Source organism: Arachis hypogaea, chromosome 14, assembly GCF_003086295.3.
Source record: "Arachis hypogaea cultivar Tifrunner chromosome 14, arahy.Tifrunner.gnm2.J5K5, whole genome shotgun sequence".
NCBI classification, from domain to species: domain Eukaryota; kingdom Viridiplantae; phylum Streptophyta; class Magnoliopsida; order Fabales; family Fabaceae; genus Arachis; species Arachis hypogaea.
This window is the reverse complement of record NC_092049.1, coordinates 123,886,652-123,943,661: the sequence shown is the minus strand read 5'-3', so window position 1 is coordinate 123,943,661 and position 57,010 is coordinate 123,886,652. Positions and strand designations below refer to the sequence as shown.

Below are 57,010 nucleotides of genomic sequence, written 5' to 3'. Positions count from 1 at the left end.
GGAGAAACTGAGTCTGAATGCTGTATCCCACTGTCTCAATAGGAAGGCTGAAGCGTGAATCGTAATACATGGATGAGGCAAGGTCAGAATTGGGATGCACTGAAGTAAGTTTTAGCATTTGTTCAACCTCTCATGTTATTTATCATTTCAATTTTTCCATATGCCTCCTACTTTTTCCTTATCTCTGTCTGATGCAGAGTTTAATGTTGCAAGAAACTCATAGATATGGTATTGCAAGCATTCAATGAAAACCAGTGCAAGTGATGTGAGTGCTTGGCACGACATGCACTTCATCCATTTTAGATGAGTAATTGCAATAGAATTTCTCGTCTCTAATTTAGAAGTCATAACATGCAAAACTTCAGTTCCAACACTCTAGTGAAAAAATTAAATTGATTAAATATGTTGATATAGCACACAATTCTAGCTTCATTGGTTGATGTTTCATCTTTCATACAACACATGTTCTACTTTCTACATTCTTTTAGCATTATGGTACTCTCTCATTATGCTTCTTATAGTAAACTTGACAGTTATCAATTTATCTAGACTGATTATTCTTTGTTCTGTTAAGATGATGAAATCCACCATGGGGGCAATTATGCGCTTCGAAGCTAAAACTCATATGGGGAGCTCAAGACAGATCTTTATCATCCCAAGTAGGAAATGAAGGAGCACAATTCTTTGTATAAGCAAGGAGAATAATGTGGAAGAATTTTAAGGTTGACTGCAAAATTGCAAATGCAGCATGTTCTTGATGTGGTTCAGGCTCCATGAGAATTTTTTATTTCTTGAATCATTGTTTGAGCATTTTAGTCAATTAAATAGATTTTGATACAGGTGCAGTATCAGAGCAGTTAAATGTCAACTTGTGAATATATGCCATAGTTTACAAATAGTTTTACTATTCCTATTGCTTGATTAACATCTCTTTCTCAAGTATGCTTGCATCAGTAAATTAAATTATTATAACGAAACTTTTGAGAAACAAGTGTTAGTATAGTGTTTAAAACTTGAACTATAAGATCAAGTCAGCACTAACCAATAGTTGCATAATACTTTTCTATGTTACATGCTGTAAAGGATAGGCGAATACGATTTATATATATATATAGAAAATGTTGCAAAATTTTATATAACCATAATTCTGTGCTATTTCATTTTTAATGTGCCATTTTTTGCTCCACATTAGCTATAATAGTTCAATTACATTCAATACAATCTAAAGATACCTTATTCTCCTAACTCTTACCGCAAGAGTACCTTTCTTCTTTTCTTTCTTTCTTTTTTCCTGCTTCATTGGATTTCCAATTCAAAACCTGTCCTTAGATTGTAAATATGATTATTAGTTTTGTATTAAATTAGCATTAAAACTTTCAAACCTGAAGCTTTTCAGTTGCTTCTTGTAGTTCTTTTTCTCTTGTTACAGCATCATTAGAAAGTTGTCTTATTTCCACTTGTAGCCCCAACAACAAAGTAGCAGTTGAAAGCAGCTGATCGCTCAGTTGCTTTCCGTTCGCCAGCCAAGGACATTCGAATAGAGAAACATAACAAAGGAGGAAGAATATAACATAGAAAAATAAAGAAAAAGAATCAATTAGAAAGTTGAAGTGGCAACATATTATCAATGAATTCCTTTGCAAATCTCACTAGAAGCAAATAAATAACATTACCTTTTCACTCTCAAGTTCTCTCCTTAGTCTTCCTGTTTCTTGTTCAAGTTCTTCTACTTTCTGCTCCACAAATTAGCGTTTATGAAGAATAATACAACAAATCAGCTTGCGTCAATTAAAAAAATAAAACAAAATATCAGATTGATTGCCTTTGTTCCATTCGCAGCGATCAGCTTCGCCTTGCTTAACTCAGCTTCCAACTGGCGAACCTTATCATCAGAGAGAGCTAACTGTTGCCTAACATTTCCCTGCAACAGAAAGGAAGGAATGAAGGGACAAATCTCCTTACACGGAGCGTAAGCTGTGGCCTGTGTTATGCTAACAACCAAAAGCAGAACCATACCAGCATGGACTCCAAGGTATTGATCTGCTGAGATCTTTCATTAACTAACCTCTGCAATATATAAGAATGGGAACAACTTGTTAGCTTCTCATACTAGAGAGAAAAGGTTCATACTACTCTAGAATAAAAACTTTCAAACCTGAAGCCAATCTATTCGATTTTGTAGGGCTGCTCCTTGAGCCCTGCAACTACTATGATCATTTCCCATGGCAGGCTTTGTATTTGATCCACAAATTTGCTGCAATTCTTCTAACTGATCAAGGTTAAATTTTTCAATGGACTCTTTAGACTCATGCTAGTTCCATGAATCATACATTATCCATGAGATTTTAGCTTACAAAACAATGCAAACAAGAATTATCTTTAAATTATACATTTGTTTTGGAATCCATCCAATGGTATAGATAGTAGTTAAGGTTAGCATATGCTTTTGTTTTATATTAAGATTACAAAATAATATATGCAAAAAAGAATACATAAAGGTTAATAGCATATTCTCTTTCTTTCTAAAAGGAAAGGTCATGAACCAGGACCAGATATATTACGAAGTGGTAATAAACTAATAATTAATAACTGCCTGTGCCATTCTTTTCCATGGGTGGGAAAGGTTTTCAATCAAATTCCTTCGTCAACATTACCTCAGCTTCCGTAGCAAGGCTTCTCCACCGGAAGGCTGCTGCCATGACACCTCTGGCGGCTGCAAAACACTATTGGGAGTCGTGCTGTTCAGATCCAATATCATTGGTGTTGCACCTATACAATTAGTTTTTTTGTTTATTGGAAAAAGTTTACTTAGGTTGATTAAGTTGGCCATCTCACTAGGCTAGGACATTGCTCAAGGACGCTTACAATGATTTTTACTTGATTATCTACTAATATAAGCTTTACAGTAATAGTAAGTGCTTAAAGAGTCAGAAGGTTGTGTTCCTAACCCATATAGGAAACTACTAAAACCGTCTAAACTTATAACATAATCAAATAGGACACGTAAAGTAGAAAAGCCCTCCTTTTGTGATTCTTAAAGCAGGTACATGCCCTGTCAAGTAGCCATGTTTATTGTTACATGTATGCCTCGTTCAGCATATTACTTGCTTTGATAGAACATTCCTGACAAAATCATGCAAAGTGATTAACATCTATATGAATGACAATAACATTCAGTAAAGTGTCTTACATATAATATAATTACGAGGGGAGAGAAGAGACTAATCACTTATGTACATGAGATCTCTGAAGTACATACCCGCGTATGTATATATGTAGGTATGTATATACATATACACAATCCCCAACTTTAAAAGAGGTCCAGTTTTCTTCTGTTGATTCATCACCTCCGTACATAGCATCCATCCTGGTTATGATTCTTCTCACCATGGGAATTACCCTGAGTTTCTATAAGATATTGATCTAGCTTCTGCATTGACTCTATCATTGTTGCCACAAATATTAGTAGTATCTGAGTCAGATGAACCATATAAATACATTCTGTTTGTCACAATCATATGCAGAAACTCCAAACTGCTCCCTCAAATCAGATGCAAAAATTCTTGCTGTTCTTTCTGTCCGGCTGCAGCAGCATCAGGAGTTAAAAGGTCAGCTGTTCTAACTGCTTCTCCAGCTTTGTTATCCTTGGTTGTTTTACCAGTTTCTATAGGAGAATATGGTAGCAATAAATGTAAAACTTTGTGATCAGGTCTTTGAGCATGCTCCTCAGTTTCTTGTGCATTTATACCCTCATCAAACTGTCTAGTGTCCATGTCCAGTGGGACACTTCCGTTCAAATCAATATTCTGTTCACTACGATCTCTACAACTCTCAGTTTTGAGAATTGGCTGGTACTTCTGGCATCTCCTTTTATCATGGATGTTTCTGTGCCAACGTCACTATTAGAACCAAAGCCACCTCTAACATCATGTTCATGATCTGCACAGTTGAACTCGTGTATTTTGGCGTTGTTCTCCTCTTATATCAGAATCATGCTTACTAGTGACACTTCCTTCATTGATTGAACTTTGAATTTGGTCGTCTTCATGTGTATTTTGGCATTCTTCACTTCTAACATCAGAATGACTCTTCTCAGTTCTACTTGCTTCGTTGGTTGAAGTTTTAACTTGATCTGTTTCATGTGTCTTTTGGGATTCTTCACTTCTAATATCAGAGTGATGCTTCTCAGTGACACTATCTTTGTTGGTTGAAGTTTGAACTTGATCTGTTTCATGTGCATTTCGGCATTCTTCACTTGTAATATCAGAAGGATGCTTCTCAGTGACACTTGCTTCATTGGCTGAAGTTTGAACTTGATCCACCTCTTGCGTATTTCGGTGTTCTTCACATTTTTTATCAGGGTCATGTTTCTCAATGACACTTGCTTCATTGCTTGAAGCTTGAATTTGATCTCCGTCATCATGCTTCTGCACAGTAGTAGCCATTCCTGTCTTAACATCTGTTAGGGACTTGGGTATTATGGGTGCTCAAAGTCCCACATCGAGTAGTATGGGATGCTTGATGTTGTATATAAGGAGAGTGGTTCTTCCCCCTTAACAACTAACTTTTAAGTTGTGGTTTCCCACTTTCCTTAGATACTTAACAACATCATTGTTACTATGTTCCTCAGCAAGCTGTTTTTCTCTGCCTGAGGCTCCACTGACCAGACTTTAACACTTAGCTTTTAAGGTGTGGTATCCCACTTTCTTTAGATACTTAACAACATCATTGTTACTATGTTCCTCAGCAAGCTGTTTTTCTCTGCCTGAGGCTCCACTGACGACTCCATTCTCTTCGTCTTCAAGAGTTCTTTGCATAGACTTTAATTGCTCGCTCACATGTTGAATGAAATGCCCGAAGTTGTGTTTCCCTACATAACATCGTTGAACATTAGTGGTCTAAAATTCTAATATCACAATGAAGTTGAACATTAGTGGTCTAAAATTCTAATATCACAATGAAGTAAGATGCAGGTGAAGAAGTTGCATCATGAAGCGGAGGTGTAAATCAGCATGTAAAGTGACTATTATACAGAAGCAATTTATGAATACTGCATTCAGAAATTTTTATTGAAATAACAGAGTAAGAGTAGAGTGTATATATAAAAGAAATTTTTATTGAAATAACAGAGTAAGAGTAGAGTGTATATATAAAAGAAATGTTTAGTAGTGCATATTCTAATCAAGACAACACAATTAATCATCCAGAAACCTGCATTGTTGTTTAGGCTAAGATCATAGCTCTCAAATTAGTAGTCAAGAACTATAGAAATAGAACCTTATAATTTTGTGTCAATTATTGATAGAGGAAGGGTGTATAAATAGAACAATTGTTTTTAAGTAGCAATAACTCTGAAGTTTTCACTAAATAAGGCTCCCCAAACCCTACCCTTTTTTAGGATTTAGATCTTCTAAAGTTTGAATTTCACTTTAGAAGGTAAAGTTTGATCTCTCACCATTTATTTCATAGGTGGGACTAAGAGAAAATATGAGAGAGAAACCATTCAAAGGTGAGAGATCAAACTTTATCCTCTAAAGTGAAATTCAAACTTTAGAGGATCCAAATCCCCTTTTTTATGTCTATTTCTATGTCCATTACATTTCATTTCCGTTTTTCAGAATAGTTCAAGAAAATCCAACCAAAACCTATGAAAGTATACACTATTTATGATGATTCTAGTTAAAATTTCCTATTCTTATCAAATTTTACTCTTGACACAAATTGTTAATGCAATGAAAAAGAAACAAAGAAGCTGGAAGAAGTATTGTAACTTGAGTCTACATTGGAAAATAAGATGATCGTCTTTACTCATTCAACATAATTTTCAAATCATACACATCCCATTATTATAATAAATAACAAGAAATAATGCCTTACTGAAGCTTTAGCCTTTCCCTGGCACCTCTTAACCTCCGCCTCTCTGAATCAAGATCTTGCATTGCAGAATTTATCTGAAGCTCAAGAACAGAAACCTTCGAGAGTGCTTCTTCTCGGGCTGCCTAATAACAATGGCAATGAAATTTCTTAGATTCAAATAGAGAGGCTTCCTCTGCAGTCTCATTGAAATAAATCAATAACGTTACCAACATGCATGTGCGAAAAGCATACACAATTTAACTAAAAAAAACTTTTCTATTAAAACATTCTGATACCTACCTTTTCACTCTCAAGGTCTTTCATTAATCTTCTTTTTTCCTGATCAAGTTCTCCAATTTTCTGCTCCATGAAATACCATGTATGTTCAGCTAAATATTAAACAAAACATGATAAAGGCAACATGATACTCACCATGAATAGGTTTAAGAGTGTGCCATAAAAAAACAACAAAAAGAAAAAGGTTTAATATATCTGGAGGTGCCCATAGTTTCCCTCAAGTTTCATTTAGATCCATATAGTTTAAAACTTTGTAATTAATTCCATATATTATACAATAAATTTTAATCAAGTCCCTATAACTTAAATGTTTTTAGTTAAGTCTCTATATTTGACAAACATTTTTTAACAGGTCTCTTTACTATAAAACTTTTGCGATCAAGTCTCTGTATTGTACCGAAATTTTCAAGAGAAAAACAGGGATTTATCATCCAGTATAGGAGCTTCATTGCAAAATCGTTTAACCAAAGGGACTTGATTTAAAAAACATGTCAACAGTATAGGAAATTGACTAGAAATGCTTAAAGTATAGAGACATGACTTGATTAATTATTCTTATATGATATAGAAACTTGATCCCAAACTTTTAAACTGTAAGGATGTAATTCATAATCGAGTACAACTATAGGTGTCTCTGGAGTAACCAAACAAAAGAGTTACCAGTCTACCTTTACTCCGTGTGCAGTGGTCAGCCTCTCTTCATGTAATCGGTTTTCCAATTGGCGAACCTTACTATCAGAGACAATTAGCTTCTTCTTGGTATCCTCCTACAACAGGAAAGAATGAAGTGAAAAAAGTCTTTATAAAGTACATAAGTGGTGGATTTCTTATGTCAACAACCAAAATCTAAACCATACAAGATTTGACGTCAACATCTCGATGAGTAAACGCCTTTCTCTCTCAGACTCCTATAATATACCAAAGGGACAGACAGCTTGTAAGCTTCTTAAAATGTAGAGTACAATTTCTTATTCCTTTATTATTAAGAACTATCAAACCTGAAACTTATCTATTGTTTCTTGTAGCTCCTTTTCTCTTTTAGCAGCAGCATCAGTGAGTCGTCTCCATTCCTCGTGTTCCCGAGAAACACTTGAACCGTTTCCCATGGCAGGTTTCTGTTCTTTGGTTACTCTATCAACGACCCCTAGCTAGTTTCTTCTGTTTCGGATCCACAGTGTTCTGTATTGCTTTTAATAGTTCAGGTAATATTTTGCAATGGATTCTTTGTGATTTTAATTCCTGTACAACAAATCATAAATTAGGCACCACGCTGTAGCTTGCAAAATAACAAAAAGAATAAGTCATTTCTTTTAGAATCAACAGAATACAGAGAAAGGTGTTATGAATCAGATATGCTTTTCTTTTAGAATCTATAGCATGCTGAATTAAAGATCACATATGCTTTTCTTCTAGGTGAAGATTACACACTAATAGAAACAAAGAAAGAATAAATTAAGACAGTTGTTGAAGGATTTCGTATAAATTTCTTGACAAGACAAGAAAAACCATTTTTATTAGGTTTCTGAATTAATAAAATATAGATTTGTTACAAAATTTGTTTTGAACTCTAAAACCATTCATCAATATTCAACAACCCAAACAGCACCAACAAAACAACATCGTTCAACAACTTGCTTAACTTCGTCTTGTCTTTTAAGAATAAGCCCATAACATTATAAAACAATGTAAAATTCTAATGACCCTGCAAAAGTTGATATATATATATATATATAAATATATATATAGCTTCAAGCATAAGATGCAAACACTATAAATAGGATTTCAACACTGAATTTGGGATTCTCTCCCAAGTGAGATTCTTCACTCCTTAGTTTCAGATAGGATGGGAGTGTCAATGAGGAGAGGAACGAAATGCTATTTGTTGTTTAATAAAATTCTGTTGGAGTTTATTTTTACCATAATAAAATTTAAAAGTAACTTAACTAATGATCAGAGAGGAGTATTTTTATAAAAATACCCATGGTGGACATTGTTAACTTCCACCATATTGCAGGTATATTCACATCTACCTCGCCATATCTTAATTGAACCATAGCAAGTATAATACCTTTCCTTTATCTCACCAGAAATCCCCACAATTGCATATGCCGTTCTTAAAATGATGGAATCGACTTGCATCTCTCACTATTATCTCCCTATTTGTTATGAGTGCCATAAACTTTATTGCAGAATGGCAGTCAACACAAATTCTCAGATTTTTTGTAACTAGAATGGGCTTGGAGGGGCTGATATTAAGAAGTCCAAATGCAATGGCTATTTTTTCACTATGATATAGGAGAATCTGTTCTTTCTCCTCTTCTTCAACATCATGGAGAACAAAATTAGAATCTGCACTGTATCCCAGCCTTTTCATTTGCACTAGCAGCTCCTGTAATTTTTTATTTATGGATGCTGATTGTGGATGAGATTGATCCCCGCCAATAAATCCATGGATTACGCCAGAGACCTTAACCCAACTGCATCCTGGGCTTTTCTTGTAACCTTGATGCTGTTGTATTGTTCTGATTTGTGCTGCATCATCCCATCTCCCAACAGAGCTATAGATGTTTGACATAAGAACAAAGTTTCCTGTACTTTCAGGTCCCAGCTTCTGGATCCTCTTTGACACTTCTTCCCCCATTTCAATATTTCTGTGGGTCCTACATGCAGCAAGCAATGCACTCCATACACGAACATCAGGCTCGAATGGCATCCTTTGAATAAAGATGTATGCTTCATCCAAATTTCCTGCTCGGGCGAGAAGGTCCACCATGCAAATATAATGTGCCATTCTTGGAGTGATGCTGAACTCTTGGTTCATGGCATTAAACCAATATTTCCCTTCCTTGACAAGCCCTGAATGGCTGCAGGCAGATAAAACAGCAACAAAGGTCACATCATCTGGCTTCAAGCCTGAAACCTGAGACTCATGGAATAAAGAAAGTGCCTCTGTGCATTCCCCATGAATACCATAACCAATTATCATTGTATTCCATGAAACCACATCCCGTTTATGCATCCTATCAAAAACTTTCCTGCTGATATGAATCTTTCCACACTTTGAGTACATGTCAATAATGGCATTACAGATGGACGACTCTGACGTGAAGCCCCGAATGACTGAGTATCCATGGCAACAGGCCCCATGTTGTAGAGCAGCCAAATGTGAACAAGCTGGTAGAAGGGCCATCATGGTTGCCAAATCTGGTTCAAACCCAGACAACTGCATCTGGCGAAAAATAAGTAAAGCCTTCTCAGCATGGCCATTTTGCACACATCCTGACATGATACCACTATATGAAACTGTATCCTTTGAGGTCATTTCTGTTAAGAGTATTGAGATGCCACATGACAAGACACGTGCAACATATTAGAGTTTGTTAGAGAAATCAGTTAGAAGAAAACTGAGTCAGTTACATCTAATAAGAAGTAGTTAGAGCTCACTCACTATAAATACTAATGCACTGTAACAAACTAGTAAGTTCAGCTAATACATCTCATTTTCCAGAAAATTCTCCTCCTTCACTCTCTCTCTCTCTCTCTCTCTCTTGCTCTCTCTCTCTTCTTTCATTCTTGTTCTTCATCTTCAAGAGTCTGATACCTTCACATGGTATCAGAGCTCAACGATCCATGGAGAACACTGCGCCAACACCAAAAGCTCCAACGAGCTTCCTCAATCAGAACACGTTCGCTGCGTTTTCAGCCATTAAACTCAACGAGAACAACTACAAAGCATGGAAGAAACAAGCACTAGCGTGCATAAAGGTGAACAAGCTTCAAAGTCATCTTGATCCAAGGATGGTACCTGCTAGGTTTAGCTCAGAATCAGACAGACATGAAGGAATCGAAGCTCAAAGCTACACAGACTGGGAAGTGCAAGATCAGTGCCTTGTGGCTTGGTTAACAGCAACAATGGAGTCTAACTTTGTCAACCGTGTAATTGAGTACGATTATGCATACCAGATCTGGAATGTGTTGAGTGAATATTTTGAATCTAGAGTCAAATCGAGGATTAAGCAGCTCAAGACTCAGTTAAAGACACTCAAGAAGCACGGTTCTCCAGTCACCGAATACATGGCGAAGATCAATCAAGTTGCTGACGCACTTAGTGCACTTGGAGCTCCACTAACCAAAGACGAGTATATTGAAGCTGCACTGGGAGGGCTTGGCGAAGAATACAATGTTTTCATCACCGTGGCAACAGCAAGGATTGAAGAGACGTCAGAAAGCGAGTTTGAATCTCAGTTGCTCGCTCAAGAAGAATTAGTTGACAGATTTCGAAGGACGGAGCTAGGACCAGTTCAGGCAAACATTGCTCAAAGAGAAGATATTCCAGAAAGATTTCAAGGAAGAGGGTTCAACAACTATAGAGGAGGTTTTCGAGGCTCGAGAGGCAGAGGCTATTTCAGAGGCACAGGAAGGTCATCATGGTGGCAGGGCAGTAGGCCACAATGCCAACTTTGTGGGAAACTTGGCCATACAGCAGTGCAGTGTTTTCATAGGTTCAACCAAGACTTCATGAATCCACAAATGCAGCCCCTCAATGCAGCGCAACCACCTTCAGCAGCATTCCACAATGGAACAAGCTCTCAAAACTCTCAACAAAGATTTCAAGAAGTGAAAACTCAGCCTCCCGCACCACTCAATCCTCAAGCATTCCTTACATTGCCTTCAGCTCTCCCAGACACAGCTTGGTACCCTGATTCGGGTGCATCTCATCACATCACGTTTGACAAAAGGAACCTCATCACAGGATCTGATTATGATGGCACTGAACAAGTGTTTGGAGGTAATGGCCAAGGTATGGATATTGAACACATTGGAAGTTCATTCATGCATGCATCTTTATCTAACAAACCTTTCAAATTGCAAAACCTATTACATGTACCTAATATATCCAAAAATTTAGTGAGTGTAGCCAAATTTGCCTTAGACAATGGTGTGTTTTTTGAGTTTTGGCCTTATCTGTGTAATGTTAAATGTCAGATCTCCAAGAAAATCCTCCTTCAAGGATTGCTTAAAGAAGGACTTTACAAGTTTGAAGGGATCGAAATTGGCCCAAGAACAAAGTCTGTACCTGTTAATCCTACTTGTTTCAATGCAAATACTGTTGAAAACTCCCAAAATACATATGTTGAATCTGAAAATAAGCATGTGCAAGCCACTGCCAATGCGAGTTCAGCATTGAATAATAAAGAGAGAGCTGCTGCACCCTCTCACCTAGCCAAACTGAATTGTAATTCAACGGCAAATAAAGTTGTCACAAGTCCAATTTCAATTTGTAATTCTGCCTCTCAATTGTCTGTAAATACCTTAGTAAGTCCTATTTCAAATGCAGAAGCCCATGTCACTTGTAAAAGGGTTAGTGATACAAGCCAATTATGGCATAGAAAATTAGGACATCCATCTGATAAGGTGGTAACTCTAGTGATGAATCAATGTAATGCTTCAAGTTCTGATAATTCAATGAATAAAATTAGCTATGATCCTTCATTATGCAATGCTTGCTGTATTAGTAAAATTCACCAACTACCTCATCTTGAGTCTCATTCTAACTATGCACCTTTAGACCTTATATTTTCTGACATTTGGGGGCCAGCACCTTTATACAGCAGATCAGGTTGCAGGTATTATATCTGCTTTATTGATGCAAGCACAAGGTATACTTACACATACCTACTGAAGACCAAAAGCCAAGCATTTGAAGCATTTCAGCAATACAAGTCAGCAATCGAACTCAAGACTGGGCTAAAAATCAAAGCCTTACAAACAGACAACGGTGGAGAATACTTGTCCACACCATTCAAGCAGTTTTTGGTAACAAATGGCATTCAACACAGACTTACATGTCCCTATACCCATCAGCAAAATGGCTTAGTAGAAAGAAAACACATGCATATCACAGAAACCTCACTCACATTGCTAGCCCAAGCTAACCTTCCTTTAAACTTTTGGGATGAATCAACCCTCACTGCCACTTACCTCATTAATAGACTACCCACCCAAACTCTCAACAACAAAACACCTCTTGAAGCCCTCACCAACACAAAACCAGACTATAGTATCCTACAACCCTTTGGATGCACATGTTACCCACTTCTCAAACCTTACAATGCACACAAGTTTGATCATAGATCCCAAAAATCCATTTTCATAGGTTATGCCCCCAACCATAGAGGTTACAAATGCCTCCTGCCAAGTGGAAAAGAAATCATTTCAAGGAATGTCATCTTCAATGAGTATGAATTTCCTTATAACCAACTCTTTAGGAATCAACCAAGCCAATCCTTGCCTCACACCTCACCTTCCACCTTCATACCTTCCTTGTCAAATCTTCTACATCAAACCAACTTCAATTCCACTCCTAAACCCAACATTATCCAACCTCCAGCCACCATCTTGCCCAACCAGCCCACCCCATCTTCCTCATCAAGGTCATCACCAAGTCTTCCAGAACAACTTCTCACCTCAGCAACAAGCACTTCTAGTCATTACAATGTCTCAACCATCCATTCAACACCAGAATCTTCAATTCGAGGCAACACCTCCACTCCTACTGCAGCAGCACCCCAAGTGACACCAACCCCTTACCCCACATCTTCTCCCCAACCACACCATCATGCATTGCATACATTGAATGACACTTCCAATACGCTCAATTATATATCTGAACCATTATCTACTTCATCTTTTTCTTTGTCTATTAATCATGATTCTGATGTCACTGCTGCTAACTCTTTTTCTCTTGAAACTCCCTTAGCTGCAAATGTGCCTGAGCAAGCTCCGACTGAGATAGTTCCCCCTGCACTATCAGCAGCTACTACAAATCACCATCCCATGCAAACAAGGAGCAAGTCAGGCATCTTCAAGCCGAAAACTTATGCAGCAGTGCTCAAAGAGGCTGACATTGACCTCTCCCAATGCGTCCCTCAAACAGTTGAACAAGCACTGACCAGCGAGCATTGGAAGCGGGCAATGGAAGAAGAATATGAGGCCCTCATGAGGAATCACACTTGGACACTAGTGCCAAAGCCGCCCCCAAGCACAGCCCCTACCATTGGAAACAAGTGGGTCTTTCGAATCAAGAAGCATCCAAATGGTACAATTCAAAAGTACAAAGCACGGCTTGTGGCAAAGGGATTTCATCAAAAAGAGGGAATTAACTTTGATCAAGTGTTCAGCCCGGTGGTCAGACCTCCCACTGTTAGAGTCATGCTGAGTTTGGCATTAGCAAAAGGATGGAAGATCCGACAGTTCGACTTCAACAACGCCTTCTTAAATGGCGACCTTGAAGAAACTGTCTTCATGACTCAACCAGAAGGGTTCATCTCCACCCACACTCCTCACCATGTTTGCAAGCTCCAAAGATCATTATATGGGCTGAAACAGGCCCCCAGAGCCTGGTTCACCAAGCTGAAACTCACTCTCAACAAGTTTGGCTTCGACAACACCAGATCAGACACGTCACTCTTCACCAAATTCACACCTGCATCAGCGACTTATGTTCTCGTATACGTAGATGACATTCTAGTCACAGGAAATTCTCAAGCAGAAATCACAGCCTTAGTCAACCAGTTACATACAGTATTTTCACTAAAAGACTTGGGGGAAATGAACTACTTTTTGGGAATTGAGGCAGTAAGAAACAATGACCAAGTAATGACCCTATGCCAAACAAAGTATATCAAAGAACTCTTAGTTAAAGCAGGGATGCAAGAAGCCAAAGCAATGCCTACTCCAATGGCATCTAGTCTGAAACTCTCAGCGCAAGGAGGAGAATTGTTTCAAAATCCAGCACAATATAGATCAGTTGTTGGAGGACTCCAATATGCAACAATCACAAGGCCAGAGATCTCTTATGCAGTAAACAAAGTATCGCAATTCATGCACCAACCGTTAGACAGCCACTGGAAAGCGGTAAAGCGAATCCTCAGGTACTTAGCAGGGACACTTCAGCATGGATTAAGGTTCCAAAAGTCTGATGAGAGTAGAATCTATGCATTCACCGACTCAGATTGGGGAAGTGATGTAGACGACAGAAAGTCAACAAGTGGATTTTGTGTCTTTTATGGACCAAATCTTGTCTCTTGGTCCAGTCGAAAGCAACATGTAGTATCAAGAAGCTCCACCGAAGCTGAATATAGAGGGATAGCTGCTGGACTTGCTGAAGTCATTTGGTTGCAGAACTTGTTGAATGAAATGAGGATACCTTGTACCACCAAACCAAACCTATACTGTGATAGTCAGAGTGCTGTACTACTTTCAGCCAATCCAATCCTACACAACAAGAGCAAGCACTTTGAACTCAATCTCCACTTCGTTAGAGACTATGTGACCGGAAAGAAACTACATGTGATCCATATTCCAGCCCAAGAGCAGATAGCAGATTGCTTAACAAAACCTCTGTCAAGCCCTGCCTTCCAAAAGTTTAAATTGAGATTGAGAATTGCTGACAGAAGATGTAATGACAGCAGGACAATTGGAAGCCCAGACAACAGAGTTGATGTTAAGAGTTCAGAAAGCACAATAGACAAGAAGGAACAAAGCACAGGTTTCAGAAACTCAAGTAGCAGGATTGATGTTAAGAGTATTGAGATGCCACATGACAAGACACGTGCAACATATTAGAGTTTGTTAGAGAAATCAGTTAGAAGAAAACTGAGTCAGTTACATCTAATAAGAAGTAGTTAGAGCTCACTCACTATAAATACTAATGCACTGTAACAAACTAGTAAGTTCAGCTAATACATCTCATTTTCCAGAAAATTCTCCTCCTTCACTCTCTCTCTCTCTCTCTCTCTCTTGCTCTCTCTCTCTTCTTTCATTCTTGTTCTTCATCTTCAAGAGTCTGATACCTTCACAATTTCCTCAAGAAATCCGACTGCATCCTCCATCATCCCACACTTAGCATAAATTGATATGAGTGAGTTTCCTACCGTTGTATCTAAGTCCATCCCTGATTTAATCATGTAACAATGTAAGCTTTGCCCTTTGTTCAAATCAGTAAGCTTAGCACAAGCTCGAAGTATGCTTGCAAGAGTAACTGGTGTAGGGTTTAACTCATAAACATGTACCATCTCATCAAAAAGGGCCAATGCATTTGTCATGAAATCACAAGCAACATATCCTCCAATCATAGCACTCCAACATATCTCATTCTTTTGCTTCATCCGATCAAAAATCTTCCTGGCATAAGATAAATGATGGCATTTAGCATACATATCCAAAAGACCAGTTCCAACAACAACACTGTCACTGAACATTTTCCTTAAAGAGTAACCATGGATTGCCTTCCCCTGGCTTAATGCATTAGCTTGTCCAACTGTGGGTAGAACTGCTACAATAGTTGAAGAATTGGGAACTATTCCTGCTTGTTGCATTTGTACAAGTAACTCCATAGTTTCATTGTGAAGTGTATGCAGTGAAAACCCAGCAATGATGGCATTCCATGCCACAATATCCCTGCTGGACATACAATTAAATAAGGTTTGTGCTTGAAACAAATCTCCACATTTGGCATACATGTCAACCAAGGCTGTGCAAACATAAACGTCCATTTCGAGACCAAGTTGCTCGGCATGCTTGTGGATTTCTTGCCCAACTTGTATATCTTGCAGAGCCGAACAAGCTTTGAGAATAAAAGGGAAAGTGAATTTGTTGGGTGTCACCCCAAGTTGCAACATCTTATAGTACAAATCTATGGCTTGTTGAAAGGGTGCATTCCAGGCATAAGCTCTGATCATCATGTTCCAACAAACAACACTTGGGTTTGGAATTTTCTCAAACACTTGGCGGGCAAGTTCGACTTCATTACATTTAACATAGAGATGAGTAAGCTTGTCAAGGATAATGGAGAAATCTTTGATGTTAGAATTGTTCTTAATGATATGTTGATGTATAATCTTCCCTTGAGAAAGAGATTTGGATTGGATGCAGGATTCAAGTTGGGCCACGTACCAATGATTTGACTCAAACTCATCTCTCAACTGGAATCTATTAAAACATAATCCAGGAATTACCTTTTTAAAACCTGGAATCTTCAACTTGTCCCCTATAGAAACATGCTTGCCTTAAGAGGTTCACCATTATACAAAGAAACCACAAAGAGGAGTGGGGAAGGAGAGGAAGATTAAACAGACATAGACAAAAATAAGGTTATTTATTTATTTATTTTGGTTCTTAGTACAACACATTTGGAAAGTGTTTTTTGACTTTTTGACAGCTGACGCAATTAGATCCTGTTGAAGTCAGATTACAAAACTTTTCTAGAAAACAACTATCACAAAAAAAAGAAAGTAAAAATAAGAAAAGAGAATCTATCCATTTATAATTTATAATATGTAAAAGATTATAACAAATTATCAGGAAAACTTTTTACATTTTTTTGACAAAAGTCATTTACGAGAAGGTAAAGGAATAGTGTCTCTAAATTCCGGGATTTTTTTCTAATATACTTATTTTTTTAAAATTTATTTTTGAGTTTTATTTATTGAAATGTGTTTTTTTTTATTTGGACAAGCGAACTCTATGAAAATTAACAATTTCGCTTTACTAACAGGCGATCGCCTTATATTAAATTGAGTTTGAAAAGTTAACAATAGTAAGTATTATTATTGTCTCTGGAGTACATAAGAGTACATGAATAAGTTGTATTTTATTTTTGGAAATAGTTAATTTTTTAATTTATAATTAAAAAAATCTTTGTTAAATATAGTTTATTATGGTGTATTTATGTATTTTTTGGAGACGATAATACGTATTTTATTGTTTTTTTTATATAATACAACAAAAAATTATAGTTCAATAATTAAAGAATCTATAAGAAATATAACCCGAATTAACAAATTTTAAATTTTTACCAAAATTGTGTGAGAGACAAAAAAAAATTATAAGAAAAATAAAAATTTATATCAAACAATCATAATTCTCCTTATCAAAAAATAATTATTTTTGTCGTCACTATTATAGTTTTTTGAATTTGATGGCAATTATTATCATCGTCTCCAAAAATACATAGGTACACTAAAATAAGTCATATCTAACAAAGATTTTTTAATTATAAATTAAAAAAAATTATTTTCCAAAAATAAAATACGATTTATTCTTGTGTACTCTAAGCCTAAGGATCAGAATAATTAATTGAGCGATTATTTAAAAAAATTTTCAAAAATATAAAATTAATTTAAAATTCAAATATCTAATTTAAAAATATTTTTTGTTTATCAATTTTTTAGAGAATCTTAAATAGAGACCAAAATTCCTATACAAGTATACAGCAAAGAAAAAACATAAGATTTTTGTAAAACCAATCTTTTAAGTTACCTATCATCACTGTTGATTATATCAACATTGTTTATAATCAATCTGATTAATTATGGTGTTCTAGATAATTAGAACACTTTTCAGTTTTTCATCTTCCTTTTTAAGCATAATATCTTTCTTTTAAGTTTTTTTTTATTTTTTTATATATCTTTCTCTAACCGACTCCTACATATCAGTTTTGTCAAATCTTTTCAAGATAAAATTATAAAATTTAAAATTCAAGTAAAAATATCATTACGACTTTTTCTAATTAATTTAAATCAAATTTCATCTTAATAAATTTGATATAATATGATATGATTAAATTTAAATCAAGCAGAACATAATTAATAGGTAGTTCGCTTCCCTTAAAGGCTTAAATTATGTTCCACTCCTCTTTCTCTTCTTGAATATTTTCATTTTTGGCTTTCAAACAAGTAAGTCATGCTTGTCAGTGACACTAGCTTCATTGCTTGAGGTTTTTACTTGATCTCTGTTGCGCTTCTGTGTAGATGCAGTTGAGCCTGCCTTTGCAGTATTTTTGCTATGGTATCCTGCAACTTCTCTCTCTTCCAGGGGTTCCACTGATAACTCCATCCATATCTACAGAAGTATTCTCGTAATTCTCTTCGTCTTCAAGGGTTTTCTGCATAGCCTTTAATTGCTCCTGTTGCTTAGCAAAGAGTACTTGTATCTCCTCAGTAGTGGAATAAAATGCCCTTAGTTGTGTTTCCCTGCATGACATCAATGAGCTTCAGTGGCAAAATCAAAGCATAATGCGGGTGTAGATGTTGCCTCATAAAGTTAAAGTGCCGATCAGCATTTAATACAAACAGTGCAACGCTGCAGCATGTTAACCAACAGGGACTACTAAACAAAGCTGATTAACTTTAGCATGAATGACATATCCAACAGATGAATACCAGGATCCACAATTTTTACTGCAATGACATTGTTGAGTAGTCCATTCTAATAAATAAAACAAAAACTATTCAGCCGTGGTCCTACTTTTATTTAGGCTCAATTGCTCTGCTAATTGCTTTCATATTCTTGAAGATGTTTATACATCCTTTATTCTTCAAATTTTCAGGATAGCCAAAATCCATTCAGAATCTATGATAGTAATGTTCACATAACCATAATATACACACTGGTGATAATTCTAATTAAGAAGTCATAGAATTCTCGTTCCTACAGATTCATCCTTACATAATTTTCAAACTACAGTTGTCCAGTGATCATATTAAACAGAAACTTGTTCCTTACCGAAGCATAAGTCTTTCTCTGGCACCTCTTAACCTCCTCCTCTCAAAATCTAGATCCCGCATTGCGGCATTTATCTCAAGCTCAAGAATAGAAACTTTAGCCCATGCTTCTTCTCAAGCTGCTGCTAACAACAGCAACAAATAATTTCAGTTTCACATAAAGAAACTTTACCACCAAAAGAAAAGAAGTAAGAGCTAAAAAAAATAAATAACAGATAGAATAGAATAAGGGGGATATTGAATTAGAAAGCTAAAGCAACTTATTAATTAGAATTTATCAGTCTAGCAACATATAAATAAGATACTGTCATACTCTGAAGTCACATAGAAATAAGTCATTAACAGTAACAGCAATCGGTGGAAAGCAGACATCATTTAGACAAACACCTTTATACAAAAACATTCTTGGAACATGAAATTCCGATATCTACCTTTTCACTCTCAAGATCTTTGCTTAATCTTCTTGTTTCCTCTTCAAGTTCTTCTATTTTCTGCTCCATGAATTTACATTTTCGTTCAGCGAAATAGTAAACAAATCCAAAATATGAAAAGGGGACATAATACACACACAAAACCATATGATTACCTTTGTTTGATTTGCAGTGGTCAGTTTCTTCTCATGCAATTCAGTTTCCAACTGGCGAACCTTATTATCACACACAACCATCTTTTGCCTAGTATCCTCCTGCAACAAAATGGAAGGAAGGCACAAAGCTATTTATGAAATATACAAGTTGTCGCCCATTGTAGGCTAAACATAAGCAGAACCATACCAGTTTGGACCTCAAGGTTTCAACTAGCAAACACCTTTCTCTCTGACTCCTACAACATACAGAAAGAATGACAGCTTATAAGCTTCAAAAGTAAAGGGAGTACAGTTTCTTACTACTTTAGCGACAAAACCTTCAAACCTGAAGCTTATTATTGTTTCATGTAGTTCTCTTTTTCTTCTTAAGGCAGCATCAGTGTGTTGTCTTAATTCCTCTTGAGCCTCAATATTTTCGCTGAGTCCGCTCGTCATCTAATTGTTCCTTGAGTTCAGTTATATTTACTTTCTGACTGGAGGAGCAAGTGAGAGGGACTCAATTATCAAACATACAGCTAGCGTAACCAGGGTGGGGGCAAAAGGTTTAAACTAAGCATGGTACCAAAAGGTCCATCCTCCTCCAACAGTCAATACTAAAATTCATCCCCAGGATGTTACACACAAGAATATAGACACATGTACATAAGCACTAAATCATTCCACATTGCCAATTCTCATTGCAATATAAAAATCAGTCAATCAAGGATCAGTTCAAGCTCAAACTACATAAAAATGAACAACTTCACTCCTATGACACTTGCATCAAAGGACTAAAGTAGTGAAGAACTCAACAATCAAGAATTAAATAGCTCAGAATTATATAGATCATACCTGCTTATTATAGCATTTGCTTCAGCACATGACTGCATAGAAGCACTCAGCCTTTTATTGAGGTCTTCGATGGCATATTTCTGTTCAGCAGTTACTCTATTAACATCACCTAGTTCCTTGTATTTTAGATCTACACTTTGTTGTAATTCTTTTAATTGATCAAGGTAACATTTTGCAACAGACTTCTTGGCTGATTGTAATTCCTATAAAATGGATTGTGGATTAGGTAAGACATTGTAGACCATATATTGATATAACAAAGAACAACTTGAGATTGAACATTTTATTTTAAAATCTGCATGCAGAGTTTTAGGAGAGAACATAAATTGAAAATACATCAGCTACATACACTTTCATGACGATCAGCAGCAACACGGTTGTCATTACGCAAAGTATCAATTAATACCACCTGATTCTCCAACTGCTTCCTCAGCTCCTGCCAAGAATAAGATAGGATACAATTAACATGAGGAAAAAGAAGGGAAAGAAAGGAGGAGTTTACAGTGCTTAGGATATTGCATCCTTTTAAATTAACGTACTGTGTTTGATCTTTGAAGGCTTCGAAAATCATCAAGAGAAATGGGACCTTCGGGGGCACCAATGCCTAAGCCTTTCAATCTCTTGCTTTCAGAGGCACAACCCTCTATATATTCAAGATAAGAAAAAGTAAGACAGAAATTTTAAAAGCACCACAAACTCAAATAAAACAAGGATTTGAGTTACACACAAGAATATAGACACATGTACATAAGCACTAAAGTAGCACACCAACAGAACTCCTGGCTTAACTTTGATATCCAGATTTCCGTTGCTTATTTATTTTTGTAGCTTGTTTTCCCCTGATTTGACTATACTCTCATTAGCAATAAAGCACCGCCAAATGGATAGTATAATGGAAAATCTCTAAAGCTTCTACTGAAATGAATTTCACAAAGACCTGAAGTTTTAATGTATATCCGAGTATTCAACTTGACTGTATGTACCATGGTCTGTGCAGGAAGAAATTTTTGGCCCAGTTCTTCTTGTGATGGAGGTAGGTCTGTTTGTCACTCTCACCCTTGTTATAGTGAGAAAATAACAAAAATTCAATTCTTGTAAAAGTTTCCCTGATTCAAAGCAAATTGTGGATAATTGTTTCTAAACCAAATTTTGAACAACTTCACTCCTATGACACTTGCATCAACATTAAACACTAAAGAAGTGAAGAACTCAACAATCAAGAATTAAATAGCTCAGAATTATTATATAGATCATACCTACTTATTATAGCATTTGCTTCAGCATATGACTGCATAGAAGCACTCAGCCTTTCATTGAGGTCTTCGATGGCATGTTTCTGTTGAACATCGCCTAGTTCCTTGTTGTAATTCTTTTAATTGATCAAGTAACATTTTCGATTAGCAGCTGCATTATCTGGCATGGGGGAGGACAAAAGCACCTCTCGAAATACAAAAGAAAATGTAAAATCTGTATAAAAAGATACGAAATATTTTTTGAGGGAACCAAAAAACCTGAAATCCCATTTATTAAAGAAAAATTGATAACTGGAAAGCATTGATACCGTGCTGAGGAGGAGCAGCAAACGATATAATATCACCATTGACAACAGGACCATTCTTTTTTACAGAATCAACCATTCAATTAAATCAAATCAAAATAAAGAGGAGTAATCAATAGTTACAGAAAAAGAACAATTAAATGAAGAAAAGGTGCCAATCCTAATTAAAAGAACAATTAGACGAAAGATTTATGTTTTCCAAACAAATTCTTATTTTTTGTATCTTTCTCTAACAGATTCTTATGTGATCAGTTTGGTCAAATCTTTTCAAGATAAAATCTTAAAATTTAAAATTCAACTAAAGATATCATTATAGACTTGATTCTAATTAATTTAAATCAAATTTCAATTAGATATGATATGATATCATTGGATTTTAAATCAATCAGCACATAATTAAAGATATCATTATAGACTTGATTCTAATTAATTTAAATCAAATTTCAATTAGATATGATATGATATGATTAAATTTAAATCAATCAGAACATAATTAAATTGATAGTTCGCTTCCCTTAAATAAAGTTCTACTCCTCTTTCCCTTCTTGAATATTTTCATTCTTGGCTTTCAAACAATTAAGTCATCGTTGATCTTGATCACAATGGCTACAATGTCTAATGATGAGTTATTAGAGATATTGTCTTGGTTACCTGCAAAAGCAGTCCACAAACACAGATCTACTTCAAAACTCTTTTCAGAGCTTCCAGAAACTCCATACTTTGTAGCAAAACAAGCAGAAAACTCATTAAAGAAAAATCGTCCTTCATGCTTCTTCATTCAAAGAGATGACATTCTGAATCACAACGAGCACGTCGAGTTGCATCCTTTGCCGGGAGAGGAACTTTCCTCGGGCGTCCCTGAAAACATGCTAGGATTCATCGCGCGCTCGCGGCTCAAGATTCTAAGCTCAAGCAACGGTTTACTCCTCTGTCTTCATGGAATAGAATTATTTATCATCAATCCAGCAACTTGTTCCCTTTTAGACATTCCCCTCCCCAACCACTTGCAGCAGCGAAGGAATCTTCCTAGTGTCTCGATGACACTGGAATGCGACTCTGATGATTACAGGTTGATTCTTTTTGACAATGAAGAGTGGAGTTTACATTTTGATTGCCATGTTTATAGTCATAAACAAGGTGCTTGGAGCTTAAGGAAGAACCGTTTCTTTGCTGGATCTAGGAATTTGAAATTTGACAAGCCTGTGATTTGCAATGGCGCCATTCACTTCATCTCGGATTGCTACCGCTATCTTACTGAAGATAGCACTTATTTTAGGCCTTATATAATGTCTTATGAAATCAAGAACGGCGATGATGAAGATGAAAGCATTGAAACCAAGTTTTTAAGGGTTCCTAAAGAAGCAAGAAGGGGTTCTCATGATAACAGTTGTCATATGAATATTTTCAAATGGGGAGAAGTTGCTGGCTATCAAACTATTTGCTTAGTTAGATTGAGAAAGCGTGTGTTTACGGTTTGGATTCTAACAAACTATGAATCGAGTTCGTGGAGAAGGATCATGAAGGTGAGAGTGAAAGGAATGGGTTTAGTGGAACACAACCCTGTGATCAGAGGCTTTACCGTTTTGAATGGTGATCTTGTTTTTGCTACGGAAAAGAAGGTCTACACATATGGTTTAACTAGTGAGAAATATATGGTGCTCTCGGAAATTTGTGACCATGGGTGTGAATCTAGATTTGTTTGTTTTGTTCCTTATTCAGATACTCTTCGTCCATGTGGAATTGGTGCCAAAAGTTTGCGTCCTTATCTTCAATTAAGGAAACATGACCAAGCCGAAAAAGTTAGAATTAGACCCGTTAAATGACTTAATTAGGTTTACGTAATTAGAGGATGAATAAGACTCTGAATTTTATTTAATATCAAATATATTTAGATTATGAATTTTCTTTTGGCCCTGGTTGAATTTATCCCATAATACTTTTCTATGTTACATGCTGTAAAGGATAGGCGAATACGATTTATATATATATAGAAAATGTTGCAAAATTTGATATAACCATAATTCTGTGCTATTTCATTTTTAATGTGCCATTTTTGTTCAATTAGATTCAATACAATCTAAAGATACGTTATGCTCCTAACTCCTACCGCAAGAGTACCTTTCTTTCTTTTTTCTTTTTTCCTGCTTCATTGGATTTCCAATTTGATCCTGGAAAAGTGAAGGAGGCAAAAGGTTTTGGTATACCAATGGATCTCTACAACCACCGACTATTTCAATTAAATAATTTGCTTCTGCAGTAAAGGAAGCAGATAATCAAAGGTAACATAACAGAAGTTTTTTGTGTTGACGTTATTTATTATTTGAATTTTTCTATAATGTCTCCTACTTTTTCCTTGTCTCCATCTAATATACTCTTCTCTGTCTGAAACGCAGAGTTTAATATATGGTAATGCATGCAGTCAATGAAACCTAGTGCAAAGATGCAGTGGTTTCAAGCACCTTGTGAGTGCTTGGAAACAGCACACACTTCTTTCATTTTAGATGGGTAATTGCAATAGAATTTCTCATCTCAAGTTTAAAAAGTTATAGCATGCAAATTTCAGTTCCCACGCTGTAGTGAAAAACTTAAATTGATTAAATATATGTATATAAACACAATTCTAGCTCCATTGGTTTGGTTGATGCATGCTTTCATCTTTTTCATGAAACAAATGTTCTCTTTTCCAATTTGTCAGCATTAACACAAGTGTCACATTATGATTCTTATGGCAAAACTTGTCTACTTTTGTTCTATACAGGTTTCTCATTATCCAGAAGCTGAAATTCAATATGGCTTTTTTCTCTGGAATTGCTGAATCTATGACTGGGGCCCTTCATTCAAGTTTCATGATGAACCATCTCTGGTTTCCACTTTGGGTTCTTCTCTGCATTTGGCTTGGCTGCTGTCCACTGAAAGCCACTTGTATAGAGCTTTTCATTTGCTGCCTAACTTGATGGAGCTTTGTAGAATGTGAAAAGCTAGTTAGCTTTATGGGTCGTAAACAAGATAACTAATAGCAGCTGATGGTAACACCTGAAACTCATAAACAATGAATATCAAAAGACAAGAATGAAAAAAGCTTGACACACATGGGCTAAGATTCAAAACTCAACTTTCACAGCGAGGTTAACAATTCAAGACCAGAGTGATATTCAGTTATTAACTCTAATTTTTTGCTCAATTTTCCTAATTACTAATTCAATTAAATTTAATGTGCACCATAAGAGATCATACCTGCAATAAGCTGGGAATTAATCCAGCACAAAGTGCAGGAACACCTCCTTGTTCAACAATGAAGACACTGATATATATGAAGACACACTGACACAGATGTATATAAATACATGATAGTCTGTTTGGTTGTTAAGACACTGATAAAGAGCATAAACACATTTGTTACCAATTTTATCTCTAATAAGGAAGAAGTTGTTGGTATAAGTGGCGAGGTGAGGTTAGAAAGTGGAATTTTTAAAATTTTGAAGAGATAAAATTGTAATAAAAATTTATATCTCATGTCTAACATGTATGTCCTATACTCCTATGAAAATTTTGAGGTCTTGGGGACAAAAGCAAGAAAGTTATAAGAAAGGACAGATAAAAGTAACAGAATCTATATCTCGACTCACAGTGTCCATGAGCAAGCAGAGGCAACAAATCTCTCAAAATTTGTGGATTCTTGATGCCCCATCATCCTCATTAGTTTATTTCTGTAAGTATCATAGGCATAAAAATTTATAGCCTTAAAGGGTGCTGTCCGAAGAAGCCGCAATTGCCTGGATGTGCTCGAACTATGTACTCCAGCTTAAGCCTCTCAAGAGGTGCAACACAAACTGTGTATGATCTTCAAATCAAAATCATAATGCACAGGCAAAGAGAAACAGCAATTGGAAATGTATAGTAATATTAATACTACCCCACAAACTCTACCTTCCGACCTGAAGATTTCGAAACCTACCCTTCTTCTAAGATGAGATTGAGAAGGACATGTGCGCGTGTCTTCTTGTTAGGCAATTGAAATGAAATGAAACACTCCACTTTATGTCTTGCAGGTTGGTGGAACATGGTATCATGCTGCTTCGATTGATTATCTCAATAAACACGGTCGTTCTTAAAATTTTAATACAACTCACAGTAGGAAATTTTATCTCAAATAACATTTATAAGTTGTGAATTTAATCACACGCATATCACTGTACTAAGGAAAGGCCTTGTTTATTATCTGTATTCTTACATGGAGGGACTAATTGTAGCAATTTGTGCCCCTCATCAAGTGAAGTGAAGGTTTCCTCGACCAACATTTTTCCATTAAAGTAGTCATCAAGTAAATATTCTGTATTCTATGTAAGAGCAAGAAAGAATAATGCCAGGAAATATGGGGATAACTAATTTTCATCTTCATCTTGAAGCCTGCTTTTGCACTGCTTTCTATAAACATCACTTCTAACTCTCTCCTTCCTCTATAGAAACTTGCCTCCTGGTTAAGTATCAAAATTGCCTTATAAGATTTCTTACGGAAAAATCACATAGTTTTTTTTTTTTAAAATAAAAATCAAAACACCAAATTTAACAACTCATTGCTCACCTCTTATCAACAAGATCAGTTTTGTTTCCAACCAAGACAATAATAACATCAGTGCCGCGTTCTTGGCGAACCTCCTCAACCCACTTGCTAGTGTTCAAAAATGATTGCCTGTCTGCATCACAACAGGTTGGGAAAGTATTCAAATAATTATATATTGCTCTTCAATTATCTAAGAAAAAAATTAACTTTTTTATCAAAAAAATTCAATTTAAAAAAAAAAAGTGTTAGTATATGTGTTTAAGTGTTTAACACTAACTATAAGATCAAGTCAGCACTAACCAATAGTTGCATAAACTTTTCTATGTTGCTGTAAAGGATAGGCGAATACGATTTATATATATAAAAATGTTGCAAAAATTTATATAACCATAATTCTGTGCTATTTCATTTTTAATGTGTCATTTTTTGCTCTACATTAGCTATAATAGTTTAATTACATTCAACACAATCTAAAGACACCTTATGGAGAGAGAGGTAAATTAATTATACTATATAGTGTATTCCAATAAATATTATATTATTTAGAGATTGATTACATAATATAATATGTAAATTAATGTTAAATTTAAATTGTTTTGTATTACAAAATTTTTTGCAGAATATTTATTTGATAATTTGTATATAATTCTATATAATTATTCAACTAAAATATAATATAAATTAAAATATAATTTATTATTTTAAAAATTTAAATTCATTTATTTTTAAAAAATATATAGACCTTCTATATTAGAGTTGTACAAAATTACATCTTCCTTTGTTGCTTTTGTTTTTATACTTGTTTTAATTGTCATATTTTGTCTTTTCATATAGTGTTCTTTGGGTTGCAAATAATTAAAAAAAATAAATGAATGAGAATGAGAATGAGAAACACCAAAAATATAAGTTAGTTTTATAATTATGATATATTTGAATATACCTAGTAAAGAGATGTGTCATAAAAAAATGAATGAGAATGAAAAATACCAAAAATGTAAATATAAAATTATGAATTAATTTTATAATCATTATATATTTGAACGTATTTAATAAGAAAATGTGGCAAATTTAAACTTACTTGAAGAAATTTTTGCTAATGGGCATGAGAGATTAAGAAATAAAGATAGTAGAATCTTATGTAATATGTAGAAATAGACTAAATAATGTAGTAGTAAGAGTATTAATATGTTTAACTTGTAGAATTTCAATATTTGAAACTAAAATTTTTATAATTATTATTGTTATTATGAGAGAAGTTAATATATATTTATTGTATTTAATTTGTACTTTATGTTTTAATTGAATAATAATAGATAAGAATTTTTTTTATTTTTTAAAAAAAAAATATTAAAAAATGATTGGTTGATTTCCGAATTTTGCCAAATAAACAAAATTATTGACATGGCATAGTTAGAAAAAAAATATGGTTTAAACAGAATATAAAAGAACTTAAGTATCAACTTTTATATAATAAAAATAGATAGATAGATAGGTGAATGACACATAAAAATTTTAAGTTTCGTATACGATCACCATGTCATTCATTGTAACAATATAGAAAAAAACATTTATTTTAAAACTACATTTATACTATCATAAAGAATAGCATCTATATAATCAATCTAGTATTAATCTCATAATTTCATACACTAAATTATTTAATTTTACAAAAAGAAAATATAGTATAATAAAAAATATTAATTCATATATATGGTCTAAATTCTAATATTGTATATCCTATTTGAAGAATTAATTTTATTTTATAAAAATTTATTTATTTATTCATTTATTTAACTATCAATTTATTTATAAGGTATAAAAAAGAATATTAAATAATGACACAATAAACTCGTGACATATTAGATAACTTCTAATATTACCACATAGATATTTTAATAAAATTGTCATTTTATAATTTTTCTATCACATCACTTTTTTCTTCTTATGAAGTGTTTAATCATACCTTTTAATTTTTTTTTAGTAATTACCTTTTAATTTTTTTTGTTCTTTATTTCTATGTAAATTACTATATGCCTTTAATATAATGTTATTTTTCTTTAATAGGTTTCTCTTTTTATCTTTCTCACTCTTCTCCTTTATCTTTACTAATATTTTATATAATTATTTAAAAAAAAAATATATGATTACCATATTTTTTTACTTTAATTTGCTAAACAATTTACTCATTATATGTTGGACGATAAATTCCCAAAGTATTATAATGTTTGATGTTTTTAAGTTTTTTTATCTAATTGTATTTATCAATCATATATATTGTTTTTGTTACTTATATATCACATTTTTTTAATAATTTATATTTTTAATATTATATAATTGTAATAATAATGTTAAAAATATATTATATTATGATTTCTGAAAAGATGACTGTTATAGTTCATTATTGAAATATTATACATATTTGCATTATTACATTCATTTTCCCGCTATAATATTTAAGTTTGCTAAACATATATATATTACATGATAAATTCTTTCAAACACTAAAATTTATAATGTCCTTACAATTTTATTTAGATTTAATATTATGTTTTGAGATTTTTTATTAAATAATTTCTTATATATAAAAATTAATTTCACGCAATGTACGGGTAAGAGTGGTAAAACGGGTCGAAACTCATCGGGCCGACCCACCGAACCCGTTAAAAAAAGGCAGGTCGAGCTAGAATTTGGAACCATTCAAATTAAAAAAATCTGTCAAACTCGCACCGCCAAATTTATGGGTTTTTGTGGGACAGGACGGACCGGCTCGCCGGGCCAAAGATTTTTATTTTTTCTTTTTTTTATTAAATAAAATAATAATTATTACTGCAAAACTAATAATTATATAATTTTCAAACACTTTTTTTCATTTTTTGTTTTTATTCTTCTTTTATTTTTTTTTTATACCAAAGATAGGAGACTCGAACCCGCAACCTCTTAATTGAATATGGGGAGACTATGTCATTTAAGTTATAACTCATCGGCTTCTTCTTTTAGTTATTTATTTTATTTTACAATTTCATATATATGCTCAAATTATGTGACTTATATTTTAAAATAAAGATGGTTCTATTGATAAATATTATTTTAAAATTTAAACAATTTTATTGAAGTTAAAAAAAAGAAAAAAATATATTATAATTTGACTATTTTTTATTTGTATTTAATTTTTTAATTATTATTTTTTGGTTAATTTTAATTAATTTTATTTTTCAAAAAAGAAAAAAGAGTCAAGCGGGCTAACTCGCCGACTCGCCAATCCACCATAAAGCAGGGCAGGCTAGCATTTTGAACCCACTTTAGTTGGCGAGGCAGGCCGAACCTAGGCGGGGCGGGGCGGGCCGACCGGCTTTGCCACCCGTATTCAGCACGGGTTTGAATCTAGTTTAAATCAATTCATCTGCTAAGATGCCATTTGAAGCTGGTTTGTTCCGCTACTCACATTCAGAATTTTTAATTCTATATGGAAAAAAAAAGTTTAACATTTGAGGTCATTCTATAGAACTGCAAAGAATCAAAAGGAATTTTACAATTTCATTCCTAATGATGCAAACTAAACACATACAGTTATACACTAACAGGAACAGAAGAGACTACAGAGTCCCAACCCTATATACAACAACTATGATCACACTTGATGTATGTATATGAGATAACACAAAAATTGATAGAAAGAATGATGCAACAACACAAGATCAAGAGGCCATAAGAATCAACCCTGGAAATGATAAGCAAAATATCCCATATTTACACCCGCATTTCTCAACATAAATGCCAAACCTACCCCGGTTTCTTCTGCATCTTTGCATTATAGTAGAACCTCACATTGTAGTAGATACTTTCAGGCTCATCCATGGCTCCGGTGGTATGCCCCGAAGCTGTCTTCTGTGGGAGGATGACATTCATTCCAAGGTCATTAATGGCAGCGAGATGCTGATCAGTGAAAGGGTTTTTCCATGTTGAAGTTCCCATGGATGGTGCAACAAAGAGTGGCTTGCTGTAGTCCCAAGCTCTTACAACACATGTGAGCAAATTGTCACTGAACCCTCCAGCAATCTACATTTTGCGAGAACCACCAATTTAATCCTTAATAATATTGACAAGTTCACCATCAAAAGATAATATTTTTCTTGAGATACTCCCAAAAAGCAATGTGCCCACAAATTAGTCCCCCAAAAAGAAGCATATAACAAATTAATCCTTAAAATATCAATTTCCTAACAAATTAGTCCCTAAATCATTCTTTTGTTGACACTAAGAAAGTCTATCAGCAATAACATCATTCATCAGTGACCTACCATAGACCAATATAATATCTTTTAGGAACTAATTTGTCTTTCTTTTTACCATGTTACTATGTACATAGGGAAAATGCGAGGAAAAATAAATCTGAGTTTGATTACCTTAGCAAGAGTGTCTGCTGATAATGGGGCAATGACCATGATTTCAGCCCAGTTAGCAAGATCAATATGAAGAACTGGATCACCCAATCTTCTCCAACTAAGCAATTCATACTCATCAGTATATACAGGCACAGCTTTGGGAAATTCAGTAACAAATTTCTGAGAGGCTTTCGTGACAACTGCCCTTACTTCCGCCCACTGTGAGAAACATTTGCAAAGGACTTCAAATTTTACAGCAGCTACACATCCGCAAGCAGCAAGCAGAACTTGAGGCTTCCTTGGAGCGACATGTGTTGCTTCGAATCTCCTTGGAGTAGAAGGCGGAATTACAGACATCTGTTTTCATCGAAAGATTCCAACAATGTTGTTTTCATCAGTATATACAGGCAAAGCTTTACCAAACCAAGCCATAGTCTTGTGATGATGCACATAATTATGTCTGTAACATGTCAATTTTCCTATATCAACTAAAATGTCTATATCCAGAGAAAATTGTTGAATTTAAGACCATCAAGACAAATAAGGCAGGTTCATTAAAACCAACATTACATGAGAGGAAGCACATAAAGGATAAGCAAGATTAACTCTTACTTACAATTTAATAGGATAAGCACATGTTCATTAATATGGGAGAAATCATAAACCATTGATCTGGAATTAAAGGAATGATGGTAAATTTCTGTTGAGCTTTTAATGGAATTATATCTAGTGCAAACTTGATATTGACATTTCTAGCATCAACACAGGAAGATTCTACCAGAAAATAAAATGAGCATCAAATCATAAATCTTCATAAAAGTGAGCTTTTAATTGAAGCATACACCATGGAAGCATAAAGTTCCACACCTAGTGTTTTCTTTTTTCAGTAACGCTTTTTGAAAAAAAAAATGGTGTGTTTGGTCATTTTTCTTAAAGTAAAAACAAAAGCACTGCTAAAATGAAAAAATATATTTTTTTAAAAGCTAAAATTTTATCATTTTAGAAAGATCTTTTATTTAAAAAAATAGCATAATAAATATAATAAATGAAAGATACTTTTACATGAACTATCCCAACATTAAATTATTTTTACCTTTTCAAAATATCTTTCAAAAAGAATCACTTTAAAAAAAAAAAAAAAATCACCCAAAGAAGCACCGAGTTCATGCAGAGAACGAGCGCATCCATGATCACCAGAAGAAGAAAGAGAGAACTTAAAGTTGAACGGAATGCGCATTGATATTCAATCAAAAATTGCAAGATGTGCATGATCCATGATTGAAAATGCCAAAAAGATTACAAATTCCCATCAAAGAAGAAGAAGAAGAAATGAAGAATTACCTTTATGAGCTTGCTCTCTTTGAAGAATGAAGAATCTCTATCTGAGTTTTTCAGCACTCACAATCAGAATAAGCCACTCCAAGCACGCGCTTTTTTTTAAATTTTCTGAGAACAACCTACTAATATAATCGCGGGATTTATTTTTATTTTTATTTTTCGTTGAACCTAGAAAATTACAAATGAACCCAAATTAAGCCCAAAGCCACGGGAAAAAGTTAAGCCTCTAACGTCCTAACTCCTAACTACCCAAGATATCCTCTCTGTTTTTCTTTTTCTTTTTCTTTTTTTTTAAACCTACTTAATATAATAGGAAAGGATGGTGAAAGATTTGGTTCACAATACTTTCATATATAATTTTTTGATATTTCAAAAATTAAACGTAATATTATTTACTAATAGAATCATTATTTTAATTATTCTCATATTTATTAATATATATAGTATACACATATAGTAAATAACAAATAAATTAATACGTATATTAGTTACTATTAACTCACCAATCAATGTAAATAGGATCAATTTTTAAGAAAAAAAGTATTCTCTTTGTTTTGGATTTGGATTCTCTAAATTTTGAATTTTATTTTATAGAGTAAAATTTGATTTTTCACTATTTATTTTATAGATGAGACTAAGATAAAATATAAAAGAAAAATTATTCAAGAGTGAGAGATCAAACTTTACTCTCTAAAATGAAATTCAAAATTTAGAGGATTTAAATTCTTTTATTTTATAATATAATAATGAGTAAAGTATCAATTTTGTCCCTAACGTTTGGGATAAGTTTTAAAATTGTTCTTAACGTTTGAAACGTCCTATTTATATTCCTAACGTTTCTAAATCGAATCCATGTTATCCTATTGTCAAAATATCTAACATTTCGTTAACGTCGTTTCACACGTGAAGGTTAAGTTAGTGAGACTGAGACCAAAGATTAACTTGGACACATCTGCATCGTAAGAATATTTAAATATCATTTTAAAAAATATTTAAATCCTTTTAGCAAAATACATGACAATTTATTTTACATGTAAATTCTTTAAGTGTCTAAAGTGTTTTTTAAGAAGTATTTTACCATTTTTTTACTAATATCATTTTAAAAAATACTTAAATTATTTCAGCTACATATTTTGAAGAAATAGATTTTTTTGTCTATTATTTCACTTCTTTGTTAATAATATCTGTTTAAATCAATATTTAAATATTTTTTTAGCAAAATGCATGTAATGAATTATATTCATTTATTCTGTAATTTTTTATTTTAATATTTTGCTAAAAAATTTACAATAAATATAAATTAAATAATAAAAATTAAAGGATAATTATAGTATACAGATTCCATTATATAAAGATTTACAGATATTCGAATTGAAAGAAATCAGAGGTGACACGTGTCCAAGAGCAATGCAATTGGGAGCAGCGTGGTAGTCTGTGTAGAACGGTACGGAGCTAAGCTGCTGAAGCTGAAAGGGTGAATGGCTCCGTTGGGTTTTTTTTTTTTTTCGGAAATGTCAAAACGGATAGTTGGAGCCAAGCATGTTGTTGCAATGCTTGGGCTGGGAGACCAAAAAATTTCACATAAGGCCTTGGTTATTTTAGGTGTTATTATGGATAGTGAAAACTATGATGTAGGAGGAATATATCATTGAAAAGTATATAACTCCTGAACGAAAAATGAAAGAGTATATCACCCAAATGAATATAGTAAATGTGACCAGAAAAAATATTTCTAAGTTAATATAGTAAATGTGATTTAACCAATATTAAATATGCAATTACGCACTGTAGTATTAATAATAGATGTATGACATATTTTGCCCAAAAATTGCAATAAAAAAATATTTGTAAGTTAATATACTTTAGATGTATTAATTACAGTTATTTATTATATTATTGTCTAACTAATATACGTGAAGATTCAAAAATATAAATACATTAAGATTAAATATTTTAATATTTTCGTATGTTATTTTTGTCCAAAAGTCAAAATTTTTCTATATCCGTTACTGGTTGACGCTATAATTACTGAATGTTAAACCCCTAATCTGATGTGGAGTGTTCAGGTGACATTTTTTTTGTATTCTAAGTATTATTTCTAATTAAAAGAAGGCAATAGAAAATGTTACTTTGATTAGTGTAGATGTGAGTATGCCTCTTATGTAAAAATAGTATTGGTAACGAGTAGAAGTAAAATCAGAAAACAGTTAGCAGATGGTCTTCAGGGTATTTTGGGTGGAAGCTATGAAATAGTGGAAGGAGTGACGATGACACAAAATGAAGGTTAGATTCATGAATAATGCAGTTGACTTGTTTGTTTGTTGTGGTGAAAGTAAACCGTCACACTAAACCATAACAGTAAACCCTAAATGATAAATCCAAAATCCAAAAAATCGACTAATTTGTGAATTTCTTGTTGGGAAAGTATAAGGTAGCACTAACTCCGGAACATTATACCTGAATCTGGTACCCGAAAACTCAAAACCGAAAAAATAAAGTCTATACCTTTAAAGCCTAAATTGCAGTTGATTTGTCTATTTCTCTATGTGAGAGGACACCGTAACACTAATTTCTGAACCGTGAACCATGAACCATGTAAGCTGAACCGTAAACTATAAATCTTAAACTTTAAACCGTAATTCATGATCTATAGTCCTTAAACGATAAACCGCAATCCAATAAACTGGTCAGTAGAGTGGACTGAATCATAGTTGTAAAAACTGACGCGATGATTGAATCGGTCAGATAACTGGTTTATTGATTTGTTGGTTTAATGGATAAGTTATTGGTTGTCCAGATAGAACCGGTCCTATGCAAGTAAAGAAATTAAAATAGTCACAAGTTTAAAATTACAATTTAAAATAAATATCATCACCAATATTTTAAAAAATCAAGTTTTAACAAATTATAATCAATAAGTTATTGTTCAAGGATCATGACATAAGTATATAAAATTGTAGTATATTTTTATAATAAAGAATTTTAAAAGCAGCTAATAAGAGGGAAAAAAAATTAAGAATTCTATTTACGAAATAGATATAAAGAATATGAAGTTATTAGTTAGTTATGAAAGCTTGGCATGAGATAGTGTATCGAAACTGTTTTAACATAGAATTCATCAAGGAAAATGTTGCAAGTGACAAAAAGAAATTCATTATAATTAAAAAATACATTATATCACTGGTCAACTTATAATTAACATATTAACACTCATTATGTCATTAGTGAATTCATCAGCACCTTCGCAAGGAATAAAAAAATATTTTCTCCACTTAACTAAACCAGCAACAGCTATTCTGCCATCTCGTCTTCTACTTAACTGATTGAACTTAATTCACCTGTTTCTTCCTTGAGTGAAAATAAAGGTTGCCCAATGTATTCCTTTCCTTAACAAAACTCACCAATTTTAACTTTTCTTCACTAACTTAAAAACAGAAACTAATAGCCTATACATCATATTAGGCACAACAAAGTTCTCAGCACAATTGTTAACATGAGAGTAAAAATCCTTTTTAGATTTTAATCACAGAAATTAAAAAAAAAAATATGTCTATTATAATATCAACAACAAATTAATATCTAATTATAATTCATTCACAAGCTTCATTATAATTTACATATATGGCCTGTCCCCTATGAAACAAAATTTTGGATTTACCATATCCATGTGTCTACTATCTTTAAAATTACCCATGCTTAGTAGAGTGCAACAAGTCTTTAACTCTACAACAACTCTAATATTCAGAGGCAATCAAGCATAGAACATTCCTTTCTGAATAAACCAAGCAATTTACAATACAACACATGGAACTAACAGCTTAAATCAATTTCCATGGAGAACATATGAACCATCAAAGTGCATACTAAAAGATGACAAAAACCTACATGGGCAATACCAGGAAGTGCCATCTCAACATCTATATATTCATTATCATGCCTACCTTGCTAGCAGGACCCATAGCAATAAGACCGTTTAAAACCCAGCATCATCATACACATGTTAAAATTAAATTCTCTATAGTTGTCCATGTTGTAATTACAGTGCTTATTCCTTCAATTCTTTGCCTTTTCACTCATATTTTTCCTGCAAAAAAAAAAATTACTCCTACAGTTTGATCCCACAATTAACGACTTCAACAGTAAAAGATTGGTTATCTTAAGTTCTTAACTAATCTTACATCAACTATTTATTCACATATAAACAATGACATAACCAAGAACAAGAAATCAATTATGTTCGAAAAAATACTACGCTTATTATGTATTTCTACTCTAGCAAACATAGAATGACATAAGCGAAAAAATTGTTTTGATCTCATGAAGATGCGTCTGCTAATAATTTACGGAAAGAATAACTGAACATAAATGACAAGCAACGGCGGAGATAACGCCAATGACCAGGGTGAAGGGCCGGGGGACAACGACTCCACCGCTGCAACGAAGCAACTGGCGATTTGCGAACTAGGAAGCGAGCTTCACCACGACGAACACACGCAGATCCCAAGCGCCACCAGCAGCGATAGCGAGCAGACCAGTGGCGGCGACCCTCTTAGACGGAGCTAGGTTTTGCTCTGCTGAGAGGAGAGGCGTGAGGTGAAGACCCTAGTTGCCTTTTTTTCATCCACTGTTTTTTTTTTTGCTCCACTTAAGCCCAAAACGCAAATGTCTCACCAACGGAATCCGGCGCACACAAACCCCGTTCCATTTCACGCAACCACCTCAGCTCACTCGGCCCACCCGTGAGCACCCACACAGCCACGCCTCGCTGAAAGCCTGCTCCAGCGGCGCACAAGGGAGACAACACGTGTCGGCAAAAGACACAAGGAGATGGTATATCTGTAAATCTGTACAAAATTGCATCTGTACAGTAGAGCGACCCAAAATTAAATTATTAGGTTACCAATTGCGGTAACTATTTTTTTTGTAAGTTTTAAAATTTTTTTATTAGTATCATTTAAAAAAATATTTAAATCTTTTTAGCAAAATACACGACAATTTAATTTACACATAAATTTTTTTAGTGTCTAAAGTGTTTTTTAAGAGGTATTTTGCCATTTTTTTTACTAATATCATTTTCAAAAATATTTAAATTATTTTAGCTACATAGTTTGAAGAAATAGATTTTTTTTTTATCTATTATTTCACTTCTTTGTTAATAATCTCTGTTTAAACCGATATTTAAATATTTTTTTTTACCAAAATGCATGTAATGAATTATATTCATTTATTCTGTAATTTTTTTATTTTAATATTTTGCTAAAAGATTTACAATAAAAATAAATTAAATGGTAAAAATTAAATTATCAGGTTACGGATCGCGATAACTATTTTTGTGTAAGTTTTAAATTTTTTTTACTAATATCATTTTAAAAAATATCTAAATCTTTTTAGCAAAATACACGACAATTTATTTTAAATGTAAATTTTTTTAGTGTCTAAAGTGTTTTTTAAGAGGTGTTTTGTCATTTTTTTTTACTAATATCATTTTCAAAAATACTTAAATTATTTTAGCTACTTATTTTGAAGAAATAGATTTTTTTGTGTCTATTATTTCACTTCTTTATTAATAATATATGTTTAAACGAATATTTAAATATTTTTTTAGCAAAATACATATAATGAATTATATTCATTTATTCTATAATTTTTTTATTTTAATATTTTGCTAAAATATTTACAATAAATATAAATTAAATGGTAAAAATTAAATTATTAGGTGACCGAACGCGGTAACTACTTTTTTTTTGTAAGTTTTAAAATTTTTTTTGACTAGTATCATTTTAAAAAATATTTAAATCCTTTTAACAAAATACACGACAATTTATTTTACACGTAAATATTTTTAGTGTCTATAGTGTTTTTTAAGAGGTGTTTTGCCATTTTTTTTGCTAATATCATTTTCAAAAATATTTAAATTATTTTAGCTACATATTTTGAAGAAATAGATTATTTTTTTTTGTCAATTATTTCACTTCTTTGTTAATAATATCTGTTTAAACCAATATTTAAATATATTTTTTAGCAAAATGCATGTAATGAATTATATTCATTTATTCTGTAATTTTTTTATTTTAATATTTTGCTAAAAGATTTACAATAAATATAAATTAAATAGTAAAAATTAAATTATTAGGTTAGTGAACGCGATAACTACTTTTTTTGTAAGTTTTAAATTTTTTTTATAATTATAATTTTAAAAAATATTTAAATCCTTTTAGCAAAATACACGACAATTTATTTTACACGTAAATTCTTTTAGTGTCTAAAGTGTTTTTTAACACGTGTTTTGCCATTTTTTTTACTAATATCATTTTCGAAAATACTTAAATTATTTTAGCTACATATTTTGAAGAAATAGATTTTTTTTTTGTCTATTATTTCACTTCTTTATTAATAATATCTGTTTAAACCAATATTTAAATTTTTTTTAGCAAAATGCATGTAATGAATTATATTCATTTATTCTGTAATTTTTTTATTTCAATATTTTGCTAACAGATTAACAATAAATATAAATTAAATAGTAAAAATTAAATTATTAGGTTACCGAATGCGGTAACTACTTTTTTATGTAAGTTTTAAATTTTTTTTACTAGTATCATTTTAAAAAATATTTAAATCCTTTTAGTAACTAGTCAAAAAAATTTAAAACTTACAAAAAAGTAGTTACCGCGATTGATAACCTAATAATTTTATTTTTACTATTTAATTTATATTTATTGTAAATATTTTAGCAAAATATTAAAATAAAAAAATTACAGAATAAATAAATATAATTCATTACATGCATTTTGCTAAAAAAATATTTAAATATTGGTTTAAACAGTTATTATTAACAAAGAAGTGAAATAATAGACAAAAAAAATCTATTTCTTCAAAATATGTAGCTAAAATAATTTAAGTATTTTTGAAAATGATATTAGTAAAAAAATGACAAAACACCTCTTAAAAAACACTTTAGACACTAAAAAAATTTACGTATAAAATAAATTGTCGTGTATTTTGCTAAAAGGATTTAAATATTTTTTAAAATAATACTAGTAAAAAAAATTTAAAACTTACAAAAAAGTAGTTACCGCGTTTGGTAACCAAATAATTTAATTTTTACTATTTAATTTATATTTATTGTAAATATTTTAGCAAAATATTAAAATAAAAAATTACAAAATAAATGAATATAATTCATTACATGTATTTTGTTAAAAAATATTTAAATATTGGTTTAAATAGATATTATTAACAAAGAAGTGAAATAATAGACAAAAAAAAATCTATTTCTTCAAAATATGTAGCTAAAATAATTTAAGTATTTTTGAAAATGATATTTGTAAAAAAAAATGGCGAAACACCTCTTAAAAAACACTTTAGACACTAAAAAAATTTACGTGTAAAATAAATTGTCGTGTATTTTACTAAAAAGATTTAAATATTTTTTAAAATGATACTAGTCAAAAAAAGTTTAAAACTTACAAAAAATAAAGTAGTTACCACATTCGGTCACCTAATAATTTAATTTTTATTATTTAATTTATATTTATTGTAAATCTTTTAGCAAAATATTAAAATAAAAAAATTACAGAATAAATGAATATAATTCATTACATGCATTTTGCTAAAAAAATATTTAAATATTGATTTAAACAGATATTATTAACAAAGAAGTGAAATAATAGACAAAAAAAATAATCTATTTCTTCAAAATATGTAGCTAAAATAATTTATGCATTTTTGAAAATGATATTAGTAAAAAAAATGGCGAAACACCTCTTAAAAAACACTTTAGACACTCAAAGAATTTACGTGTAAAATAAATTATCGTGTATTTTGCTAAAAAGATTTAAATATTTTTTAAAATAATACTAATAAAAAAAATTTAAAACTTACAAAAAAAATAAAAGTAGCTACCACGTTCGGTACCTAATAATTTAATTTTTACTATTTAATTTGTATTTATTGTAAATCTTTTAGGAAAATATTAAAATAAAAAAATTACAGAATAAATGAATATAATTCATTACATGCATTTTGCTAAAAAATATTTAAATATTAGTTTAAACAGATATTATTAACAAAGAAGTGAAATAATAGACAAAAAAAAAATCTATTTCTTCAAAATATGTAGCTAAAATAATTGAAGTATTTTTGAAAATTATATTAGTAAAAAAAATGGCAAAACACCTCTTAAAAAATACTTTAGACACTAAAAAAATTTACGTGTTAAATAAATTTTGTTGTATTTTGCTAAAAGGATTTAAATATTTTTTAAAACGATACTATTCAAAAAAAATTTAAAACTTACAAAAAAAAAGTAATTACCGTATTCGGTCACCTAATAATTTAATTTTTACCATTTAATTTATATTTATTGTAAATTTTTTTGCAAAATATTAAAAGAAAAAAATTGCAGAATAAATGAATATAATTCATTACATGTAAGAAGAGTTTTATGATATGCATACCAATGATTTGTCTTGACGGGTGCTTCTTCAAAACATCATATGAAGGTCAACTTCTCACAACAATTGGCTGAGACTCTAACGACTATAACTTATGCAGTGGTTGAAACAGAGACTAAGAACATATGAATTTGATTTTTTACCTTTCTTTGTGGTAACTTCGTCATTGACAAGATAAGGAACTGCACCTTTATATTTGACCATAAGAAGGTATTTATTTGAATACCCAACTCAATTGTGCCTAGTTAATTGAATTATTGTTTCAATTGTTTCTACTTTTTTTAACTTACTGATTCAATTGTTACTAATTTTTTGATTTAATGTTTCAATTATTCCTAGTTAATTGACTTACTGTTTCATTTGTTCGTAGTTTTTTTACTTACTGTTTTAATTGTTCCTAGTTTTTTTATTTAGCCTAGTTAATTGAGTTACTATTTCAATTGTTCCTAGCTAATTGAATTACTGTTTCAATTGTGCCTAGTTAATTGAGTTACTATTTCAATTGTTCCTAGCTAATTGAATTACTGTTTCAAACATTATGCCTAGTTAATTGTGGTCGGCCCAAGAACATTTTTTCAGGGTATGTCGCCTAATGAAAGACATAATTTGAATCATATTCATGTAATATTATAAGTAAATTCTCCACGAATCTATTCAAATAATTTTTAAATTTATCCTCCAAACACTATAAATAAAAGGTTTAATACATGTACAAAATATACTATCTAGTTTTAACTTTTATACCTCTTAGACTATGACTGACCTAAACATCGAAGTCTCTTAGAGGTATCACCACCAATTAGTTTGAGGAGCGTGACCCCATAAAAGTCTCTGTCTCCTTTATGAAGAGTTCACTCAGATAATTTATTAGGTAACATTTGGTATAAGGGGTAACGGGACTAAGACTAAAAGACTGAGATTCAGTATTGTGTTTGGTGGCCAGAAAATGGAACTAAATTTCAATCTTCGCTCCCAAAATTTCAATCCTTAAGTAGCATTTGGAAGAGAGTCAGAGATTGAGAGACTGAGATTGAGAGACTGAGACTGAAATAAATTTCAATATTGTGTTTGGTGTAAAGTGGGAGATAGAGACTGAAATAAGAATAAAGCTCTAATTTAATTTGCACAAATGATAAAGTTGGAATTAATTAATTGAAATGGGAGTATTTTAAGTATAAAATGTTATTAAAATTTCAATCTCCATCTCCAAAAATTTCAATTCCACGTGTCCTCACTTTTTGAAGGGACTGAAATATTGAAATACTGAAATTTTGGAGACGGAGACTAAAATTTTAGTACCAGTCTTTGGTCTAACAAACATGATACTGAGTTCCCGTCTTTGTCTCAATACCTCAAAATAAATGCTATATCTCTAGAAAGTGAAGACATAGAGGATTGAAATTTATGGGGATGAAAATAGAAACTTTAATAATATTTTATTCCTAAAATACTGTCATTCAAAAATTTATATTCCAAGTCTACCTTTCACCTCCAACCCACCTACCTCTTACCCCAGCACCACACTTCTGTTATCACCAAATTTTACCACTAACAATAATAATAATAATAATAATGCAAAAAAGAAAAAACAACAATCTCATCAATTATATCAAAATGAGATTCATCAACTCATAATAAGAGAATTTCAAAATCAGAATAAAAAAGATAAAAATAGTGGGAGAGATTGAGGCGATGCGAAATTAGAGTTGAGGCGGTGCGACAAGCACAACAAAAAACAAAGGTGGCATGGAGACTTGAACACAGTGACACAGCCTAAATAGAGACGGCACGATGCGACGTGAAATTGCAAAGAGAGAAAGGAAAGGGAAAATGGATAAAGTTTTATTAGTATGAGTACTTTGGTAATCTCACTTATTTAAGTTTCTATTTTTATTTTAAACTAAACAAGATATTGAGACAAGACTCACTATTGTATACTTTACACAAAATGTATAAAAACTTAATATAATTTTTGTTTTCAGTTTCTATATTTCAATCTCAAACCTTTTTTGAAACGCTACTTGAACAATTACAAATTGTTTATTTATGAAAATGTCTCATTCTTATAATGAAATATTTTTTTTGGTGTCTGATAAAATAAGAAACAAAGAGCAATTAAGATGGAGATATCATCTCCTTCCTAATGATCTGATCAATAACACTACAAGGAATTAAAAATTCAGTGTAAGGACGAGAATGCCTAGCCGCTGTCTTAACTAAACGGTCAGCTACCGAATTCGCTGTTCGTTGAATCAATTGAACTTGAACCACCCAATTTCGCTGCAGAATCTCAGAAATCTTCAAAAGAAGGTCTGTGTATTTTCTCCGCATCTGGCATGAATCCTTTTTAATCAAGAGATAAGCTTCTAGACAATCTGTTTCGCAAATTACCTCCCTGTGACCACTTTCCCAAGCCAAACAAAGACCCCTCCAAATTGCGAATATCTCACACCAAGTAATAGTTCCTATTGGGATGCTTGCCGAACAACCCAATAACCATTTACCCGTACTGTCCCGAATAGCACACCCAAAACCAGCCAGTTGATCTTGTTCCAAAAGACTAGCATTGCAATTTAATTTAACAACATTGATTGGGGGAGGACACCAAGAATCACATAAAGAGGGATTGTGTGTCACCTGATTAGAACGCTTGATTGCAGCATACTCGGCTGCAGAGTGTCTGATAAGCTGGAGAACTTTTTCCTTGCTCCAAATGTCATTCTGATTAAAGATATCATTGTTTCTATCCCTCCAAATCCACCAAAGACCTGCTGCAAAAATTCTTTCATTGGTCCAAAGTTTTATACGAAGCCAACTTTGAAAATCCAAGGCGGCATCCCAATTTTGCATTCCCACCTTCAAGCTCTCCTAAATCGGGCTCACTTTATTACAAAGTCTGAGGCAATGTTCTACAGATTCTGTTACTTCATTGCATCTGGGGCAAAGATCCGTTGCTGTTAAGCGTCTTCGGTAACGAAGGCTGGCAGTGGGGATGGCCCCATGCAAGATGAGCCAAATCAAACCCTTGACCTTCTCAGGTATTCCTAAACGCCAAAGCCACAACCAATTCTCATTTGTATCCCATGCAACCTTTCTTTCAAAGAGCCATTCATAACCATCCCTTGTTGAGTAAGTCTTTGAGGCATTAGATCCCCAACACCAGTTCGGATCACAACCTGCCTACACTATAGGGTTGTAAGTTGTAATATCTAGTTTTAGGGTCTTAGGCAACACAGTATAAAGATGGTCCAAATTCCAAACTCTCCCAGACCACACATCACCTAGGGAAAGGCCAGTATCTGAAATATGCACAAAAGGGATCTCTGGAGACAAAGACCCCGACGGTCTCCAAGGATGATACCAGAAAGATTGAGTTAAAGAACCAATGCACCAAACATAGCCATTTTTAAGCCTACCAGCTGTCTTTGTGATGTTGCGCCATATGCTCGAGAATTGCGTAGGGCATTGAAGATCCAGCCCCAAGCTTCCTTGAACATATTTAGCTAGCATAATGCGCACCCATAATTTGTTCTTACCATGGAAGAGTTGCCAAACTAGTTTACCAAGGAGGGCAGTATTAACACATTGAGTGTCGCGAACACCAAGGCCCCCATACCTCTTGGGCGTGATCACAGTACTCCAATTCAACAAGTTTAAGCCCCGCTCATCTGTCTTTCCTTTGCACAAGAAATTACGAAGAACAGAATCAATCTTAGAACACACTTTTTTGGGGAAGAGGGAGACCTGCATTTGATATATAGGTAGAGACGTTGCCACAGATTTTATAAGACATAATCTGCCGGCCCTATTAAGCAGCCGACCCTTCCAGCTAGACAATCTGCTTTTTATTTTCTCCACCGCCTCTAGGCAAGCCGCTCAAGATGCCTGCGGATGGTTGATGTTGACCCCAAGTACTTGCCTAGCTCATTAGCAAATCTGATAGAAGATACACCAGCTAGAACATTTCTACGAGTATTGGATACGCTCTTCGAACAAACAGCTTTGGACTTATCTATGTTCACCTTCATGTCCGATGCCTTATAGAATAAGTTCAGAGAATGCATTACCTGGTGGACTTGTGTCTTGCTTGCTTTACAAAAAAGAAGAAGGTCATCTGCGAATATGAGATGGGAGATTCGTGGACCTCCCCGAGAGATAGCAACTGGGTCCCAAGCCCCCAACTCCACTTGATTAGATATAAAGCAAGCTAGCATTTCCATACAAAGAACAAACAAATACGATGACATGGGGTCTCCTTGTCACAACCCTCTATTGGGCTGAAAACTCTCCAACCTATTCCCATTCCACAATATCGAAAGAGATGACGCCTGAATACAATTCATAATAAGACTTCTAGTAGAGGCAGGAAAGCCGAAGCTACTCAAGGTGTAGTTTAAAAACCTCCAATCGACCCGGTCATATGCCTTCTCTAGATCTATCTTAAAAGCAATAGCACCCTTTTTTGATTTCGTTCTCTTCAAGAAATGAAGGACTTCTTGCGCCACTATGATGTTGTCAGGAGCTCCTCTACCAGGAATGAAGCCTCCCTGATTTGGGCATATAATATCAGCCAAGTAGGGTCTTAAACGGGTTACCAGCACCTTAGTTACTATCTTGTACACGATGTTGCAGAGACTGATTGGTCGAAAATCCTTCATTCTGCTTGGGGAGTCAACCTTAGGAATGAGCACAATAAGGGTTTCAAGCATAGAATGATTAATCGTGTCGCCTTGAAACACCCTACACACCAGACTCCACACATCTTGGCCCACTACATCCCAATATTCTTTAAAAAAGAATGCTTGGAACCCGTCCGGCCCTGGAGCTTTGAAAGGGCTCATGCTGTCCACTGCAGATTTAACCTCCAACATCGACATTGGCTTAGTAAGGCTCTCACAAGCTTCACTACTAAGAGAAGGTCTTGGAAAATCACCCATACAATTTACCTCCACCGGGTCGGTTGAGCAAAAAAGATCTTTATAAAAACTTAGTGCCTCTTGCTGAAGAAGATTCGGATCTGAAGACCAAGATCCATTACTCACAAAAAGGCCATGAATTTTGTTTGCTCTCCTTCTAATGATGGTCTGCATGTGGAAAAACTTTGTATTTTTGTCACCATACCTGACCCATTGCTCCCTAGATTTCTGGAACCAGAGCATCTCTTCCTGAAGAAGGACCGAATTAAAATCATCCCTGCACCTTTGTTCCTCTTCTTTGACAATTGCATCATCACAAAATTCTAATCTTTTTTGGAGGTCATTAAGCTTGCTTTCTAGAGACCTTTTCTTAATAAAAATGTTCCCAAAGACACGAGAATTGAACTTCAGAGAAGCCTCTTGCACCTTTCTAAGCTTGCCATGAATGTGTGTGTTGTTGCCATTCCAGGCTTTATGGACGACACTTTTATAAGATGGATGAGTAGCCCATGCAGCTTGGAATCTGAACGGTCTGCTGTCCTTCCTGACTGGCAGTCCAAGGCATCTGGTGAGTAAAGGGCAGTGGTCAGAATGCAAACGACTAAGTACCTCTGTGAACGCTTCAGGAAACATAACTCTCTAACTACTATTGCTACAAGCTCTGTCTAACTTCTTGGCTACCTCCTTGTTCCCCTGAACCTTTCTGAACCAAGTAAAACTTCTACCCACTGTTGTCAGATCAAACAAATTACACGAATCCAAAATGTGAGAGAAATAATTACTTCGATTAACATTAAAGTGGCCCCCTTTCACTTCCTGAGAATGCAAAATTTCATTAAAGTCCCCTGTTATCAGCCACGGGTCTTGTATAGAAGTTCCAAGTGTCAATAGATGTTCCCACAAATCTTCACGAATCGTCGGCTGGGGGCTACCGTAAACTGCACTGCACACCCAATTCTTTCCACCCCCTTTCTATAGCAACAGATAAACATTGTTCCATAGTAGCAATTACTCTACACTTAGGTTTGTCGTCAGAGGATAAAAACCATATACCCCTTTGTGTCCACTAGCTTCCACAATTCCCACAGGGGTGAAACCCAAATGTTCCCAAAAAAATTTCATAGAGCCAAAAGCAACATGTGTTTCAACAAGAATAACAAAAGCTAGATTAAATTTTTTTACCAGTTCTTTACAGTGTACGCGAGTCATCTTGTTAGAGGCCCCTCTCACGTTCCAACTAATTAAGTTCATAGGATCACTATCCATAAAAAACCAAACTTCATGATGGAACGCCACCCCTAACGTCTCACGTTGAGGGTCCTCTGTCTTCCATCTTGGTACCTCCCTCTAGGATATCACCGCTCTCCATCTGTTCGTCGCCATGCTTGACCCTTCCAACCGGTTCATTCGGTGAGTTCCGAAATGAAGGAGGTCTTCTCCTTTTGTAATTAATCTTGATCAGCGGGGTAGAAGCATGTGAGACAGTGCTCCCTTTCTTTACTCCCGTAGCATCGCCAGAGGAAGAAGTAGTCCCTGTGATAACTTTTTTAGGCTTTGGAGAATTTTTCTTGGCTTCATCGTCACCCAAAGATGGCCCCTAATTAGCCCACAAAAGTTTGTGGAATATGACCTACGAAGAGCAATTTGTGAAATAAATAATTTGGACATATTTTAAATGCTAAATTAATAAAAAGAATTCGTGAAACGATTGAATAAAATTGAATATGAAAAATATGGCTTATTCGGTGCTTAGTAAACATTGTAACTACACTATGACTAAACATGCAACACGAAATTCATATGAAATTATGAATTTGTAGAATGGTTAGAACCATTAATCTAGAAACTCGTACAAGGAGGTTTGGTTGCTGCATTTTAAAGTGAGTTTCTTCTCTTTCTTTATACTAAACAAAAAAGGGACTATTATTTTCAATATAAGATTAAACTGAAAACATTTCTTTAATCACCCAAGAGATTATCTAATAGAAAAATTATAAATATTCTTATATATTTATTAACCATTAACTCTTGAGACATGTTATACGTTCATAACTAAAGTGGATTGATTACTGATTAGTACTGAATTTATTTAAAAAAATTTACACCCGAAGAAAAATAAAAGCCGATTGCTACTGAACCGGTACTACCGCGGTTTGGCCGGACCGGCGCAGAGAACATCGGGCTTTGATGGTAAGGGGGAAAATGGTGACTGTATAGCAAAAGACCCGACATGAATCACCACACGCGAATATAGCTTAGCTGCCTCCAAACACTCAACGACATCACCAACCTCCATATCCCGTTGATTCTTACACACTCTTCTTCTCTTCTCTTCTCTTTCTTTCCCTGTCTCTCGCAACTTCGCCTTTTCCTCTTCTCCGATTTTCTCTCTACTTTCTCTCACTGCATTTTCTCCGCCATTTACATTTTCCACTCATCAAATCTCGGTATCGGTGTTTCCGCGATTCAATCACTGAGCTGGAACATTCTAAAAGGTACATCCGATTCCGATTAGTATTTTTTTTCCTATACTGTTTTTTTTTTTTCGCAAGTTCATTTTACTTCTTCAGCAATGGCGGTTTTTGTTACGATCTGTGTGCATTTTCAATTTTCTCTCTCACTCCCGATTGAGTCGCGCGTTGAAAAATGCACGCCACGTTCCGCGGAGATCTGTGGTCTTTTACTTGATCCAACACGTTTCGGTTACTTAGATTTTGTCGTTTTGACAAGATCCAGAACTTGTCAACGCATTTTTACCGAAAAAGGAAAACGGAAGTTATATTGGATGAGCCGGAACACATTTGAACATGACCGTTGGTTACATTAATGTTTAGGTTCCGTGTCTATTAGAATTACTTGACTAAAATGCTTGGAGTTCAGTTTGCTTGCTCTAACAACGTGTCATTTTTGTTTTTGATCTTAAGTTCATGCTGTTATTATTCAAGCTTAGGAGTAAAGCACTTCAGATTTTCTACGTAAGGACTTCTACTAAAGCATGACTTACTTGGATTACATGAGTACATGACCTTTTTCTTTTAATTTTTTAAATGTTATATTTGTTGAGATCACAAATCCTTATTGTTAAGTTGGAATAAATAGAAATTTCAAACGTTTGATAGCTCATGAGTCATTTGTCTGTGAGGAAAATCAAAGGTCCTGTAGTGGTTCCCCTTTCCTAGTTCCTTTGTGTTTGCCAGTTAGGATCTTGGATGGGGTGGTATTGGATCAGAGAAGAAATGGAAGAGAAGATTTCATCATCAAAGAATGAAGTATAAACAGAGCTATATATAATAGCTTTTAGTTACCAAACTAACCACCTAACTCTACCATCCAGCTTTCCAAATAACCCCAACTAACAATAACTAATTTAACCAATCCTGTTAAATATCTACTCTCCATAATAGATGGGAGAGAAGGACATGGTCAAAGAATATGAACCAGAGCAAAGAAATAAAGAAAACAGAGAGAAATGAATTCTGAGAAACTTTGTCTATGAACTTATCAATGAATTGGACATGTATGACTTCTTATATAGAGAAAGCCAGGTGCGGAAAAGTGAAACTACAACAAGTGTGACTTAGCTTAACTCCTCTGATCACTTAGGATAGTGACAACTAACTGTTTCCAACAACATCCTTTCTGTTTCTGTGAGAAAGCTTTATCCGATGTGGGATTTTCTGATAGCTCTGAGAAATGGCTTCATGAATAAAGTGGTGTCTATTCCACGCTTCAGGCCTTCCCTTCCCTTCTTCCTATATCTCCAAGATATTCAGTCAAAAACACACCCTTAGGATTTATATGCATAGTGTTTCATTTTATATGCTGATATAATATATGTCTTTTTATTGGCTTTTTTTTAAACTACTATTTTTTTTTTAAATTTATGGTTGACTTTTTAATTTTATAAATTGTGGTTTCTAGGTTGAATGCATGTAGTTTATTTTTTAACGTGGCATACCATATGGCTGCTTTAATTGGAGCGAATCTTAAATGTTCTATTTGTAGATCTCTTTTTCTTTCTTTTTATTTTTTTTAATAGAGTAATTGGCAGCTGTCCACCTAGTGGGGGCAGGGCTCATTGTTCTATAGGATTCATTTATTTTATAATTTAATTACTTGCAGGTAGTTTGGCTTTTGTAATTTGAATGAATACCTTTTAGCTTCATCAGAAATTGCATAATGGAAGATGAGGAAGAACTGAAAGAGGTGAAATTGTCTGGTAATGGATTACATCCTCACGAAGTAGTAGATAGTGGTGAAAAAGAGTTTGTTGATAGTCTTGATCAGGAAAATGTGATTGCTACCCATAGTATTAAGGTTGATGATGTAGATGGAAGGGTAGGCTTGCAAGGTCAAAGTACCGTTTCTGCACCCACATTAATGGATGAGGACCAGTTTGAGGAAGTGTCTTTGAAAGATCAAGACAAGAGTAATGAGTACCAGGATTCAAACCAATTACCAGATTTTGATAATGCACATAACCTATTTGGTGGAAATGTGGAGGAGTCTAAATCTTCATCTGGGACGTACTCGATAGAGCATGATTCCTCCCCTGTTGTTGAAATGCAACGTGATAATATTCCTTATAGTCCTGGGTCAGATGGGCAGTCTAGCCCAACAATTAGCTTTGATTCTAGTACTGTTAATTCTCCACCAAAGCCTAAGCAAAAACATGCTAAACCAAATGTATCTCCAGAACTGCTGCATTTAGTTGATTCTGCTATTATGGGAAAACCTGAAGGTGTGGATAAGCTGAAAAATATTGCAAGTGGCTCAGAAGTGTTTGGGACTGGTGAAGAAACGGAAAATGTGGCTTTCTTAATAGTGGATTCGCTTCTTGCAGCCATGGGTGGCGTTGAAAGTTTTGAGGAGGATGAAGATAATAACCCTCCTAGTGTTATGCTGAACTCCCGGGCTGCCATTGTTGCAGGTGAACTTATTCCTTGCCTTCCTTATGTAGGTGATTCTGGTGATTTTATGTCACCTAGGACACGGATGGTTCGGGGACTACTTGCCATATTACGGGCTTGCACAAGAAACCGGGCAATGTGCTCAATGGCTGGTCTGTTAGGAGTGTTGTTGAGAACCGCAGAAAACATTTTTACTGTGGATGCTGGCTTAAATGGACGGATGAGGTGGGATGGAACACCTTTGTGCCACTGCATGCAATACTTGGCTGGTCATTCTCTTAGTGTTATTGATCTTCATAGTTGGCTTCAAATCATTACAAAAACACTTGACACAATGTGGGCACCACGATTAATGCTTGCTTTGGAGAAAGCAGCTAGTGGAAAGGAGTCAAGAGGACCGGCTTGCACGTTTGAATTTGATGGTGAAAGTTCTGGTTTACTTGGTCCAGGCGAGAGCCGTTGGCCATTTATCAATGGTTATGCTTTTTCAACATGGATTTACATTGAATCGTTTGCCGACACATTAAATACGGCTACTGTTGCTGCTGCAATTGCTGCAGCTGCGGCGGCTAAGTCAGGTAAATCATCAGCTATGTCAGCCGCTGCTGCGGCTAGTGCACTTGCTGGTGAGGGTACAGCACACATGCCACGTCTATTCAGTTTTTTAACTGGTGATAACCAGGGTATAGAGGCTTATTTTCATGCTCAATTTTTGGTTGTTGAAACTGCTAGTGGAAGGGGAAAGAAATCATCCTTGCACTTTACCTATGCATTCAAACCACAATGCTGGTACTTCATTGGTCTTGAACATATAGGCAAGCAGGGTATTCTCGGGAAAACAGAAAGTGAAGTTAGGTTATATGTGGATGGATCTTTATATGAAAGTCGTCCTTTTGAGTTTCCTCGAATTTCAAAACCTCTTGCATTTTGCTGCATAGGAACTAACCCTCCTCCTACCATGGCTGGGTTGCAACGGCGCCGTCGTCAGTGCCCTTTGTTTGCTGAGATGGGCCCTGTCTACATCTTCAAGGAACCTATTGGCTCAGAAAGAATGGCACGCCTAGCTTCTAGGGGAGGGGATATAGTGCCTTCTTTTGGTAATGCAGCTGGTTTACCCTGGCTAGCAACAAACGCCCATGTGCAGAGCAGGGCAGAGGAAAGTGCTCTTTTGGATTCAGAAATTGGAGGTTGCATTCACCTGCTCTATCATCCTAGTTTGCTTAGTGGGCGCTTCTGTCCCGATGCTTCACCTTCTGGTGCTGCAGGTTAGATAATTTGTTTCCGTAGTTCTTCTTTGATAGTATGACATTTTATACGCTGCATAAATGCATATGATTTCAATGCTGAAGCCCCTTATACATGATGAATAAGCCTTCAGAGGTTTAGTCTGTAGATTTATCGGATGGAAATTAAAATTGTTTCAACATTTTTGATATGGAATTTGTGAGCACCATAATTTTTGTTCTTTCTCATGTCTGTTTTGTTTGATTCCTTTTAAGCATGATGCTTTCTACTGTAGTTCTTGTCTCTTGTTTTTCATCTCTGATCTGAAAGTTTCTTCTTTTTAGTATAAAAAGTTGAAATTACTGTTGAAATATGTTGACATATATTGTTGTTAGATAGCAGTTAGTAGTTTAGGTGGTGCATTTATGGAGAGTAGTTTAGTAGATGCTCTACATTTATCAGTGTCCTCCCTATATATGTGGGTATTTTCTCTTTTAACAACACAATTCCAAAGCTTCCTAAACAAGAGTAATATATTATCTTTCTCTCTTTGTCTAGTTACTTTATCATTTCCACTAAGTAACCATGAATCTTAACAATTACAATTCCAATTCCATTTGGGGTTTTGCCCCTAGGGAGGTAATGCAACCTTGTTTTCATACAGTGATTGATAGCTGTGGAAATACAAAAAGCTTACGATGAATATTAATAAGTAAAATTGAAGGAAGACAGGTATAGAATCTTAAAAGATACTTATTCTTAATTGGATCATTCATTATAAAGCTGTGTCTTGTGATGATGTTATTTGTTGTTATTTGTTAAATATTTGATTGCATTCAGTCAGCTTTAATTTTATAAATACACAATACATTAGCAAAGTAGTAGCTTTTATCTACTTTGTTTTCTTACCGCTATATTGTCTTAGTTTTCCTAGGATGTAAGCCTATTCTTACGGTCAAAGATGGTGCTCCTCATTTCTTATGACTATAAGATATGGTACAAACAACCATTTGTTGGATCACAATGGTTCTCTTCATCTCTCCATGGTGTTTAATCATCGTACATTTATTGTCTCAAAATCTCTATCATGTTTCAATTTGTGCACAGTTTGCTGCATGATTTTGTAGTCTTCTAATGGATCCTCACCATTTTCCAGGAATGCTTCGACGTCCAGCCGAGGTTCTTGGGCAAGTTCATGTTGCTACTCGAATGCGACCTGTCGATGCCTTGTGGGCAATGGCCTATGGTGGTCCCTTGTCTTTGCTTCCCTTGACAATAAGCAATGTACATGAGGATACATTGGAGCCTCAGCCAGGGAAGTCTCCCCCTTCTTTAGCCACTGCATCTCTTGCTGCCCCAATATTTCGAATTATATCTGTGGCTATCCAATATCCAAGGAACAATGAGGAATTGTCTCGTAGCAGAGGGCCTGAGATTCTTTCAAAAATTTTGAATTATCTTCTCCAAATCTTATCTTCGCTTGATGGTAGAAAGCATGATGGTGTTGAAGATGAGGAACTTGTTGCTGCTGTTGTCTCCGTTTGTCAATCCCCAAAGATCAACCATACACTTAAAGTTCAGCTGTTCACTACGCTACTTTTAGACTTACAAATTTGGAGTTTGTGCAGTTATGGTATACAAAAGAAGCTTCTATCATCACTTGCAGACATGGTTTTCACTGAGTCATCAGTAATGAGAGATGCAAATGCCATTCAAATGCTTCTTGATGGCTGCAGAAGATGTTATTGGACTGTTTCTGAAATTAATTCATTGAATACTTTCTCTCTGACTGGGGCAGCGCGTCCCGTGGGTGAAATTAATGCTTTGGTTGATGAGCTCTTGGTGGTAATTGAACTATTAATTGTGGCAGCATCACCTTCGTTGGCCTCGGATGATGTCCGATGTTTACTTGGGTTTATGATTGAGTGTCCGCAACCTAATCAGGTAAAGTAGAGTGATCAGATGTCATTATTCCTGTAATTTTTGGTTGGGAAATAAGTTATTATTATACTTGTCTAGAATGCTAAAAATGCAGTACGTATGTATATTGCAAAATTCATTATTTTTATGATAGAATAGTCAAGTTGTTTATTTTTTTGTTTAATTCTTGCCTGGTAACTTATTTTGTATTGTCAAATTTTCACATGATAACTTGTTTAATATTGAATTGAATGTTGAGTGAGTGGAAAGCTAATGGCCTGTTTGGTTTGTGAAACCTTTTTCTGTTTCATAACTTTGTGAATAAAAAAGGTGAAGATAGTGAAACAATAAACTCCTATTTTCAATGTTTTCTGTTTTCTCTTCACAAATTTATAAAACGCAGAAAATACTTTTCCTTGTCTTAATGATATCCAGAATAGAAAAAAACAATTAGATACACAATATTTCTTTTATTTTTGATAGGTGTGACTTCTGTTTGGTATTCTGTCAATGTTTTTGCTTTACTTGGAGTTTTGATGAGTTTGAGGCTCTGTTTTGTTTCTTTGTTTGGTAGGGCTTTGGTTTTTCTGTTTTTTATTGAGAATTTTTTGTCCTTATATTCTCTATCTTTTGGTAAATTCTTATTTTAATATTAAGAAACTTAAAAAAATCTTTTTTCTTTTTCTGTTTTTTTGGGGTGTATTGGTTATCAATGATAATAAACATGAAACCATTTCATAAGTTTCCTACTCAAGCTTTGGAGAAGGTTAATGAAATGGCATGAAATTACAGATTGGTCTTGAGTTAATTGCTACTACCATTTTTCTTAATAGAAGTTTAGGTCAATGGGTTTACACAATTTCTACACTAGGAGTGGTGTGTTAGAGATGTGATAAAATAATGTCTTTTACCTGATAGTTTAAACTTTTTGGAAGAAAATATTATGTCAATTACTTTCAATCAGAGACTTTGAGCTGTGCAATTCTCATGTATGGCATGTTAAGGTTGCTTCCTGGTGTTTTGGTCATGGGATGGGTACTGGTCTCTAATTGAAACTCATAGTGGTGGAGCCATGCCCGGGATTGCCTTTTATATGCCATGATAATCCCCGGAATTGGGCTACCTTCATGGTTCAAAGCTTTTATGACTAAAAAGGTCTAGAGTTTGGTTCTTTTGTGCGTCTTCTAGATAAAGATAAAATTTCAACATAAGGCATAAATAGACCTATGAATAATTCACATTTCAAGTCCAAAAGAGGCTCTTGTGTGAGTGCACATGTTAAAAGTATAACCATGCATATGCTTCTACATGATAAGATTTTAATAGAGATCATTCATGAATGTCTCTATTGGAATGCTAACGCTTGGTTTGGTAAAACTTTTTGAAGAGGCACCTCGTTTTGTATTGCAGCTTTTAAAAGTTAGGGGTGCTTTTGGAAGCACCTAAGGAGGAGCTATTCAAAGTTGACTTGTACTTATCAAAATTAAAAAATCTAATATTACCTTATATATTAATAAATATCCAAATTTACTCTTATATTTATATCTATTATGGTTTTTTTAAATTTAAAAACTATTCTACCAAACACAATTGTTGTTGCTAGTGCTTATTGTAAGCTATTTTTAGTTTGATTTATCAAACATAGATATTACAACATTTAAAAAGCTATCTTTCAAAAGCCGGCTTTGATAAGCTACTTTCAAAAGGTAAAAGTGTTACCGAACCAAGCCTAAGTACCTGAGGTAGCTCCAGCTTGACAATACTCTATTCTGCTGTGTGTGGGATTAGGTTGCGAATTTGTGATAGGTTGAATGCAAATAAGCCAATTCCTCTGGCTTCTTAGGTTGTGATATTATTGAGTTTCGAAAAGATCTTCTGTGAACACATAATGATTTTGTTCAATTTCACTTTTGGAATAATTATGAAACCAAAATTATATTTACTGGAAAATTCTGTTCACTTCATTTTCCAGGTTGCTAGGGTGTTGCATCTCTTCTACAGGCTGGTTGTCCAGCCAAACACTTCTAGAGCTCACACATTTGCAGAAGCATTCTTGGCATGTGGTGGGCTTGAAACTCTTCTTGTTATTCTCCAAAGTGAAGCCAAAGCTGGAGATGGTGGTCTCATAGGAACATCATCAAAGAACCCTGAAATTCAAAAAACAGAGATTAGTGTTGAGATTGCAGAAGAAAGTCAGGAAGAGGGAGCAGTGGAGGACAACAAAAGTGAGACCACCTTAAAAGATGATGACCAAGGTTCTCATTCTGTTGATGGTGGCAATGGTCCTAATAATGGTTATAGTGACAATAAAAGATGACATTTACTGCTGAAATTCCTTCTGTCAAGAATTTAGGAGGAATAGGTTTATCAATTAGTGCAGATAGTGCCAGAAAAAATGTGTACAATGTTGATAAAAGTGATGGCATTGTTGTCAGAATTATAGGTCTCTTAGGAGCTTTAGTAGCTTCAGGACATCTGAGATTTGGTTCCCGTGCTGCGCCTGATACAACAACCAACCTTTTGGGTATTGGACTCCATGATGGAGGTGGTACCATGTTTGAAGATAAGGTTTCTCTTCTACTTTATGCTCTACAGAAGGCTTTTCAAGCGGCACCCAATAGGCTAATGACCAACAATGTGTACACAGCTCTGTTGGCTGCCTCGGTATGCATCAATTCTTGCACCAAATCTTCATTTTCCAATGGAAGCACAGTCGTGTTGACTATTCCCATACTGTTGTGGAAAGGGAAATTAACTTCCTTTTACTTATAACTAAAGTTTTGTCTGCCATGTGACATTGCCGTTCTCTTGTTGATGCAAGACAATTCCTCATTTTTTGCCAATAACTTTTTACAAGTTTGCAATTTGACCATAGAAGAAGACAAAATAGAAAAAATATATAAGACTTCTAGGTTCTTTGAATGTGTATCAAGGAAACCCTTTGAAAAATGCTATTAATGGTTCAATTTGCTTAGCTTACATGTTATATTTCTTTTGACCTTCCTTTTCTTTCAATTTCAGATCAATGCCTCTTCATCAGAAGATGGTCTAAATTTCTATGATTCGGGTCATCGCTTTGAGCACCCCAACTTCTACTGGTGCTTCTGCGATCACTCCCATTTGCTGCTAGGTCACTGCAGAGCAGGGCTCTACAGGTATTAGGTTAATAGAATTCATTCTGGATTATTTTTCTTAATTTGTTGAATTGTCTGCAAATTAATGTGTCTTTGCATTTGCTCGGTTTGTGTATTTTTGGTTTATTTTTATTATGTTGTTAGACTTGATATCAATTGTGAAACACCAAGACCTTTCTTAATGCCACTTTAGTGTATAATCTTGTGTTTTCTCTCACAAGCTGCTGAGGTTGGCCAAACTAAACTATGACAGAATTGCTTGTTGTACTTGTCACCTACGTGGTTTTTTCCTCTTATTTTAAGTAGTTATTCCTTGCAGTTTTGCGCCTCATTTTTTAATTTGTTCCTGATTTATGAGTTATGACTGGTCCTATGAGAGTAGTTCTTTTCTATTTTTTTCTTTTTTTGTTTGTTTGTTTTTTTTTTTACCTGGATGTTGTCACTTTGATGTTGTGTTAGAGTTACTGTTATGAAT

General features: G+C 34.0%; 6 protein-coding genes and 2 long non-coding RNA genes across 13 annotated transcripts in view; 3 read left to right on the top strand and 5 right to left on the bottom strand.

Annotated features, from left to right (window-relative positions):
• Nucleotides 1-918, top strand: part of LOC140178885 (uncharacterized) — a 1,315-nt gene extending 397 nt beyond the window's left edge. The window contains exons 1-2 of the long non-coding RNA XR_011871867.1: nucleotides 1-104; nucleotides 575-918. The exon at nucleotides 1-104 is cut by the window's left edge and continues 397 nt beyond it. This is a non-coding gene — a long non-coding RNA (uncharacterized lncRNA). The remainder of the gene's footprint in view (nucleotides 105-574) is intronic.
• Nucleotides 919-2,784: 1,866 nt separating this feature from the next.
• LOC112743953 (uncharacterized) lies at nucleotides 2,785-7,384 on the bottom strand. Its single transcript, XM_025793397.3, has 7 exons — nucleotides 7,152-7,384; nucleotides 7,011-7,061; nucleotides 6,822-6,920; nucleotides 6,157-6,216; nucleotides 5,878-5,999; nucleotides 3,260-4,870; nucleotides 2,785-3,123 (listed from the first exon to the last, which is right to left on the bottom strand). Exons 1-6 carry the CDS (start codon nucleotides 7,257-7,259, stop codon nucleotides 4,801-4,803), a joined length of 510 nt encoding a protein of 169 aa, XP_025649182.1. The 5' UTR covers nucleotides 7,260-7,384; the 3' UTR covers nucleotides 2,785-3,123; nucleotides 3,260-4,800.
• An 805-nt stretch (nucleotides 7,385-8,189) lies between these two features.
• Nucleotides 8,190-18,782, bottom strand: LOC112743113 (pentatricopeptide repeat-containing protein At3g16610-like). Its single transcript, XM_029292262.2, has 4 exons — nucleotides 18,721-18,782; nucleotides 18,016-18,188; nucleotides 15,009-16,222; nucleotides 8,190-9,463 (listed from the first exon to the last, which is right to left on the bottom strand). Exons 1-4 carry the CDS (start codon nucleotides 18,780-18,782, stop codon nucleotides 8,234-8,236), a joined length of 2,679 nt encoding a protein of 892 aa, XP_029148095.2. The 3' UTR covers nucleotides 8,190-8,233.
• On the bottom strand, nucleotides 17,693-21,796 carry LOC112743952 (uncharacterized). 5 transcript variants are annotated; one of them, XM_072216120.1, is made up of 10 exons: nucleotides 21,397-21,796; nucleotides 20,676-20,779; nucleotides 20,486-20,572; nucleotides 20,137-20,339; nucleotides 19,631-19,778; nucleotides 19,493-19,541; nucleotides 19,306-19,404; nucleotides 19,151-19,210; nucleotides 18,721-18,841; nucleotides 17,693-18,188 (listed from the first exon to the last, which is right to left on the bottom strand). In XM_072216120.1, the coding sequence occupies exons 1-5, from the start codon at nucleotides 21,428-21,430 to the stop codon at nucleotides 19,712-19,714; spliced, it is 495 nt and encodes a 164-aa protein (XP_072072221.1). In that variant the 5' UTR covers nucleotides 21,431-21,796; the 3' UTR covers nucleotides 17,693-18,188; nucleotides 18,721-18,841; nucleotides 19,151-19,210; nucleotides 19,306-19,404; nucleotides 19,493-19,541; nucleotides 19,631-19,711. The 5 variants fall into 5 exon arrangements, with proteins under 5 accessions (XP_072072221.1, XP_072072220.1, XP_072072219.1 ...); XM_072216119.1 differs by having other exon boundaries at nucleotides 21,393-21,789; XM_072216118.1 differs by having other exon boundaries at nucleotides 18,049-18,188; nucleotides 18,721-18,844; nucleotides 21,393-21,751.
• Nucleotides 21,797-22,296: 500 nt separating this feature from the next.
• Nucleotides 22,297-23,517, top strand: LOC140178708 (F-box/kelch-repeat protein At3g06240-like). Its single transcript, XM_072215938.1, has one exon. The coding sequence runs from the start codon at nucleotides 22,297-22,299 to the stop codon at nucleotides 23,515-23,517; it is 1,221 nt and encodes a 406-aa protein (XP_072072039.1).
• A 751-nt stretch (nucleotides 23,518-24,268) lies between these two features.
• LOC112743951 (uncharacterized) lies at nucleotides 24,269-26,403 on the bottom strand. The gene is made up of 3 exons (XR_011871866.1): nucleotides 26,277-26,403; nucleotides 25,321-26,168; nucleotides 24,269-24,727 (listed from the first exon to the last, which is right to left on the bottom strand). It is a non-coding gene; the product is annotated as an uncharacterized lncRNA (long non-coding RNA).
• Nucleotides 26,404-29,725: 3,322 nt separating this feature from the next.
• On the bottom strand, nucleotides 29,726-32,195 carry LOC112743950 (probable phosphopantothenoylcysteine decarboxylase). The gene is made up of 3 exons (XM_025793394.3): nucleotides 31,979-32,195; nucleotides 30,659-30,994; nucleotides 29,726-30,311 (listed from the first exon to the last, which is right to left on the bottom strand). Exons 2-3 carry the CDS (start codon nucleotides 30,992-30,994, stop codon nucleotides 30,036-30,038), a joined length of 612 nt encoding a protein of 203 aa, XP_025649179.1. The 5' UTR covers nucleotides 31,979-32,195; the 3' UTR covers nucleotides 29,726-30,035.
• Nucleotides 32,196-47,551: 15,356 nt separating this feature from the next.
• On the top strand, nucleotides 47,552-56,065 carry LOC112743948 (BEACH domain-containing protein C2). 2 transcript variants are annotated; one of them, XM_025793393.3, is made up of 5 exons: nucleotides 47,590-47,842; nucleotides 48,272-48,322; nucleotides 49,470-51,522; nucleotides 52,638-53,425; nucleotides 55,374-56,065. In XM_025793393.3, exons 3-5 carry the CDS (start codon nucleotides 49,527-49,529, stop codon nucleotides 55,716-55,718), a joined length of 3,129 nt encoding a protein of 1,042 aa, XP_025649178.1. In that variant the 5' UTR covers nucleotides 47,590-47,842; nucleotides 48,272-48,322; nucleotides 49,470-49,526; the 3' UTR covers nucleotides 55,719-56,065. The 2 variants fall into 2 exon arrangements, with proteins under 2 accessions (XP_025649177.1, XP_025649178.1); XM_025793392.3 differs by lacking the exon at nucleotides 48,272-48,322 and having other exon boundaries at nucleotides 47,552-47,842.
• Nucleotides 56,066-57,010: the final 945 nt, after the last annotated feature.

What these genes read in the sequence shown, in the direction of transcription:
- LOC112743953 (XM_025793397.3), bottom strand. Translation starts at nt 7,259, where the DNA reads ATGGGAAACGGTTCAAGTGTTTCTCGGGAACACGAGGAATGGAGACGA. An exon ending in CCACTGCACACGGAGTAAAG is followed by an intron (nt 6,217 to 6,821) that starts GTAGACTGGTAA and finishes TTCATGGAGCAG; the next exon opens with AAAATTGGAGAACTTGATCA. An exon ending in AGGGAAAGGCTAAAGCTTCA is followed by an intron (nt 4,871 to 5,877) that starts GTAAGGCATTAT and finishes GATGTTATGTAG; the next exon opens with GGAAACACAACTTCGGGCAT.
- LOC112743113 (XM_029292262.2), bottom strand. Translation starts at nt 18,782, where the DNA reads ATGCGGGATCTAGATTTTGAGAGGAGGAGGTTAAGAGGTGCCAGAGAA. An exon ending in AGAGAAAGACTTATGCTTCG is followed by an intron (nt 18,189 to 18,720) that starts GTAAGGAACAAG and finishes GATGTCATGCAG; the next exon opens with GGAAACACAACTAAGGGCAT. An exon ending in TTCTTGAGGAAATTGTGAAG is followed by an intron (nt 9,464 to 15,008) that starts GTATCAGACTCT and finishes ATGACCTCAAAG; the next exon opens with GATACAGTTTCATATAGTGG.
- LOC112743952 (XM_072216120.1), bottom strand. Translation starts at nt 21,430, where the DNA reads ATGCAGTCATATGCTGAAGCAAATGCTATAATAA. An exon ending in TGAAGCAAATGCTATAATAA is followed by an intron (nt 20,780 to 21,396) that starts GTAGGTATGATC and finishes TTGAATATATAG; the next exon opens with AGGGTTGTGCCTCTGAAAGC. An exon ending in GCAAATGCTATAATAAGCAG is followed by an intron (nt 19,779 to 20,136) that starts GTATGATCTATA and finishes TTGCTCCTCCAG; the next exon opens with TCAGAAAGTAAATATAACTG.
- LOC140178708 (XM_072215938.1), top strand. Translation starts at nt 22,297, where the DNA reads ATGGCTACAATGTCTAATGATGAGTTATTAGAGATATTGTCTTGGTTA.
- LOC112743950 (XM_025793394.3), bottom strand. Translation starts at nt 30,994, where the DNA reads ATGTCTGTAATTCCGCCTTCTACTCCAAGGAGATTCGAAGCAACACAT. An exon ending in CAGCAGACACTCTTGCTAAG is followed by an intron (nt 30,312 to 30,658) that starts GTAATCAAACTC and finishes CGCAAAATGTAG; the next exon opens with ATTGCTGGAGGGTTCAGTGA.
- LOC112743948 (XM_025793392.3), top strand. Translation starts at nt 49,527, where the DNA reads ATGGAAGATGAGGAAGAACTGAAAGAGGTGAAATTGTCTGGTAATGGA. An exon ending in TTCACCTTCTGGTGCTGCAG is followed by an intron (nt 51,523 to 52,637) that starts GTTAGATAATTT and finishes ACCATTTTCCAG; the next exon opens with GAATGCTTCGACGTCCAGCC. An exon ending in AGTGTCCGCAACCTAATCAG is followed by an intron (nt 53,426 to 55,373) that starts GTAAAGTAGAGT and finishes TTCATTTTCCAG; the next exon opens with GTTGCTAGGGTGTTGCATCT.